We start from the raw sequence: 72,089 nt of genomic DNA on the forward strand, positions 1-72,089 counted from the left end.
CTAGGAGCCAATTGACAGTCGTTATGCAGTCATGGATCAGAGTATAACTGGGAGCCAAATGGCAGCTGTTATGTGGTCATGAGCTCAAACATTTTAGATACTCAGAGATGTTGCCTTATAAATACCATACATAAGTTGGAAGGCATAATCATTGCGAAAAAATGAGGGGTTCTGTTTAGATGAATAATCGTAGTCTCTAAGCTTGCGATCATAACTCTGTTGATTCATCGAGGCTCTGTTTGCCCTTCTTGATATCTAGTTACATATATGTTGCTCATACAAGTATCTATATACATTATCATCAATGATTAATGACCACCCTAGACATACAAAGTCCATAGAAGAAATCTTATACAAAATATATTAAAAAGGTGATATCTGCAAGTTTACGGGCCAGGTTGTAATATAGTTACAATGGAGTAGGTGACTGCTTTGAGGAGCATAACAAAGGGAGGCGAGCACTAAATTAATCCTAACCTAAGCACAAATATATCTAATTAGTAAGCACAAATATATCTAATTAGTAATTTAAAAAGATTATATATAAAATAGGGATTTTTGAGGTTTTTAATAGTAAAAGTAAAAAAAAACCTAAATAAATAAATAGCGAGAAATCAAATAGTAGAATTTGTCAAATATGAGTATAGGTGATTAGCTCACTTTATTAATCCTAACTAAATGCTGCTTCGAGCTTCTTATTCAATCAACTAGTTGATACCCTAATTGGATCTTCTAGTCTTCCACTAGAATAACGAGTCAGCAAGAACTACTTATCTCTCGACCTCACAGTCAAAATCGGTTCGGGGTTAAGGTGTTCATGGATAGGCCATACCAATTTGGGGATAATTCTCATCTTGATAACTTCCTATGGTAGTCAAGCCTAGGATTTAAAATCTTCTTTTCATAAATAGCTGATTCGCTAAGAGAACCCTACAAAATAGTTAATTAATTATACACTCGCTAATCCCGTACAAGAGGATTAGTTCCTCATGAATCTCATAAAAAACATAAAATTGGTATATAAAATAGACATGGATAAAAATTCAAGAATATAAAGTTTAGAAAAAGTCTAATTTGTATTGAATAGAATGTCGAATCCTCACAGAGTTTGATCAAGTTCACAATTTTAATTGCTCTACAAAAGTGAAGACCAAATCTGAAAATAACCTAAAAGTGTAAGAAAAGGAAAAACTAAAAACTAAAACTATGAAGAAAATTATAGAATATGAAAATATGTCCATAACATGTGTTAAATAAGCCTACTTATAGATTTAGAGTGGTATTTGTACTTAATCCTAGGTCAGCTGTTGTTCTCACGTTTAATGTTTGATTATGCTGACCAAAACTCCATTGACTCATAATTATTTCCCACACAGAGTTGATGTCGCGACACACCAGGTCCTGTGTCTCGACATTGAAGGAAGTCTTGAAGGTCCCTTGCACACTCACAAAGCATATTAGCTCACCCTTTGGCCTCATTCGACCCCTAAGGTCAATAAAAGACTCAAATTACAAATTTTTAAATTTAAATAAAGTAATAATAACTTAACTAAAATCTAACGAAAGTGCTTTTATTCAAGCTCCTTAAATGCAAAAACTAGTTGAATCTACTACACTAAATTATGGCAGATCAAGCTCCCCCACACTTAAGTCATTGCTTGTCCTTAAGCAATGCAAATGAAAAGACGGTCCTTGAGTAAGTATTATACAAATGTTAGCTTTGGGGCATGATATATAGTTGACTTACCAATTTTAATGTCAAACACCTAAGTTCAATATATTACAAAGCATACAAGCATTAAGGGTTTCAAATGTAAGGATCTGTCAATAAGTTATACAAGTAATTTTTTTATCCTAGCAAAATACAAGAAGTTGTACATGCAATTATTCAGTATGATGTCAATTCGTAAATAATTATACCTAGATCACATAGGCTTTTCGGCTTGTAATGTTCTGGGGATTAGGACAGGTATGGAATTCAAGAACAGGCAGCATCAAAATAGTTTCAAGCACGAAAATAGTTTGGCACATCGTATTGTTCCCTATTCTTCCCCTTAGCGACCCTTACCCGCTCACCATCTTATTCTCCTTCTCTTACATTCCTTATTTCTCCATAGGAAATCATAGCATAATACAACAATTATGGCTAGCTCACGAGTTTTTGTGCACTAATGAATGAGTCTCTCTATTTGTAGTGACTTCGTTACTTTTCTTTCTTCTTTTTCTTTACATTTCTCATTCACAAATGTTTTTACCTTCAAGGACTTTTTATACTTGCTTTTTATTTCGGTTTTGAAGTTTTCTTTTTCTGCACATATTGACTAACCTATAATTACTTTATCACACTGATCTTTCCTATTTTGCACTATTTTTACAAAATTTCTCCATAATGTATCTACTTAACCCTCAATACGTATGACCATACATCTATAGTCGTGCAATTCAAAACCAAAGAAAAAGGGAAAATACAAATTAATGTTGTTGGCTTCGATTTTACATGAAGGTTCATCAAGAAGTATTTTCTGGCTCAAATATAGGTATTAAGGATGAAAAAGTAGGGTTAGATTTTTGGCTCTAGGTATATACCAAATAATGCCTTAGGTCATCCCTTGGTATTTTAATATTACAAATTTATTCAACTAAATAATCTTAACTTTCAACAATTTATCATACATACTAGCATGCTCGTTTCCCTATATTTCCTATATCATATGGTACATTCAATTGCTTAATGTCTATTTATAGTGTAACATATAGAACTTAGTAGTCTAAGAATAAAAAATTTAAAATCACCTATCATCATGCCAAATTTACCTTAAATACAATCAACCTATGTATATGCTCCTAACCAATCACTTGTATTTCTACAAGCTCAAGCACACAATCGACAAGAAAATAAAAGAAAAGCGTAAAAATTAAACAAATTTTATATGATACCTCTCACACTTTAGATAACACATTGTCCGCAATGTTAGCCCAAAATAAGATAAGAAAAGAAGTTACTTGATTGGTCGTGATAGTTCTGTAGACTATTAGTGGGTGACTCCTCATTTCATTATTTAATGTTCAAGATTGTTGTGCCTCTTCCATGTGAGGTTCCTACATAGAAAATTTAAATAACTAATAATCTATTATTACTCCTGCCTTAACAATTTTTTAGAAATTAAAAATCATCCAAAAATTAATACAATCCCAAAATAGAAAAAAAGTTCAGTTTTAATCATTATCTAACTCATAAAAACAAGGCAAATGCCTCATTTCAATCAATGCTTTCCCTTTTCTCGAGCCATATGTTTAGTAGGAGCTCCCACCCATCGAAGGTGCGAGGTGGGTTGGGCTTCTAGTGATGGGCCCTTTTGGTGTAAAATATTGTGGCTGGAATGTGTTACGTGTAAATATGATATGCGAATTGTGCAAGTATACATGTTGAATCAAGTAATAAAGTGATAAGTGAGATCATCTCCACAGGGATTGGATTAGGTATAGAAATGGTCAAGTTATGATAATGATTAATGTTATGACAAAACTGAGTTAAGTACACAGTGATAATTTAAATAATAAAGATGAGTGAAAAGTATATACTAACTAATATTGAAAAATTCCAAGGTAAAGCAAGAAAAAAAATGCAATGGCAATTACAAGAATAATTGAGTGAACATAAATAACTAAGACTACTATGGCAAAGATGCTACGAGAACGGATTGAAGGTCTATGATGTTGACTTGGAAAGTTGGGACTACTAAGAATCTATCATTACATTCAATAGTGCCTCAACAATTGTACTTAATCTACGGCTCAGAAGAGACCTAAAGTGACCTACTTCTTTCGAGAGCAAGGTCTCAAGTTACTTGGCTTGTGTCTATTGGCCTTATCATGATACCCTGCACTGTGTTGTCTTCATTCTATACAAACACTTCTCTATGTCTAGAGTTTGTTACGAGTATTCAGTCGAATACTCATTTGTATCATTCAATTTTGGTCTAGCTAATTCAACCTTTTTAGAATTTGATTCAATTTATGGGCACGTTGCACATTCATCTATGTCTAGAGAATATACACATACATTTAGAAAATAAAAACAATTGAATGAAACAACATATTAAATAAAATATATGCTTCAACCATTGAAGAAAATAAAAGTTTCCATCTTGTAATCCCAACCCTATGAGATTTAGCTCATGGGTTAGCAATTAAAATTCAAGTTTGTAATAACATCCAACATCATTTTGATCAAATAAATTCATGGAAAATAGAATAAGAAATAATGTGTGGCCAAATCAATCCTCAATCCAGCAACATAGCTTCCTGTCAGGGCTAAGAGGGACTGTTTTCGGTCTCTGTTTTTCGTCTCTACTCAGTCACTACCGTTAATTGTTGCCTCCTGATCTCTACACTTAGAGCTTCCTCCTTTGGCTTTTTATATGCTTTTTCTCCCTAGAATAACTCCAAAAGTGATGAGTTGCTAAACTAACTGAAAATTCGACTAAGGCAAGCGCACCTATCGAATAGTAGTATAGTTATGGTAAGACCGGAAATAAAATATATGTATAGTAGAGGATTTAACATGTCAAAAAAATTCTTTGACCTGATAATCACAATGGAGCATACACTGAATTACCTAGTACTCGGTCATGTGACAATTTAAACATAAATCACTCTTGAAGCTAAGGCTTTTGACTTAAAAGATGGATGGAGCAAACAACTAACTCCTTAGCTACTCAGCCCATTACTACAGCGAAGTGCCCCTCATTTATTTACTTTCTATTACACACTCTTACGCAAACTCACCTTTCTAATCAACAACATGATGGAGCAAATAAGGTAGTGCTGACCTACTTTGCAAATATAAGTATTGGAGTGCCTACTATCCTTTAGTTAATAATGCCAAGGCAAAATGACTGAATTTGGCTTCAAAAGTGAGTATAGAACATCTCATTTTGAGGAATTAATTTTCCAAAAAACCAATCCTAAGCTGATTCACCCAATCCACTGTCACATGTTCTAGGTGTATTGAAGAATCTAAGCTTATTTTCGAACCTCATAAGTACAGATTGTACTCCTCATAGACAATAGTACATAATAGTTACATTTTCATGGCAAAACAAATTCAACTGAACTAAAATGATTATACTAAAGTGATTATACATACTAAATAAAAAATGCAGCCTAAATACACAACACACCCCCAAATCTAAGGGATGTATTACCCTCAATGCATGACCAAATGTATAAGAGAATAACTAAAAGGAGAAATGTATGAAACAAATACCATGGCATAATAAAATGAGATACAAGATGCATGAAAGACAAAAAAAACTTATCTGGCTTGGACTAGCATGTAGATACCTCATTCTACCCGACAAGTGGATTTTCGGGCATTGACCTTGTACCGTCATTTCCTCTTTTTGAGGGTCGTTTCTTCCTCTTCCTTGCTAGTTTTCATGAGTTCATCGATCAGACAATCAATGTCCCAGTCATGTACAGATACGAAGATGGTGGCGAAGGTGAAACAGGGTCTTTCCTTTTGGTGGTGGCAATGGTGGCAGTATCATCCTTTTCTCCCTCTTCCTCTTTTCTAGAATTTACGAATACTGCCTTTTCGGTCTCTTCAGTAGTAGTTTGAGTAGGTGCCACGACAGCAGGTTGAGTGGGTGTTTCAACAATAGCTTGAGTGGGCTCCTTGGCAACACCAATAAATGGGAGCAAGGTGGCTGGGAAGAGAGGAAATTCTGGCCTTGGCTTCGTAAAATTCTTATACAGGGATTTCCTTAGAGCCAAATCCCTACTCCTCACATAATCCAAATATTTAGCTTACTGTTGCTAGGCCTGCACCATCTCCTTAGTTAGGTGAAATTGTTGGATTTCAAAAAGGGACATCTTTTGCTCTAACTGCTTTAAGGACTTCAATATTTTCTATTCAAGAGATGTAAAACCCTTAACCCGTATCCTTCGCTGGAACAGGGTCATGAAGTATTACTAAAGCTTATAGTACAAACAAACAAAATTTTGATCATTTCATAACTTATCAATATTCATAATAAAACCAATCAAAATCATACATACTATCCTTTATACATGCCCTCGAGGCCCTAAATACGCATTAGAAATAAGTCAGGACTAAATCGAAAACTTGTAGAATTTTTCAGAAAAGATTGCAAATATTCAAAGCTATAGGAGTCACACAGCCAAGAGACACGCCCGTGTCTTAGGCCATGTGGGCATTCAAAAGAGGGACACACGCCCATGTCCTAGCTCGTGTCCTTATCCGTGTAACTCACTGACTTAGGTCACACGGCCAAGCCACACACCTGTGTGCTAGGCCATGACACCCTTTGAAGTATCTTCACACACCCGTGTGCCAGGCCGTGTATCAACTTGACTTACAACCCTTTGAAAGATACAGGGGACACACGACTGTGTCACTTGGCCGTGTGTCACACACGGCTGAGACAAACACTCGTGTCTTTGCTGGTGTGGACGAAAAAAGGCCATTTTACAAGTCTAATTTCTCACCCAATTTGGCACCAACCTACACCCCAAAATACTCACATACACTAGCTATAACCAAGCATCCAAAACAAGCATGAGCAAGTTTTAAACATGTGATATATTCACATACAATCAATATGCCCTTAGGTACCTCAAATGACAAGTATAATTATGTTCAACCATGTGGTCCATGTAACCAAGTAATCACCCAATTTATGTGTATAATTGCATCAATACACAACATGTAATTCACTTACCAAAACTTACCAATTAGTACCAATTGTACATATAATTAATAGCATCAAATACATATATGCTTACCATAACATGGCACCAAATCACACCAAGTTATAATACATACGTCATATGCATAATCAACTACTATTTTACCTTTCATCATTAAACCACAAGTCAATTTACATATCAACCTTATAAGGCATATTATGCACATACCTAAAAAAATACCAAAACACAAGCCAACTCAAATGGCTATAATCACACCAAAACATATAGGCCAACATTAGCCAAAATAACCTATACATGCCATTAAAACAAAAATTAAACAACAAAATGTACCAAAAGAGCAGATGGATAGTGTGATATAGCTCCGACAAGCTTCCAACCCGAACGAGCTTCTGATTCACTATAAAACACAAAAAATAAACAAGGTAAGCATTTAAGCTTAGTAAGTCATATAACATAGAAGTTAACTTACCAGTTAATCACAATTAAGGTAGTAAACATAGCATATCCCAACCAAATTGGCCAAAATCCTAAACACATAATCACCAACATGTTAGCCATGTAAAATGCATATAATATCCAATATTCATGGATAAACTCAACTAATATTCAAATTTCATATACATGAATCATTCATTTCATATATCAATATATATCATGTAACACCATTTTCATGTATTTCATGTAATTACCTGTAGTAGTTCATATCGAACTCATATAATCTTGTAACAGAATATTGCCCGTTGAACCATTTAGAATATTGTTGGATACTATGGTAGCACACACAAGGTGTACTGAACTGTAATCCATCAATTCCTGTACATGTATGCTCATACGAGCTGTAATCGGTAAGCTCATATGAGCTGAGTAACGGTAAACTCATGCGAGCTGAATAACGATAAGCTCATACGAGCTGAGAATCGACAAGCTCTCACGAGCTAAAATCGGTAACCCTAATGACATGTCATTTGTATCCTACAAATTCTTAAGGTTCAAACGAGACTCGGTAGTCGTTGTATATCGTTGGATATGTGATCAGTAATTATCCATTGCAATTATACAATTCACATACATATAATTCAATTAAAGCATAAAAATACACAATTTAATTAAGAAAACTTACCTTGACGAGTGCACGTGGATACGGAGGCGATTAATCTGACACGTTCTCTTTGCCCCGATCTAACTCCGTACGTGGTCTAACTAGATCTATATGAAAAAATTTAATCCAATTCAATATATTACACATTCAATTTAGTTTAACATTTAATTTTGGAAAAATTATCGTTTTGCCTCTAAACTTTTAATTCTTTATAATTATCATTTTGCCGATTTCTATACATACTAATAGCAGCCTATATATTTCACAAATTTACAAATTATACCATGAATTTATCATATTTTTCAATTTAACCCCTAATTGATAATTTCATAAAAAATTCCTTCATAGAAGTTGTTTATCTAACAACAACCATTCATTTTTGATGATCAAACATCAAAACTCAAGCATACTCATCAATGGAAAAACCCTAATAATTTAATAGTTTTGTAAATTAGTCCCTGAGATAGCTAGATTAAGTTACAACAATCCTGGAAACATAGAAATTATAAAAAATGGGACAAAAATGCATACCTAATTGAGCTTACAAGCTTGGCCGATTGTGAAGTGCAAAAATGGCTTCTTTTTTCTTGATATTCGGTTGAAGAAGAAACTAAAAGATGAAACTTTAACTGTTTTATTTATTTAATCTTTATTTACTAATTTCCAAAATTAACCTTAATAAATAAGCCAAATTTCAAAATTGCCAAGCCATTATCATCCACTAACATACTAATGGTGTAATTACCATGTAAGGACCTCCACTTTAAAGTTCCATAGCTATTTAATACCTTTATCTATTAGAACTCAAATTTTGCTCTTTACATTATTTAGTCCCATTTATCAAATTGAGCATGTAAACGGTAAATTTCTTAACGAAAATTTTATACGGTAATAATATCATGCTGTAGACCATAAAAAAGTAATGAAATAAATTTTTTGACTTCCAATTTGTGGTCCCAAAAAGACTGTTCTGATTTCATTAAAAACGGACTGTTACAACTTTCCCCTTAAAGGGATTTTCGTTCCCGAAAATCTTACCAGAAAAGAGGTTCAAGTATTGCTTTCTCATAGCTTCCTCAGGCTCCCAGGTGGCTTATTCTATTACGTGTCACTGCCAGAGAACTTTTACTAAAGCTATGTCTTTATTTTTCAATTTTTTCACCTCTCATGCCAGAATTCTAATCTGTTCTTCACTGTACGACATATTAGACTAAATTTCGACATTTGTCGAGGAGATAATATGCAAAGGGTTAGATCGGTACCATCATAACATAAACACATGAAAGCCATTATGAATTCTTTGAAGTTCTGACGGTAAAGCTAATCGTATGCAACAGGTCCAATTCTTTCATTAATCTCATACGGCCCGGCAAATCGCAGACTCGGCTTTCCTTTGCGACCAAATTGAAGAACTTTATTCCAAGGCGATACTTTCAAAAATACTTTGTCGCCGAATTGGAATTATATATCTTTACATTTCAAATCTGCATATGATTTCTGATGATATGAAGCTGCTTTCAAGCTATCTCGAATTACTTTCACTTTTTCTTCAGTCTTACGAATCAAATCAACCCCATGTATCTTTTTCTCACTAAGTCAGTCCAATATAACGGATTTTGACATTTACGACTATACAAAGCCTCATACGATGCCATTTTATACTCGATTGAAAATTGTTATTATATGTAAATTCGACTAACGGTAGATATTTCTCCTAGTTGCCTTCAAACTCTAATACACAACAACGAAGCATATCTTTGAGAATTTGAATCACACGTTCGGACTGACCATCGGTCTGAGGGTGAAATGCAGTGCTAAAATGCAACCATGTACCGAGAGATTTCTGTAACTTTCTCTAGAGTTGTGATGTAAACCGAGAATCTCTATCCGAAATAATGGAGACTGGCACTCCGTGTAATATGACAATCTCAAAAATATATAACTCAACCAATCTGTCAAGAGAGAAATCTATATGTACCAAAATAAAATGTGCAGACTTCATCAAATAGTCGATAATAACCCAGATGCATCTATATTTCCCGAAAATAGAGGTAAACCTGATATGAAGTCTATAGTAACTCTATCCCATTTCCACTTCGATATCATCATTGGCTATAACAGTCCTGTAGGTACCTGATACTTGCTGACATATCAAACATCTAGATACAAATTTAGAAATCTCGCGTTTCATTCCCAGCCACCCATACATCTATCTCAAATCCCTGTACATTTTATTGCTTCCTAGATGAACAGACAAGTTACCACAATGAGCTTCATGCAAAATTTTCTATATAAACTCTAGATTCCTCATTACACAAACTCTACCTCTGAACAGTAAACAATCATCGGGTCCTATCTGAAAATCTGAATCAGAAGTCGACTCACATTGTACCTGTGTAGCTTGCAACTCACTATCACATTTCTGAGCTTCGCAGATCTGTTAAACATTGGTTTAGCTTTTAACTCGGCCAAGATCAAAACATCACCAAATAACATTAGTCGTGTATTCATGCTCGCATAGCAAATAAGGACTTTCTACTCAAAGCATCAGCAACTATGTTTTCTTTTCCCGAATGATAATCAATGATCAACTCATAATCTTTTAACAACTCAAGCCATCTGCTCTGTCTTAGATTCAGATCTTTCTAGGACATTAGATACTTTAAACTCTTGTGATCGGTAACTATGTGAAATTTTTCACCGAACAAATGGTGTCGCCAAAATTTTAATGCAAATACAATAGCTGCCAACTCTAAGTCATGTGTTAGATAGTTCTTTTCATGCAACTTTAACTATTTAGAAGCATAAGCTATTACTTTGCCTTCCTACATCAAAACACAGCCTAAACCATTTAAAGATGCATCGCTGAAAATCACAAATTTTTTACTTGATTCAAGCTGAACTAGAGCTGATGCTTCTGTCAATGGTGCATTCAACTGGTTGAAACTTTGTTGACATTTCTTAGACCATTCAAACTTCACATCTTTTTGTAATAGTCGCGTCATCGGTGTAGCTATCATTGAGAACTGTAACAGCCTGATTTAGGGCCTAGTCAAAATAGTGGTCTCAGGACCACAAATTCGGAGTTGAATAAATTATTTGTTAATTGTGACATTGTGAGCCCGATTGTGAAAAAGGACTAAATCGCATAAAATGCAAAAGTCCTATTTTGATAGCTAAAAGTGCCAAATAGCTAGAGAACCTAAATTGGGGGTCTTTAAAAGGCAATTAGACCCTTTAGAGAGGTATGGCTGGCCATAGGAGACAAGAGTGATCAAATTTTCAAAATTTGGTAGGTTAGGTGGCTTATTTTTTACTAAAATAAAAATAAAATAAGAGAAAGATGATAACACCTTCTCATCTTCTTCTCTACCATCGAAATTTCTAGCAAAAATAAGGGTTTTGGAGCTTGAAAATTTCAGCAACTTTAAGCCTTCACAAGTAAGTGATTTTCCAACCCTTTGTTGAATATTTTTGTACTTTGGAAACCCTTGAAGCATAAGCTTTCAAATGAGGGTACTATTTTGCAAAATGATTAAGAGTTTAGAGTTTTTCCATGAAAGGATTTGTAATGTTTTCTGAGTTTTTGTGGAAGAAAATGAGTCTTGGGTGTCTTATAACCAACTTTTGTGAAAGGTGTTAGCATGAAAACACTTAAAAGGACTATTTTGCATAAGTTGTAAAATAGATGATAAGTGTGTGAAATAGTGGGAAATTAGAGTTGCTATAAGAGTACAAAGGTTTCGACTAGGCTTAAGAAGTGAAGAAATTCGATAAAAATCAATTTTCGAGCTTAGGGGTAAAATGGTCATTTTGTAAAAGTCTAGGGGCAAATTGGTCATTTTGCCCAATTATGTATTGTAGAGTGCCTAAATTGATAAGTGACTAAATAAGTACATTTTGTTATTATAGATCAAGAAACACCGAATTCGAACCTAGACTGGGGGAAAGCCAAGCAAATCAACTAAATCGACTAGTCGCCACATTTTGTAATTCGAGGTAAGTTATATATAAATAATACAACTACATTGCTTTATGTATGTGTTGAATTGTATTTAAATTAATATAGCATGAATTGTTCGAGTTTAGAATTGAGAAAGTATGATGATGATAGTGATAGTAGAATTCTCGATTGAACCTTAGGAAATAAATCAGAAATTAATGCCTTGATGTTTGGGTCACTTGTGTGAGCTAGTGTAAGGCATATCTGGGACATGCATCGGCCACATTATGAGAGCCAGTGTAAGACCATGTTTGGGATATGGCATCAGTATTGAGACGAGTGCCAGTGTAAGACATGTTTGGGACATGCTTCGGCCTCAAGATGTAAGTGAGTGTAAGACATGTCTGGGACATGGAATCGACACAGATATGCTAGAGCTTGTGTAAGACCATGTCTGGGACATGGCATCGACACCTAACCCCATGTTTTAGGTTAAATGAGTATCAGATAATGATCCAAATGGTTCAACGGGCGAAAGTATGATTTAAAGTTAACCAGGAAAAGTATAACCGGGCTGTGAGTGGTACAGGTACCTATATGGTATGTATGAAATGTGACCTTAATATATGCTAAATGAGGTGTATTGAATACTGATGAGTAAGATTTGCTTATGCCACTTGTGTGTTATGATACTTGTTGATGAATGGTAAAGTTATGTTGAATATTTATTTATGTGCAACTTACTAAACTTTATGCTTACTCCCTCCCCTTTTCCATTTTCTTATAGTGCCATCTATCTAGCTCAAAGATCAACGGAAGTCAAAGATATAGATCACACTATCAATCAAAGCTTTCGGTATAGTTTGATTTATTTTTTGAATATGGCATGTATAGGGCTTAGACTTTACTTTGTTTGTGTCATTGAGAATTGGCCAAATGTGTTGGCTTGGGTTGAGAACCTTTCATTTTGTATTAAGTCTTGATCGATGGCTATTATTCATTTTGATATATATGCAAAGATGCTATTACTATGGATGAGTAAAATGTAATTGGAATGTTATTTATTGTGGTAGATTTGGTTGTATGGGATAGCCTTATATTGGTTTTGGTTGCTATTGAGTAGGTTGTGTAAATAAGGGTGACTAAAAGGCTTGGTAAATAGCCTTAAATTCTCTACACGGGTAGACACATGGGCGTGTGTCTAGGCCGTGTGTGACGCACGGTTTGCCCTATGGGCGTGTGGTTCGGCCGTGTGTCCCTTGCACCTAAAAATTTCAAGTCAGTATGCATGATAGTAAACACACGGGCTAAGACACAACCGTGTATCTCAGCCGTGTGAGGGACACGGCCTAACACATGAGCGTGTGGCCGTGTATCATTTTGAGGGTGCTGATGTCAGGAACAGAATGTCCATGTTTTTGCACCCGGACTAGGACACGGGCATGTCATGGCCGTCTGAAAGACACGGGCCAGGAATATGGGCGTGTGCCAAGCGTGTGAAAACCCCTATAGGTGTACATTTAGAATTAATTCCATACGGGTGGAGGACATGGGAGTGTCCTTGTATTGCTTAGGTCGTGTGAGCCACATGGGCCATCAACAAAACCATGTTGAAATGGCCCACGGGCATGTTGCCCTTCCACACGGGCGTGTGCCCTGTTTCAAAGTCAAATTTTATATAGATGGTTTAAGAACCTGGGTTGATCCTGAATAGTTTTCAATGGTCGATTTAGGGCTCGTAGGCCCATAATAAGAAGTTTAAAGTAGAAATTGAAAGAGTTCTAATATGGGCCCAAGTTTTGGAGACTTGGGGAATGTTTGTGCGTATGAGATCGAGTTAAGTAATGCCTCGTATTCCGCTCTGGCGTGGGTTATGAGTATGGGGTGTTACAAGAACTCTTTGACAAATCTTTGGTAATAGCTAGTTAATCCTAGAAAACTTCTAACTTCAGATACATTTCTCGGTGGTTTCCAGTCAACAATTGCTGAAATTTTATTTAGGTCTACTCTGATGCCTTCAACCGATACTATATGTCTTAGAAAATCAACTTTTCGGAGCCAGAACTCACATTTGCTAAATTTAGCAAACAATTGTTTATCTCATAAAGTTTGTAGAATAATTCTCAAGTTTTTGGCATGTTCAGACTCGTCTCGGGAATAAATCAGAATGTCATCAATAAATACCACAACAAACCTATTTAAATACGGTCTAAAGATTATGTTCATCAAATCCATAAATACTGCAAGTGCATTAGTTAAACCAAACGACATCAGAAAAAAATTCTAGTGTACATACATGGTTCTAAATGCAATTTTCGGCACATCCGAATCGTTTACTCGTAGTTGATTGTAAGGAAGACCAATTTTCAAGAATATTGTGGCGCCTTTCAACTGATCGAACAAATTGTCAATTCGAGGCGGTGGATATTTATTCTTGATTGTTACCTTGTTAAGCCGACGATAGTTAATATACAACCTCATCGATCCGTCCTTTTTTTAACAAGCAGAACTGATGCACCCTAAGGTGAAAAACTAGGTTGAGCAAAACCTCTATCTGTCAACTTTTGTAGTTGTGTTTTCAACTCTTTTAACTCGGTAGGAGCCATTTTGTAAGGTGCTATCGTATCGATAATGTCCCTAGTACAAATTCTATAGCAAACTCAACCTCTCTGATCGACGGTAATCCAGGTAACTCCTCTGAAAATACATCGGGATACTCGCAAACCACTAACACTGATTCAAGCTTTGATTCAGACACTTTAGTCTCTAGTACATAAGCAAGATAAGCATTACAACCTTTTCTTTGTGCCGACATAGTTGATATAACAAAAGGTAACCCACTTAGATTATTTAATTCAATACGAAGCGTCTTATCGTTTTGACATTTCAAAATAATAAGCTTTCGTCTACAATTTACAACAACATCACGCAGAGTTAGCCAATCCATACCCAGAATCACATCAAATTCATCAAATGGTAATAGTATCAAATCAATCAGAAAACTATAACACCGAGTCATTAAAGAGTAATTCTTGTAAACTTTATCAACTAGCACATACTGACCTAGAAGGTTGGATACTTTAATCACGAATTCAGTGGACTCAATAGGTAAATTCTTACTAGACATTAAATTTGTACACACATACAAATAGGTTGGTCCCGGATCAATCAAAGTAGTTACATTAGTATCGTAAATGGAGAAAGTACCGGTAATAACATCTGGCGCAAAGCATCCTTAAGAGCGCATATAGTATAAGCCCTAGCTAGTGCTCGTGCCTCGGATCTCACAGTAGAGTCTTTCATTTCACCATGGCTACCACTCATATTTTCAGGATTACGAGGTGGTCTACCTCTCCCAATTGTGTTGCTCGGTCTCGCAGTCTGAACTTTCTCTTTCTCAGATTTTTCAGGGCAATCTCTAAGATAGTGGCCGAAGGAACCACATTTAAAACACGCTTCATTCTTCATCTGACACTCACCATAATTTGATCTGTTACAGTACTTGCATTGGGGTCTAGTGTTTCTGACACTACCTACACTTGCTACAGATGTAGCTTGAGGTTTAAGACTGAAGCATATGGTATCTCTGTCTCTACTAGAATATCCTATAGAAATAGTAGAATGGTAGTGATGTTCTTAGATTTCTTCGATGCTGATTGGTATGACTTTTCTATCAATCTCTTTCTCGAATCTCTAACTTCAAATTCAGCGTGTCTTTTCTCTTTACTTAGATCCTTGGGTTTATGTGCTCTGTCAACTAAAATAATGAATTCTTTCAACTCAAGGATCCCGACTAAAAGTTTTATATCCTCGTTTAATCCATCTTCAAACTGCTTACACATTGCAGTCTCGGTAGGAATGCACTCTCGAGCATATTTATCAATCGAACAAACTCCCATTCAGATTCAGACATTGTCATACGTCCATGTTTAAACTCAAGAAATTCTTTACATTTTTGATCTAGAAACCTCTGAATATTATATTTCTTTTGGAACTCAGTTCAAAAGAATTCCCAAGTTATCCGCTCTCTTGGCACTACAAAAGTCAATGTATTCCACCACTGGTAAGTCGAATCTTTTAGTAGAGATACTGTACACTTAAGACATTAAGCTAGTGAATAGGATAGTTCATTAAAAAAATCTGATGGTATTCTCTAACTAGAATTTAGCTCTCTCGGATCATCTTCGACAGTAGCTCAGAATTCTTTAGCCCTATACTTATGAATCTTATCAACAGGAGGCTAACTAACTCAGATTGGTTCCATACCTTGAGGAATCATAGGAACAGGTTAGGAAACAAGAGGGGGTGGAGGTTGTCTAGCAGCCAGGTTCATCCATACGAACTCAATGGACCATTCATTCATCATTTGGAAGAAGGCTTCCTTAGCCTCTCCTCTCGGCCCTCAGATACGGGCCTCATAACGCTCAAAGCTACTCCTTGAATAGAGGCTTGAGTGCTGCCCTCAACTTCATTGTAATTAGCTCGGTTGGATGTCATTGCTATATAAAAACATGTTTTAAAACGGTCAGGAGATATAACACTATCACAAGTTATATAATGGCACTATAGCAAGACTGGTACACGTTACGTTCAGTCTAAGAACTGACTAAATAGTAGCTTTGATACCAATAAATGTAACACACCTAACCCATATCAGTTGTCGAAATAAGGTTAAGGAGTATTACTGGAGTTTATAGCACAAACAAATAGAATTTCGATCATTTCATAACTTATCAATATTCATAAAAAACAATTAAAATCATACATACTCTCTCTTAAACGAGCCTCCGAAGACCTAAATACGCATTAGAAAAAAATTGAAACTAAATCAAAAACTCGTAGAATTTTTCAGAAAACATTATAAATTTTCAAAGTTACAGGGGTCACACGGCCGTGTGACTCAACGGCCAAGAGGCACGCTAGTGTCTTAGGCCGTATGGGTATTGAAATAGGACACATGGCCGTGTCTAGCATGTGTCCTTACTCGTGTAACTCACTGACTTGGGTAACAAGGCCAAGCCACATGCCCGTGTGTGGGGCCATGTACTCTTCAAAGTATCCTCACATGCCCTTGTACCAGGCCGTGTGCCAGGCTGTGTAACAGCTTGACTTGCAACCCTTGAAAAGACACAGGGGAAACATGGCTGAGACACACGCCCGTTTCTCTGCCCATGTGGATGAAAATTGGCCATTTTACAAGCCACGTTTCTCACCCAATTTGGCACCAACCTACACCTAAAAATTAACACATACACTAGCTATAATCAAGCATCCAAAACAAGCATGAGAAAGATTTCAACATGTGGTATATTCACATAAAGCCAATATGCACTTAGGCACATCAAATGACAAGTATAATTATGTTCAACCATGTGGTCTATGTAACCAAATAATCAGCCAACTTATGTGTATAATTGCATCAATGCATAGCAAGTAATTCACTTACCAAAACTTACCAATTGGTACCAATTGTACATATAATCAATAGCATCAAATACATATATACTTACCATAGCATAGCACCAAATCACACCAATTTATAATACATACCTCATATGTATAATCAACTACTATTTTACCTTTCATCATGCAACCAGAAGTCAATTTACATATCAACCTTATATGGCATATTATGCACATACCCAAAAAAATACCAAAACACAAGCCAACTCAAATGGTTATAATTAAAACAAAACATATAGGCCAACATTAGCCAAAATAAAATTAAACAACCAAATTTACCAAATGTAACAGGCCCATTTTGGGGCTAGTCAGAAAAGTGATTTCGAAACCACTAACTCAAGGTCAAGGAAATTATTTTAAATATTATTTTATGTATTTTAATAAGATTAGATAAGTGCATGAAAATTTTGGTGAATTAATTTTAGCGATTGCTTGCTTAATTACAAAAAAGGACTAAATCGCATAAAGTGCAAAAGTCCTATTTTGTTAGATAAGGGTGTCAATTAGCTAAAGAACCTAAATTGGGGGCCTTTAAAGAGCAATTAGACCCGCAATGCTTAGGCTAGCCGGCCATAGGAGACAAAAGAAAGAGAAATGGTCAAAATTAGGTGGGTTGGTGACCAATTTTGACTAAAATAAGAATAAAATAAAGAGAAAAAAGATATCATCTTTTCCTGTTCTTCTTCATCACGGAAAAATGCAGCCATTAGAGGGTTTTTGAGCTTCAAGATTTTTAGCCACTTAGTCTCTCTACAAGTAAATGATTTTAATGAGTTTTCTTAATGATTTTTACATTTTTGAGACCCTTGTGTCATGAGCTTTCTAATGAGGGGACTATTTTACAAAATAGTTAAAAGTATAGGGTTTTCCCATTAGAGAATTTAGGTTGTTTTCTAAATTTTTGTGGAAGAACATGAGTCTTAGATGAGTAATAAACAACTTTTGTGAAGGGATTTCTCATGAAAACCCTAATAAGGACTATTTTGCATAAGTTGTAAAATAAATGATAAATGTGTGAAATAGAAGAAATTTTGGATTGCTATAAAAGTAAAAAGGGTTTTACTAGACTTATAATAAGGAGAAATTCGATAAAAAATTTGACTTTCGAGCATAGGGGTAAAATGATCATTTTGTGAAAGTCTAGGGGCAAAATAGTCATTTTTCCAATTATGAAATTTTGAGTGTCTAAATTGATGTGCTGATGAAATAAATGAGTTTTATTAATTTCGATCAAGAGAAGCGTGATTCGGGTCTTGATCGGGGTAAGAACAAAGTTTACGAGGATTAAGCTCGTCTTCATAATTTTGTATTGAGGTAAGTACATATGTGAATAATGTGTTATTGAAGTTTACTTTGGAATATTTTGATAATATACATGTGTAATTGGCTCATTGTTGTTATGTATCTAAATTCTATTTGTTGCCATGAATGTATAAATGACATGTTATGTGAGTAAAGTACATTGTGAGCAAGTACAATGCTATTCGGCTAGTTATGAAATCCTGTTGGACCTTAGACATAGCATAGGACACAAAGGGGCATGTTATAAAAATTCTGTGGTCTAAAGTCATGAGTTGAGTCTGAGTTCATGAGAGGAATGTTATAGGTAACGTGGGTCCGGGTACTGGCTTTGTGTACAGACCCGTGAGTGACTCAATGAGCGAACGTTACATGATAGCTATGGGGTCTGGGTCCTGACCTGATAAAAAGACCCGTGAATAGCTCAAAAGTGAGCATTTTATAGCACGAGGTAGCCTTGATTTCTTATACGGTAATTAGATGCAAATTCCTCACGTATCCATATGTATTCTGAGAGTTCAACGGGTAACATTGAAGATTTAATTGGGGAAAACTTGATGAGGTATGTATACTGAACTTATGGATAATACCTGAGTAAGGGACGAGATGCATTAAGTATACATGAATGAAAGGAAGAGTGAGTTAGAGATGTTAAAGGATTTATATCTCTTAATCATGACAAGTTACCGTTTGACGAATATGATTTTCTTTTAATTACACTTTATTTGCATATATGTACTTACTAAGCTCCCACGCTTACCCTCCTTTCTTTTCTTTCCTTATAGTGCCGCCAAGCTAGCATCGGGGATCCAGTGACGTCTTAAAGCTTCAATCATACTATCACTTAAGACCTTGATATAGCTAGTTTAATTGTTTTGTTTTCTGGCATGTATAGGGACTCGAGTCTTTTGTTTATTATTTTGTTAGTTAGCCATAATGTGTTGGCTCATATGATAAAAATGATACTCATTTTGTATAGACCATGAATGTTGGCTAACACCAATTATTATTCAATTCAATGTTGCAAATTTCTAATGATTGTGGCTGTTTTGGTTATGCATGTTATGTTCGTATTAATATTGGTTGATCTTGTGTAGATAGGGGTATGTAAGGGTGGCAAAGAGGCTTGGTAAATAGCCTTATTTTGTCCACACGGGTAGACACAAGGGCATGTGTCTAGGCCGTGTGTGACACACGGTCAACCCCATGGGTTTGTTGTTCAGCCGTGTGTCCCCTACACGTAAAAATTTCAAGTCAGTATGCATGGTAGTAAACACATGGGTAGAGACACGGCCTTATGTCTCAGCCGTGTGAAGGGCACGACCTAGTACACGGGCGTGTCCCTTGGCCGTGTGGCCTTTAAGGATTGCTGACATCAGAAACAGAATGTCTAAGTTTTTGCACACGGGCTAAGACATAGACGTGTCATGGTCGTGTGAAGGACACTGTTCATGGACATGGGCGTGTGTCAGGCCATGTGAATGGGTTCCAATGGATGTTTTGAGCCTCGTAAGTTCTTATTAAGGAGTTTATAATAAAAATTGGAAAAGTTTTTAATTTGACCATGTTTTGGTGATAAGAAAATGTTTGTATGCATGAGTTCAAGTTAGGTAATGCCTCATATTCCGCCCCAACGTAGGGCACGGGTGTGAGTGTTACACTGAAGGAGCCAATGGATAGTGTGATATAGCTCCGATAAGCTTCAAACCTGAACGAGCTTTCGATTCACTATAAAACACAGAAAATAAACAAGGTAAGCATCTAAGCTTAGTAAGTTCGTATAACATAGAATTTAACTTACCATTTAATCACAATTAAGGTAAGTAAACATAGCATATCCCAACCAAATTGGCCAAAATCCTAAACACATAATCACCAACATGTTAGCCATGTAAAGCACATATAATATCCAATATTCATGGATGAACTCAACTAATATTTAAATTTCATATACATGAATCATTCATTTCATATATCAATATATATCATGTAACATCATTTTCATGTATTTCACGTAATTACCTGTAGTAGTTCATATGGAACTCATATAATCTTGTAACATAATATTGCCCGTTGAACCATTTAGAATATCATTGGATACTCGGGTAGCACACACGAGGTGTACTTAACTGTAATCCATCAATTCCTGTACATGTATGCTCATACAGTTCTGAATCGGTATGCTCTTACGAGTTGTAATCAGTAAGCTCATACGAGCTGAGTAATAGTAAGCTTATACAAGTTGAGAATAGGTAAGCTCTCACGAGCTAAAATCGGTAACCCTAATGACATATCATTTGTATCCTACGAATTCCTAAGGTTCAAACGGGGCTCGGTAGTCATTGTACGTCGTCAGATATGCCATCGGTAATTATACATGGAAATTATACAATTCACATACATATAATTCAATGAAAGCATATAAATACACAATTTAATTAAGCGAACTTACCTCGACGAATGTACGTAGATATTGTAACATCCCAATTTTAGGCCTAGTCGGAACAGTGGTTTCAGAAGAACAAATCCAATAAGAAAAGTTTTATTTTTATTATATTTTTATGGACTAAAATTTCACGGAATGATTTCGTGAAAATTTTGTTCGAAAATTTTGACGTTTGGGCACTCAATTTAGTCAAAAGGACTAAATCATAAAAAGTGTAAAAGTTGAGTTCTACATGCTAGAGGTGTCCAATTGTTATGAAATTTTAAATTGGAGGTCCTTATATGGTAATTATACCATTGGTTAAGTTGGTGGACAAAAATGGACATGGTTAGGCATGTTTCCAAAGATTTTCTTTAAGGGCATTTTGGTTATTTAGTTATTAAAATGAATTAAAATCAAAATTAAAAGCCAATTTTTATCCATCTTCAACCTCTTAGCCGAAAATTGCATGGAAAAATCATGGCTAGGGTTTTTCAAGTTTCCAAGCTCGATTATAAGTCCGTTCTAGCCCTGTTTTTAATGATTTTTTTACGTTTTGCAATCCCCGTAACAAGATCTATCTATTTCTACCATTAATTTGAGCTAGGGTTCATGTTTAAAAATTGACCCATGTGGAACATGCATGAATTTTGATGTCTAATGGTAGAAAATGAGTTTCGGTGTTAAATAGACGACTTTTACTAAGCGATTTTCGATGAAAACGTCCGAAAGGACCATTTTTTAAAAGTTGTAAAAATGGTATAAAAGAGTGTTTTGATGAGAATTGTAGTTTTCTGTAGTTATGAAAATGGTTTTCCTAGGCCTATAGAGTGAGAAAATTGAATAAAAAGCAATATACGAGCCTAGGGGAAAAAGTGTAATTTTGACAAAGTTTAGGGGCAAAAATTTAATTTTTCCAAAATATGATTTTTGGATCACATTAAATAATGTAACTAATAATTGGAATAAATGTGATATTATAGATCAAGGAAAATGAGGATTGGACCTAGATCGGGTGAAAAATGAAAAATCGAAGGTTAGGTTCCTTTTTGCTATTTTGGTGCCGAGGTAAGTTCGTGTGTCAATAATATTGCAATGCTATATTTGAATTGATAATTCTATATTATTATTGCACGAATGACATGATTTAATATATTGAAAAGTGATGAAAGAATGGTACATAAAATTTGTGAGAACAATGATATATGACTAGTAGCACATGAAATGTTTGATGGGTTAATCATTGATGGCTTGCTATATAATAGCTGAATATATTGAGAATTTGATATAACATGATGTTTTATTAAGTTAGATAACTTGTGAAAGAGTGAACAGGAAGGTAAGTCTGTATGTAAATAATATATCGTTTTTACTTATGTTATAATATTTTGTTATTATATGAGAGGTGGTTGCATATTGAATGATCACTTGATGTAAATTATGAATTGAAATTGATTATGGATGAATTAGTAAAATGTTGAAATGTGAGGAATTTCCCAGTTGGACCTTCCGAATAGAAAAGAGACAAATGATCTGTTGTGAAAACACATGTGTAGTACTATGTGTAGGCTACTATGTGTTTAAAATGGTTTTAGGTCACGTGTATAGTACTAAGTGTAGGCTACTACGTGTACCGGATGGTTAGGTCGCATGTGTAGTACTAAGTGCAGGCTACTATGCGTACCCGATAGCTTCGATCACATGTATGGTACTAAGTGCAGGCCACTATGTGTAAAAGATAACTTTGGTCACAAGTGTGTTACTAGTGGAGGCCACTTTGTGAGGAAGGTAGCTTTGACTACAAAGGTGGTTCTATGTGCAGGCCACCGGGCATCCATTATTATTTCGATGTGTTCAACAGGAAATAACTAGGTGTAATTGAATATGACTATGTGATGAATAAGTGAAGGTTCGTGTGTGTAAAATTATGAGCAACTTGCTCGATATGTGATCGAACATTGGTAAGATTGATATGGAGTAAGTGTTACAATGAAAGTTACTACAAAGAAAACATGAAAGAGTGAAATTTAGTAATAAAAGAGTTTTGGACAACAACAGTTGTGTGACTTTAAAAAATCACCAAAAATGGTGCAAATCGAATTAGAAGTTGAATAAGATATGAAATAAAATCTTATTAAGTGTATTTTCATATAAAATAAATGCAAAATAATTTCATATTTTGAGACATTTGAATTTTTGTGAGACAAAGTCAGAATGATTTCGGAATCCTTTGTTCTGATTTGGGAAAATCATTAAAACTTTTACAAAAATAATTATGGGTTATAATTTATATTCTTAAAATCCTGAATGAGTATTTTCGAAAGAAATAAACGGGAACACTATCCAAATCTTGTACAAAGAGATAATTAATTTTTAGTGCAGAGGGGTTGGAACTGTCATACAACAAAACAAAGGTGACTTTAAAGAATAAACTGTACTTATTGGCTAGACCAAAAATTATGAAAATTTTATGGTAAGAATATATGTGAGTCTAGTTTCTGGGAAAATTATTGGTTCCCAATTTGAAGTCCCGTATCTCCGGATATAAATAATTTAGTGACTATGACTCGAGAAAACAACTTAACTACACTTTGAATAAATAGAGAGGAATTGAAAAATAGCATGTTAATACATTGCTTATTATTTTTCATGCCATGCTAGCTTACTAAGCATAAAGCTTACTTCCTCCTTTCCATTTCTTTTAGTGTTGTCAGGTCGGCTCAGGGTTGGAGATCGTCGGAGGCAGCATCACACTGCCAAGCGAAAACCACTCATGATTCTTGTATGTGGAATTTAAGAGATAGCTAGTAAAAGCTCAGCTTGAGTGAAAGTTCTTTGACATCAATTATAGGATTGAGGAAAATAAGTGAAAAACCAAAACCACTTTTCTGGTAAGATTTTCGGGGACGAAAATCCCTAAAGGGGGAAGAAATGTAACATCCCGATTTTGGGCCTAGTCAAAACAGTGGTTTCGGGACCACAAATCCGATGAGGAAAATTTTAATTTTATTATATTTTTATGGTCTACAATTTCACGGAATGATTTCGTGAAAATTTCGCTTGAAAATTTTGAGGTTTGGGCACTCAATTTAGTCAAAGGACTAAATTGTAAAAAGTGCAAAAGTTGAGTTCTACATGGTAGAGGTGTCCAATTATTATGAAATTTTAAATTGGAGGTCCTTATATGATAATTAAACCATTGGTTAAGTTGGTGGACAAAAATGGACATGGTTAGGCATGTTTCCAAAGTTTTTCATTAAGAACATTTTGGTCATTTAGTTATTAAAATGAATTAAAAACAAAATTAAAAGCCAATTTTTGTCAATCTTCAACCTCTTAGCTGAAACTTGCATGGAAAAACGATGCTAGGGTATTTCAAGCTTCCAAGCTCAATTGTAAGTCCGTTCTAGCCCCATTTTTAATGATTTTTACGTTTTTGCAATCCCCTTAACAAGATCTATGTATTTCTACCATTGTTTTGAGCTAGGGTTCTTTTTTAAAAATTAAACCATGTGTGACATGCATGAATTTTGATGTCTAATGGTAGAAAATGAGTGTTGGGTGTTAAATAAACGACTTTTACTAAGCGATTTTCGATGAAAACGTCCGGAAGGACCATTTTGTAAAAGTTGTAAAAATGGTATAAAAGGGTGTTTTGATGAGAATTGTAGTTTTGTATAGTTATGAAAATGGTTCAGCTAGGCCTATAGAGTGAGAAAATTGAATAAAAATCACTTTACAAGCTTAGGGACAAAAGTGTAATTTTAATAAAGTTTAGGGGCAAAAATGTAATTTTTCCAAAATGTGATTTTTGGATCACATTAAATAATGTGACTAATAATTGGACTAAATGTGATATTATAGATTAAGGAAAATGAGGATTGGACCTAAATCGGGTGAAAAATGGAAAATCGACGATTAGGTTCCTTTTTGCTATTTAGGTGCCGAGGTAAGTTCGTGTGTCAATAATAATGTAATGCTATATTTGAATTGTTAATTCTATATTATTATTGCATGAATGACATGATTTAATATATTGAAAAGTGATGAAAGAATGGTATATAAAATTTGTGAGAACAATGATATATGACTAGTAGCACATGAAATGTTTGATGGTTCAATCATTGATGGCTTGCTATATAATAGCTGAATATATTGAGAATTTGATATAACATGATGTTTTATTAAGTTGGATAACTTGTGAAAGAGTGAAAATGAAGGTAAGTTTGTATGTAAGTAATATATCATTTTTACTTATGTTATAATATTTTGTTATTATATGAGAGGTGGTTGCATATTGAATGATCACTTGATGTAAATTATGAATTGAAATTGATTATGGATGAATTGGTAAAATGTTGAAAAGTGAGGAATTTCCCAATTGGACCTTCGCAATAGAAAATATACGAATGATCCATTGTAAGAACACATGTGTAGTACTATGTGCAAGCTACTATATGTTTAAAATGGTTTTAGGTCACGTGTGTAGTACTAAGTGCTGGCTATTACGTGTACCAGATTGTTAGGTTGCATGTGTAGTACTAAGTGCAGGCTACTATACGTACCCGATAGCTTCGATCACATGTGTGGTACTAATTGCAGGTCACTATGTGTAAAAGATAGCTTTGGTCACAAGTGTGGTACTATGTGAAGGCCATTTTGTGAAGAAGGTAGCTTTGACTACAAGGGTGGTACTATGTGCAGGCCACTGGGCATCCGTTATTATTCTGATGTGTTCAACGGGAAATGACTAGGTGTAATTGAATATGACTATGTGGTGAATAAGTGAAGGTTCGTGTGTGTAAAATTATGAGCAACGTGCTCGATATGTGATCGAACATTGGTAAGATTGATATGGAGTAAGTGTTACAATGAAAGTTACTACAAAGAAAACATGAAAGAGTGAAATTTAGTAATAAAATAGTTTGGACAGCAGCAGTTGTGTGACTTTGAAAAATCACCAAAAATGGTGGAAATCAAATTAGAAGTTGAATAAGATAAGAAATAAAAGCTTATTGACTCTATGTTCATATAAAAGAAACGATGTAAGCAAAATAATTTTATATTATGAGATATTTGAATTTTTGTGAGACAAAGTCAGAATGATTTCGGAATCCCCTGTTTTGATTTGGGAAAATCATTAAAAATTTTACAAAAATAATTTTGGGTTAAAATTTATATTTTTAAAATTATTAATGAGTCTATTTTCGAAAGAAATAAACGGGAACACTATCCAAATCTTGTACAAAGAGATAATTAATTTTTAGTGTAGAGAGGTTGGAACTGTCAGACAGCAAAACATGTGTGACTTTAAAGAATAAACTGTACTGATTGGTTAGACCAACAATTATGAAAATTTTATGGTAAGAAGATATGTGAGTCTAGTTTCCGGGAAAATTATTGGTTCTCAATTTGGAGTCCCGTAGCTCCTGATATAAATAATTTCGTGACTGTGACTCGAGAAAACAACTTAACTAGACTTTGAATAAATAGAGAGGAATTGAAAAATAGCATGTTAATACATTGCTTATTATTTTTCCTGCGAGCTTACTAAGCGTAAAGCTTACTCCCTCCTTTCCATTTCTTTTAGTGTTGTCAGGTTGGCTCGGGGTTGGATATCATCGGAGGCAGCATGATAAACTGTAATTTATACATATTTTTACCTCATGCTTAGCATATTTTTGGACGAATTATCCTTAGATTTGGTGAATTCAATGCTCCTAATCCTTTAATTTCATTTGTTATACTTAGGTGAGCATAGGAGAGTAAAAAGAGCAAGAAACGGGCTGAAAACGGAGAAAATGGACCAATATAGGAAATCAACACGGCCTGGACTTCCTCACACGGGTAAGCCACACGGCCGTGTCCATTTGGCAGAATCAAAGCACGACTTACACGGGTAGACCACATACCCGTGTTTATTTAACAGCCTTGATTACGAATTGAAGAAATCGAACATGGGCGTTTCATACAGGCGTGTCCCTGTCGAGCGAAAGTCTAGTTCTATTCTGAAAAGGCCACTCTTGAGGGCTTTTAGGCATTCTAAAGCCTATTTAAACACCTAATAAGGCACTTAGAAGGGACACACGGAGTAGGAGGCAAGGAATTACTCAAGGGAAGCCGATTGATCCATTTCAGAAGCCGGATTCATCGTCAAGACTGAATATCTCCCTTTAATTTTCTTCAAGAGTTTTGAATTTTCTTTATGTTTTGTTCTTTATTCTTTTGAGATGTTTTCTTTCATAAATATGAACTAAATCCCCTAAATACCTAAGGGGAATGAAACCTAAGACGAATCTTTTTATTATTATCTGAATTGTATGATAAATATTTGACTTTTTCTTAATTATGAATTATTCTTGTTTTAATATTCCAGGATATTGATTCAAGTACTGATGTGCTTATTCAGAGGAGCAAAAGTCCCTGTCTAAGAGTAGATTTAACATAACTAAGCGGAGTTGATTGCACGCCTAGAGATAGGGTGACAAGATTTTGCCAGATTAGGGTGAAACCTAATAAGGGAATCCATAGATCAAGTTAATGCAGCACTAGGGAGTTAATTAGAAAGAGATTTCAATTAATCAACTTAAGGTTAGACGTTATTAGTCTCAAGAGAGATAATAATATAAATTAGGGATTTCTACGGATCAAGTCAAGTGAATAAATCGTCTGATTCAGAGTCAATAACAAGTGAAGTCTAGGTGGATTTTTCCCTTAGGCATTGTCCAAATCATTCAGTTTTCCCAAAAGTTATTTCCCCAATTTACTTCCGGTGCATTCTTAGTTTAGTAATTAGTTTAGATAAAACAAACCCCTTAATTTTTAGGCTAGATAATAAAAAGAAAGTTAATACTAGTACTTTTGGTTCGTTTGGGTTCGACAATCCGGTCTTGCCATAAGCTATACTACTATATCAAGTTTTTGGCACCGTTGTCGGGGAACTAAGATATTAGGAACACTCGATTTTTATTACTTTAGCCATTTTATTTATTGCAATTTAAATTTTTATTTTATTTTCTAATTTTTCGTTTACTCGCTTCTGGTAGGTTTTTTATAGTGCATGACTAGAAGAAACCTGTCGGGACCATTTCTTTTTGATAGTGAGATCGATCACACAGCTCGCAGAAATCGAAGAGAAATAAGGCGAAGCCTAACATACACAGAGGAAGAGCAAGAGGACAATATTCACACTACAACCGAGGAGATGGCTGAAAATCAGGAAAATCCGCTACCTCATGCGATTGCTGTTGACCCAGTAAATTAGAATCCTGCTCCACGCACTATGTATGATTATGCTAAACCTACTTTAACAGGAACTGAGTCAAGTGTAGTTAGGCCTACTGTTGCTGCAAATAATTTTGAAGTCAAACCTAACACAATTCAAATGATCCAACAGTTTGTTCAGTTTGATGGTTTGCAGGACGAGGACCCAAACGCTTATGTGGCAAATTTCCTAGAGTTTTACGACACTTTTAAAATCAATGTCATTTCTGTGATGCCATTCGCCTTCGGTTGTTTCCCTTTTCGTTCAGGAACAAAGCTAAACAGTGGTTGAACTCGTTACCACGAGGGTCAATCACTACTTGGGAACAAATGACCGAAAAGTTTTTACTTAAATATTTTCCACCGGCTAAAATGGCTAAGTTAAGTAATGACATCACTTCTTTTGTGTAGATGGATCTAGAGACACTCTATGATGCATGGGAGAGATACAAGGACCTCTTGAGAAGATGCCCTTACCATGGGCTGCCCTTATGGTTGCAGGTTCAAACATTTCACAATGGCCTGAATCCTTAGGCTAGACAGATGATTAACGCAGCTGTTGGTGGGACTATTAATAACAAAACACCTGAAGTGGCTTATGAATTTATTGAAGAGATGTCACTGAATAACGATCAGTGGCAAGTCATGAGAACAAAGCTGACGAAAGCAGCCGGTGTTTTCAACCTCGATTCGGTTATTATGCTATCTAACCGGGTAGAACTCTTAAATTAAAAGATTGACGGTTTGTGTGGTTCTACTCAGGTACATCCAGTGATGAGGTGCGATTCAAATGGAGGAGGAGCATACACAAAATATCAACCTTTCAACCCTAGCACTGAGGAGGAACAAGTTCAATATATGGGTAATAATTCTAGGTCTCACCCATATAGTAACACATATAATGCAGGTTGGAGGAACCATCCTAACTTCTTGTGGGGTGGTCAAGGGAATCAAAGGCCATAACATCCTCCGGGTTTTCAACAACCACCTTACCAACAGGAAAAGAAGCCAAACCTTGAGGAGATGCTAACAAAGTTTATCTCGGTGTCAGAAACTCACTTTCAGAATACTGAAACAATACATAAGAATCAAAAAGCGTCGATCTAAGGGCTTGAAACTCAGATAGGCCAACTCACCAAATTGATTTCTGAACGACCACAAGGTAGCTTGCCGAGTAACATTGAATCTAACCTAAGGGAGCAACTCAATGCAATTACCATTCAAGATGAGGAAGGGTTAGTCGAACCTGAACCAGAACTGAGGCAAGGACTTGTGGGAAGTAAAAGTAAAGGTGAGATGGACCACAGTGAACAAAAACTGGTAAGTAAAGATTACAAACCTCATGTGCCATACCCCAATGCAACAAAGAAAGACCGTACGGACGAACAAGTTGGTAAATTTCTTAAACTTTTAAAGAAATTACATATTAACTTACCGTTTATTGAAGCTCTTTCGCAGATGCCAAACGCAGTCAAATTCTTAAAGGAGCTTTTAATAAATAAGCAGAAGTTGATGAGGCGTCGCATGTGGAGTTAAATGCAGTTTGCTCAGCCATACTATAGAATAAGCTGGCCAACAAATTAAAAGATTTAGGGAGTTTTACGATTCCTTGTGTAATTGGTGGCTTAGATGTTAATAATGCTTTGGCTAATTTAAGGGCTAATATCAATGTCATGCCTTATAAAATGTTTAAACAACTAGGTCTTGGGAAACCCAAACAAACTAAGATGAGCATTCAGCTCGCAGACAAAACAATTAGATTTCCCAGGGGTATTATTGAAGATGTACTCGTTAAAATTGACAAATTCATATTCCCATTGATTTTGTTGTTCTAGACATAGAAAGGGATAGTAGCGTGCCTTTAATTTTAGGAAGGCCCTTTTTAGCAACTGCCAGATCTATAATCGATGTTGGCACAGGTGAACTCACACTTCGTGTGGGGAGGAAACAATCACTCTTTAAGCTCGTAATTCAAGTAACACATCAAAGAATGAGGGTGATTGTATAAATCGTACTACTAATACTGATCATGTGGTGAAACCTTCATTGCAGGAAATACTTTCGAAAAGCATACATGAGCCTTGTTCAAATAACAACAAAGAACCAATCTATGAAAAATGAAGGTTTCAAGTCGAGGAACTAGATGAATGGCGGACACAGAAATCGAGAGCACACGATAGACCAAAACCACGTCATGACGAGCTCAATATTTCACCAACTCAACTTAAGGTTAGAGAGAAAGTACTATTAGATGCAGCAGACCCTCAGATTTCCACCTTTGAACCTAATGGAGCAATCCCTCTTACGATACTCAGCATTTTTCCATACGGTACAGTCGAGGTAATTCATCCCAAATTTGGCACTTTTAAGGTAAATAGTACTTGTTTAAAACCTTATTTTGATGAAATTGATAGCAGGGATGAAGAGTGTAAACTCCTCGCACCACCATGATCACGCAAAAGAGAGGTAAGTCATAGACTCTAAATAAATGCTTCTCGGGAGGCTACCCTATCACTAACAGTATTGATTTCTTTAAAATTTTAGTTTTTAACATCTAATCACTACCTGAGTCCTTGAAACACAGGTTTTCTAATCAACACGGCCAGGCTTACGGGCGTGCCTTATGCCGTGCTCACACGACGGGCAGAGATATAACCGTGCGATACGGCTGTGCGAAAATAGGGCAAAATTTTTCCCTAACACGGGACGTGATAAGCTGCCACAGCCTTATGACGTGGCCGTGGGTGAATCTGTCAAAACAACACGGGCGTACGACACGCCCATGGCTAGAGGCCATGGTTGAAACTGAGAAAACAACACGGGTGTGCGACACACCCGTGTCCAACACCTGTGCTCAAGATTGATAAAACAAAACGGGCGTGCGCCTATATACACGGGTGTGAGAAAAGCGAATGAAGTAGGACACAACCTTGCGACACGGCCGTGTGCACCAACACATCTAAAGGACACGGGCGTGGGATGAATTTCAGATGCGCTCAAATTTGAAAATCACAATAAAAACGGGCTGAAATAAGGCACGGCCGTGTGCCCCAAAATCTATATAAACCCTTCACTATTCATCACCCCTTACCCAAATTCCCTAACCCTAGCCGCCGCAACTCTTCCCCACGCCCTCCTTACCACGCCCGTATGCCGATCACAGTATCACTATCGACGACCCAAGCCCCTCTCTTTACCAAGCTATTGCATTTGTTCATTCTTTCCTCTTCATTTTGTTTACTAATTTGATTTTTCTTGTTTTATTTTGACTGTTAATCTTCATAGTTATAATAATAGCCATGCTTATGCTCTTTGTTTCTTGCTATTCTAGTTGATCGATTATGGTACATTCATTCTTGTGTTGCCATGGACTTCAATCTATTTCCCATATTATCATTCCCATATACATTCATTCACTAGGCATTATTCACATATTCCTATTCGTAGTAATGACTTAAAATATCTAATCAGATTATCTTTCAGCATAATTGTTTTTAGTACATGACTCCTATGAAGTATCTCTATTTAGTTCTAACATGCATTGCATATTTTCCATGCTATTGTTGGGGAGTAATTTTATTTTTTATTGTTTATTTCATCTTGCCATTGCAGATATCATGTCAAATCATGGTAAGAAAACTGCTGTCCCCGCTTCAAAGAACAGGAAAGGAGCAGCGTCATCCTCGAGACCTACAACGGAGATTAGGCACCCTTTTATTCAGTTTCCTTTAAGACCCTAGGAAGAACTCTTTCAGATACTTCGGGCCCGAACCTTAGGTGTGGGCCGCTGTATTGACTGGGCCGCACTTGAACAAGTCCAACTGGTTGACGCCGTCAGAGCCCTTCTGTTGACTGATCCATGGGAGCTCTTCTTTGGGATCATCGAGTCGACGTACCTCGAGCTCACACTGGAACTCTGTTCGATCTTTCACTTTTAAACCGTTATGACAGAGTTTGATGATCCTGGAATGGTCCAGTTCCACCTCGATGGTTTGGTTCACCAGTTGAGCGTACCAGAGTTTGGAATCACACTAGGATTGTACACAGAGGAGTTCATGGACGACAACAAACTCGATACCCTCCATCCCCATATACACTATTCTTCTTCGAAGTGTTGGAGTGCTTTAGTCCCTGACTTGGTCACCTATGATCCTAGCCGCTCTAAGGCATTAGCCCTCGCCTCATCCCTGCGGTACCTACAAGCCATCTTGGCCCACACTCTAATAGGACGATGAGAGAGCACTGACGTTGTCCACCACTCACGACGCCTATTTCTTGTGGAGCATGGCAAACAGGCACGTCGTTGACCTTGCCTATTTCATTGCCCTCACCATTTGCCATCAGACGGAGCGGCATAGGAGAGGAATCATCTCCATTGGCCCTTATGTGACTAGACTGGCACGATACTTCGGGCTCCTCAACACAGCAGCACAATCATCCTCCCTCACCCTCATCGACCAGATGTCCCCACAGGGTATCTCGAGTATGCTAAATATGAGGATGATCGAGAAACGATGTGGAACCTACCCTCCTCAGTACCGCCTCGTCCAGTCCACCGAGGAGGACCCAAAGGACATTACTGATGATGTCCCTCCACATCATGAGGACCCACCGTCTCAGCCACCACCCATCCATCGTCCAGTTCATACGGCGATTTCATACTCTGACATCTCTGAGTGCCTTACTCAATTTGACCAATAGTGTTTTCAGCATTTTGATCACATTGATGCTACTCTACATCAGATTTGTCAGCACCTTCACATCTCATCGCCACCACCACATCGTGAACCATCCGGCGATGACGATGTTTAAAGACTTTTTATTTTTTATTTTTATTTTCAAATTTATCTACATTTATCTTCTTTAAGTACTTTTTATTTTATTTTCGTTGCATACTATTTCATTTTTAGTTTTTATAATTTTTATTAAACAATTTATAGTTTCAGCTATTTCATTACGAGTAATTATGATTCTCTATATTTCCTAAAGAGTTCTTGATGTTATCACAGTTATAAAGAGCTCCAAAGCTCACCATCACTTAAGATCTCGAAACTCCAGTGGAAAAGGTTCTCCATGACTGCCATGTCCTGCCCGACCACCATGATAACCTCTTTGCTGGACACTGTGGTTGTGGAACCCAACCTCTACAACCACTGGAGTATCCTCCTCCCAACTTATCATTGCCTTGGCTGATTATTCTCCATACCTCCAATTCAAGGATTCTATTCAACATTCAGGAAGTTTCACTTCTTTCCCTCTCTCTTCTGATATTATCTTTATATCACTATTATATATCTTTGTACATTGAGGACAATGGATATCTTAAGTGTGGGGGGGATATTTATATCATTATCAGAAAAATCCCTGAATTTTGTCTTATTCTCATGTGATCTTCTCATATCATTATTAGAATGAATTTTGATTAATTTATGATTTTTATTTATGTATTAAATTAAAACATAGGCATTCATGCATTAGCTGTTTAAACTTTAAAGGAATCAGAGAATCAAGCATAATAAGTTGATTTTTTTTTAGAATTAAAATTTTTTAGGTTGTTTCCCCAAGTATAGGTATTATCTTGAGTTGAAATTCACAGGTTTAACATCAAGAAGCCATAATTTTTTGTGAGATCTTGAGCCTTTAGAGCATATTTTATTTCTTTCATGCTCACTTTTATTATGAGTGCGTTAGCATTGATTTGTTATTCTAGAACTTGCTTGACTATGCATGTCAAGACCACACTATTTGATTTGATATGTCAAGATGATAAAGGCACTTAGGTTTAACCTACTCACTCCACAAAAGCATACCTTCATAATTAACCCTTAGTGAACCCCTTTGAGCGTAACTAACCATCTATTGATTTACCCTCAATATTAACCTATAATCCATTATTGCTGAAATCCCTTCAATTAAGTTGATCCCCATTTTTGTCGAGATTTGGTTTGAATAAATTACTTAGCTATGTTTTATTTTTTATAGTTAACCTATGTTAGTTTACTTGTTCTTAAAAAAAATATTATTACAATTCGTTGTTTTTGAGCTTAAGTGTTCAATTCCATATTTTGAGAAGCAGCTGACTTGTATTCAAGTGATGACTAGTTATTTTTCTAATTAGGTATTTTTTCAATTCAATCTCGATTCTAACCTTCTTTTTCAGCTTGTACCCACACCTCCTAACCAAATCCACGTTACAACCCTCTAAAAGACCTTTTGATTGATGTGTCATCTTAATATATAGTGGTGGAGATTTGATTTTCATGCAAGCCTATGGTAATAACTTTTCATATTGACTGTTGAGTGCTAAATTTCTTGTCCTTAAACACCTCGAGTGATTTGAGTGAATCTTTACGGAGGATGTGAAACTCTATGATGTTTTTGAATTAAAGGTGATTACTTAGATGAGGGGAGACACCTATGTTTTCGTAATAAAATGCTCAACTTAGAATGCTTGAAACTTTGATGTTCTTCGAGTTGAATTTTCAAAGTATGATTACTTATGAATTATTTTGAGATACTATTGATGAGAATTATAAATTGAGAAGAATTTATTTTGATTTTGAGTTGAAAATTTTGCTTAAAGACAAGCAAACACTTAAGTGTGGGGGTATTTGATAAACCATAATTTATACATATTTTTACCTCATGCTTAGCATATTTTTGGATGAATTATCCTTAGATTTGGTGAATTTGATGTTCCTAATCCTTTAATTTCATATTTTATACTTAGGTGAGCATAGAAGAGTAAAAAGAGCAAGAAACGGGCTGAAAACGGAGAAAATGGACCAACAAGGGAAATCAACATGGCCTGGACTTCCTCACACAGGTAAGCCACACAGCCGTGTTCATTTGGTAGAATCGAAACACAACTTACACGGGTAGACCACACGCCCGTGTTTATTTAACAGCCTTGAACACAGATTGAAGAAATCGAACACGGGCGTGTCACACGGGTGTGTCCCTGTCGAGCCCAAGTCTAGTTCTATTCGAAAAAAGCCACTCTTGAGGGCTTTTACGCACTCTAAAGCCTATTTAAACACTTTAGGAGGCACTTAGAAGGGACACATGGAGTAGGAGGTAAGGAATTACTCAAGGGAAGCTGATTGATCCATCTTAGAAGCCAGATTTATCGTCAAGACTAAAGATCTCCCTTTAATTTCCTTCAGGAGTTTTGGGTTTTCTTTATGTTTTGTTATCTTTATTCTTTTAAGATGTTTTCTTTCATAAATATGAACGAAATCCCCTAAATACCTAAGGGGAACGAAACCTAAGACGGATCTTGTTATTATTATCTGAATTGTATGATAAATATTTGACTTGTTCTTAATTATGAATTATTCTTGTTTTAATATTCCAGGATATTGATTCAAGTACTGATGTGCTTATTCAGAGGAGAAAAAGTCCCTGTCTAAGAGTAGATTTAATATAATTAAGCAGAGTTGATTGCACGCCTAGAGATAGGGTGACAAGATTTTACCGGATTAGGGTGAGACCTAATAAGAGTGTTTAATCACTAAAATGATGCCATGAGTTGTGAGTTTGATGTGTATAAGGTTGTAAGGGTTTATGGGAAACATGAAGGCTTGGAAAATAGCCTAAGTGTTAGCCACACGGGCAGAGACACGACCATGTGTCTTAGCCGTATGAAGGACATGGCCTAGCACACGGACGTGTAGCCTGGCCGTGTAGTTCAAATTGTTTTGCTGATGTCACAAATAGAGTTACACGGGCTGAGGACATGGGAGTGTGGCCTGGCCGTGTGGTTCAAATTGTTTTGCTGATGTCACAAATAGAGAGTTACACGGGCTGGGGACATGGGCATGTCCCAAGCCGCACGGGCGTGTGTGACCACATGGTTCAACACACACGTGCGTGTGACTCTCCAAAGCAAAAAAATTGCTAAGTTGTCCAAAGTTTATCGAAAGTTCTTGGTTTAGTCCTGAACCACCCTAATGTATATTTTAGGCCTCGATGGCCCATATAAGGGACAATATGGATGTGTTTCAAAAGTATTAATTTTGACGAAAATTTTATGGCTTGGTTTTTGCATAAATGACTGTGTATGTGTTCAGTAATGCGTTGTATCCTATCCTAGTCTTGGGTACGGGTAAGGGGTGGTACAGATATGGAGGCGATTAATCCAACAATTTCTCTTTGCCCCGATCTAACTCTGTAATATCCTGAATTAGGGCTTAATCGGAATAGTGGTTTCGTGACCACAAATTCGAGATAGAAATAATTATTTTACAGTGATTTTGATGTTTATGATATGATTGCATGATTGTGTGAAAATTTCGGGATGAAATTCTATGCCTAAAGTGCTTAAATTGAAAGTAGGGACTAAATCGAATAAGTTGCAAAACTTGCATTCTAGAAGTTTTTAGTATGAAATTGTTTTTGAATATTAATGAGGAGGTCTTAAATAAAAATTTGACCAATTTTAAGTTCATGGACAAAATTAGGACATGGAAGGAATTTTTGGAAAGTTTAGTAGTAAGGGTATTTTGGTCATTTAGTTATTAGAATGAATTAAAAACAAAATTAAAAGCCAATTTTTGTCTATCTTCTTCATTAGGCCGAAATTTCAAGGGTTCTCCGTAGCTAGGGTTTGTTTCAAGCTTCCAAGCTCCATAGTAAGTGATTCCAAGCCCCGTTTTTAATGTTCTTTACGTTTTTGGAATCCCGGAAGCTCGATTAAGCTTATGCTAGCAATAATTCAACCTAGGGTTTATATTTGGAAAAATACCCATAGGTGAAATTTGTGTATTTTGATGTTTTATGATAGAATATGGGGTTTTAAATTATGTTAGACAACTTGTGCTACTCGGTTTTTCGTGAAAACGAGTAAAAGGGCTTAATCGGCAAAAATACCTAATAGTCACAAGTATATGTTAGAGAGAGAATTTGATGTTGCCATAGAAGGGAAAAGTGATCAGCATGTTATAAAACATAAGAATAAGGAATAAAGTTTAATTCCCGAGCCTAGGGGCAAAAGTGTAATTATGTAAAAGTTTAGGGGCAAAAGTGTAATTTTTTTAAAGTTCGTATTAAATGCTATTTTGATAAATGTATGTATTAAATAAGATTAATTTGGTATTATAGATCAAGAAAAACGAGATTCAAGTCGTGATCGAGGAAAAGAAAAGATTGTGGACTAAATTGCAAAATCTTTATATTTTAGTACCAAGGTAAGTTCATGTGTAAATAATGTAGCGTAATTGTTATTTTTAAGTTATTGATGTTAATTATATGATACGCTGATTTTTAATCGTGAAATATTATGCTTTGTGTTTAATGTTGAGTAATATGCAAATCATGTTTACTACTTGATAAATATGAATTGCTACCGAGTATCGGTTCCGATATTCCATGGAAGACGACAAATGTGAGATCGAGGGAAAATGCCCGTTTGAACCTTAGGAATAGATTAGGATACAAGTGACATGTCACTAGGATGGTCGAGCATCCGAACTCGTTGAGTTGAGTCCGAGTTCGTGAGATGTAACTAGGCATCCGAACTCGTTGAGTTGAGTCCGAGTTCATTTACGGATGCGAACGCCCGAGCTCATTGAGTTGAGTCCGAGTTCACTTAGGGGCGGGTTACATGATTTCTTGATTACATATGTGGCACTTATGTGCAAATTATCCATGTATTCGAGTTATATTCCGATGTGTTCAACGGGTGAAATTTCTAGTTTAATGGAAGAGCACTTAAGATATAAGTGACGTTTTGGGTAAGTGTTGTGAAATGGACACTTTGGACAGGTATGTTCTTAACCCTCGGGTTGAAAATAGATACAACAACGATAAGGTGGTAAGATGATGAATGATGTTTAAAGATGTGATATATGTTTTGGTGGTACCATGCTAAAGTTGTTTGGTATATTTGTATTGTTATGTTACTTGTTATTTACATATGAACTTACTAAGCATTTATGCTTACTCCTTCCTTTTCATTCACTGTAGTTTTGAACAAGCCGGCTCAGGAATCGGGACAGGTCGAAAGTTCGATCACACTATCCAAAGGACTTTTATCTTGGTAAGTGGCTTGTACAACTACTTAAGTATGGCATGTATAGCAATATACCTATTTTGTGTAAATAATTTTATGATATGGCCATGTTTGGCTGAGAAAATGTTTGATATTGATAAGTCATGGTGATGGCTAATTTAGATCATGTTTGATATCATGGAAGTTTAACAGGTTATCTAGTTCATAAAAATTCATGGAAAGATGAAACTTGCCTTAAAACAGAATATTGCTGCTGCAATGACATGAATTTGAAAAATCACTAAAAATAGTATAAATGGAAATAAATGATTAGTAAGTTATGAAATTGAAGCTTAATGAGTCTATTTTCATATGGATTGAACAAAACAGGAATATAAATTATATTTTATGAGATATTTAAACTTTTGCGAAACAGGGCTAGAGTGATTTCTAGATCTCCTATTCTGACTTTAAAAATTCATAATAAATATTACTAAAATAATTAGAAGTTGTTATTTATATGTACAGATTCCATATTGAGTCTAGTTTTAATAGAAACAAACCTCATAGTCATTGAAATTTTGTATAGAAATATATCTGATTCGTAATACAAAGAGGTCAGAGTAGTCGAACCCTGAAACAGGGGATACTTTAATTAATAAACTGTACTAATTGGCCCAATAAAAAATTCTAAAAAACAATTAGTAAATAGATATATGAGTCTAAATTCAGGAAAAATTTACGGATCTTGATTTCGAGTTTCGTAACTCGAGATATGATTTTTCTTGTAACTGTAACGCGAGTAGCTAGAAAGCTGTGAATGTAGAAACAAATGATTTGAAGTTCTTAAATTGATAAATTATGTTCGGTAACCCCTCAAGCTCGACTCCGGTGATGGTCTCGGGCGTGGGCGCGTTACAAACTCCGTACGAGGTCTAACTGGATCTATTTGAATAAATTTAATCCAATTCAATATATTTCACATTCAATTTGGTCTAACATGTTATTTTGGCAAATTATCATTTTCCCTATACTTTTAATTCATTACAATTTAGTCCCTAAGCTAAAAAAAATGAAATTCATACAATTTAATCCTTACTCGAGCCTGGCCGATTTCTATGCATACTAATATCAGCCTATATATTTATCAACTTTACAAATTATACCATGAATTTATCATGTTTTTCAATTTGAACCCTAATTGATAATTTCATAAAAAATTCCTTTACAGAAGTTGTTTATCTAACAACAATCATTCATTTTCTATCATCAAACATCAAAACTCAAGCATACTCATCAATGGAAAAACCCTAATAATTTAACATTTTTGCAAATTAGTCCCCGGGCTAGCTAGATTAAGCTAAAATGATCCTAGAAACATAGAAATTATCAAAAAGGGATAAAATGCTTACCTAATTGAGCTTACAAGCTTGGTCAAATGTGAAGTGCAAAAATGGCTTCTTTTTGCTTGATATTCGGTTGAAGAAGAAACTAAAAGAGGAAGACTTTAATTATTTTATTTATTTAATCTTTATTTACTAATTTCCAAAATTAACCTTAATAACTAAGTCAAATTTCAAAATTGCCAAGCCATTATCATCCACTAACATAATAATGGTCTAATTACTATATAAGGACCTCCACTTTAAAGTTCTATAGCTATTTAACACCTTTAGGTATTAGAACTCAACTTTTGGAAAATAATCCTTTTGGACTAAAACGCGATTTAGTCCTTTTTATCAAATTGAGCATGTAAACGGTAAAATTTCTTAACAAAATTTTTATACGGTAATAGTATCATGCTATAGACCATAAAAAAGTAATAAAATAAAAATTTCAACTTTAAATTTGTGGTCCCAAAACCACTGTTCTGATTTCACTAAAAACGGGCTGTTAGAAGAGAGCTACGAGAAACTAGAGGGGTTATCCTGGAAGTACATACAGCAGAGGAGGCAGTGGCATGGCTATGTTGAGTTGCCCTAGTAGCATCAGTGCCTTGGATATTGGCAAAGTTGGTCCTAGTCAGCTTACCCTTGTAAGGGGTGATATCATCTCCCCATTAAGAGGGACTTGGGTAGTTGACATAGGGCAGTATAATAAGTGAGGGGAAATTTAAAATACCCATATTCTTCTCAGCACACCTATGTACTTCTTGAAAAATAATCCTCCCGACATTAATTTTTCTCCCTTTTATAATGGAGTGCAGCAAAAGCATTTGTTCTTCTGAAATAGTGGTATTGTGTGTAGACAGCATAAAGGTTTCGTACCTTGAGGAATAACGGGAACAGCAGGGGGTGGAGGTTGTCGAGCAGTTGGGTTTGTCCGTACGAACCCGATGAACCAGTCATTCATCATCTGGAAGAAGGCTTCCTTAACCTCTCCTATCCGGCCTCAGATATGGTCCTTGTACCACTTGAAGCTACTCTGTGAATGGAGGCTTGAGCGTTACTTTCTACTTCATCAGAATCAGCTCTGTTGGATGTCATTGCTATATAAAAACATGTTTTAAAATGGTCAGAAGATATCACACTATCATAGGTTATATATGTAACACCCCTAACCCGTATCCGTCGTCGGACTAGGGTTAAAGGCGTTACCAAACAAATCGGAACATTTTAAAAATAATTTGTATACATCATCCACAATCATAGACAAATATTACCATAGAGTCCCTTATATAGGTCATCGAGACCTTAAGCATGCATTAGAAAGGGGTCGGGACTAAACTGAGCTCATACTCAACGTATATATTCTCAGACGTCGATACTTTGTCGATACTTTCTCAGATATCTCATACTCAACTCATATAATCATTTATCATTATTCAAAAGCATATAAACAATAATAATTCAATTCAAAACAAATTTATATGTATATCGACTTACTTCGTACAGAAATGAACAGAAACGAGCAACTATTCAACGACTTTCGTTTTCCCCAGATCTAATTTCGTTTTCTTTGGTTCTTGATCTAAACACATTCAAATTTAACCTTATTATTCACCAAATCATGCAATTAAATCCAAAAACACATATTTAGGGAATTTTACAAATTAGCCCTCATATTTTCACATTTTGACACTTTAGTCCTTAATTCACAAAATCACAAAATACGCAAAATTTCTATATACCCATGTTAAGCTGAATTCTCATAATATTCATATAAGCCCATAAATTTCATTTATTTCATATTTTAGTCCCTCATAATCTCATTTTTACAATTTAGTCCAAATTACCCAAATTCATCAAAAATTCAAAGACAAAACTTAGTAATCTAACACATATCTTTCATTTACTACCATCAAACTTCATAAAGCTCACATTATCAACAATGGCATAACTCAAAATCATCAACAAAATCAGAAATTGAGACATGGGCTTGATAGATTACTAAGCCACGATCACAAAAACGTAGAAATTGTCCAAAATCGATCGAAACACATACCTCAATCAAGAAAATCTTAACCGAACCCTAGCAAGCTTTTATCTTTTCTATTTCCTTTGATTTTCGGAAAACACAACATAAAATGGCCTAATTTCATACTTTATTTTAATTATAATAGATTTATTTCATCATTTACTTATTTAACCTTTGTTTAAACATTAAAATAAACACATAATGGATGGTCATTTATGTCCATTAACCTTATCAATGGCATAATAACAACATAAGGACCTCTCATTTCAAAAGAAATAGCAAATAGACACTTTTAACATATGAAAACAACTTTTACATTTTACGCGATTAGGTCCTTTTATCAAATTAAGCACACAAACGATCAAATTTTCGTACAGAATTTTCAAACATACTAATTCACATATAATAAGCATGGAAAATAATATTAAAATATTTTTTTAACTCAGATTTGTGGTCCCGAAACCACTATTCTGACTAGGGTCTAAACCGGACTATTACAATATAATAGCATGTCTAGTTAGACTCGTATACGCTACGTTCAGTCCGAGAATCAACTAAACCATAGTTCTGATACCAATAAATGTAACACCCCTAACTTGAATCCGTCGCCAGAATAGGGTTACAGAGTATTACCGAAGTTTACAATTTAAACGGACAGAAAAATTCAAACATTTCATAACATATAGCATTCATGTTAGAAACCAGACATAATTATGCATATTGTCTCTAATACATGCCCTCGAGGCCCAAAATACACCTTAGAAGTAAACCGGGGCTAAATAAAAAGTTCAGAGAACTTTTCAAAAACTTATAAAATTTTTAAAACTGCAGAGGTCACACGGCCGTGTAGCCAGGTCGTGTGACTCACACGACCAAAAGACATGCCCTTGTCTTAGGCTATGTGACCATTTGACATATGGATACACGGTGGTGTACCATCCCGTATCTGTGCTCATGTAATGAAAATAGGTCATTTTCCAAGCCATATTTCTCACCCAAAAATGACATCAACCTACTTCCAAAAATGCACATAAATGCTAGCTATAATCAATCATCCCAAAACAAACATAAGCAAACTTTAAACATGTATTATAATCACATACAACCAATATGCCCTTAGGCACCTCAAATGAAAATTTAAAAATATGTCAACCATGTATCCAAACTTACGTAAATGATCAAATATATATATGCATAATTGTACCAAAACCTATCATATAGGTCAAATCACAAGTTCAACCATTTGGTACCAAATATACCATTCTAACTAACTTCAATATACCTATAAGTTTTCCATAACAAAGCACTAAATCACACCAAGGTATATAGCATATCTTATATGCATATTCAACCACATTTTACTTTCCATCATTCTGCCATATCAAACACACATCAAATATGATAAGGTCACATATATATACACATCAAAATATACCAAACACAAGCCTTATAACAAAACACTTATATGCCAACATTGGCCAAATTAACCTATACATGCCATTATAACCGAAATTAAATAACCAAAAGTACCAAAAGAGCCGATGGATAGTGTGATATAGCTCTGACAAGCTTCTAGCCCAAACGAGCTTCCGAATCACTATAAGACATGGAAAATAACAGAAAGTAAGCATTTAAGCTTAGTAAGTTTGTATAACAAAGAAATTAACTTACCATTTAGTCACATTTAAGGTAAGCACACAAAGCATATCCAAACTTAATTTGGCCAAAAGCCTAGACACATATCCTCATCAACCATGTCAGTCATGTAATTCATATAAATATCCAAAAACATGTATGAGCTCAACAATAATCAACTTTCATAGACATATAATTTCCAAATCATGTATCTATATATATATCATGTATAAATCATTTTCATATATCTCATGTAAATATTTTTGGTATTTCGTATTGAACTCATCTAATCTCGTAACAGAACAATGCCCATTGAACCACTTAGAATATCGTTGGATACGCGGGTAGTACATACGAGGTGTACGAAACTATAATCTGTCAATTCATGTACATGTACGAGCTATAAACGGTTAGCTCCTTTGAGTTGAGTAACGATAAGGTCCTTCGAGGTGAATAATTGTAAGCTCATAAAGGCTGAGTATCGGTAAGCTCATAAGAGCTAAAATTGGTAACCTAATGACATGTCTTTTTATATCCTACGAATTCTTAAGGTTCAAATGGGGCTCGGTAATCGTCGTACATTGTTGGATATGCGATTTGTACTCATATATGATGATAATGCAGATAACATACATCTAATTCAATCAAATCATATAATTACATAATTTAATTACAGAAACTTGCCTCGACTAGTTTACGTAGATACGAAGGCGAATAATCTGATATTTTCCCTTTGCCTTGATCTAACTCTGTATGAGGTCTAATTGGATCTATACAGATAAATTTAACTCAATTCAATATAATTCATATTCAATTTAGTCCAACACATATTTTTGGCAAAATTACCATTTCCCCCTATACTTTTAATTCTTTGCAATTTAGTACCTAGGCTCAAAAAAAGAAATTCATTCAATTTTATCCCTACCCAAGCCTAGCCGAACTAATACATGCTTATAACAGCCCACATATTTCAAAACTTCACAATTTTACCACACAATTTATCACTTTTTTCAATTTAATTTTATTTGACAATTTTACTAAAAATTCCTTTACAAAAGTTGTTTGTCTAACAACATTCATTTTCTTTCATCACACCTCAAAAATCAAGCACGCTTATCAATTGAAAAACCCTAATACATTAACATTTTAACAAATTAGTCACCGGGCCAACTAGATTAATCTAGAACTATCCCAGAAATATAGAAATTATTAAAAACAGGTCAAAAATACATAATGAATAGACAAGGAGAAGTTGCCGAAATCAAAAGCCCTTCAATGGCTTTTCTTTTACTCTAAATTCAGTTGAGAAGAATTAAAGAAGATGAAGTTCAATTTGTTTTTATTTAATATTAACTTTATTTACTAATTACCAAAATATCCTTTAAAATTATTCATAATTTCAATAATACCAAGCCATGTACATCCACTAACATCACTAATGGTCTAATTACCATATAAAGATCTCCACTTTAAAGTTCTATAGCTATTAGACACCTTTAGCAATTAGAACCCAACTTCTACACTTTACACGATTTAGTCCTTTTTATCAAATTTAGCATGTAAACGGTATAATTTCGCTAAGAAATTTTATACGGTAATACTATCATACTATAAATCATAAAATAATAATAAAATAAATTTTTTGACCTCAGATTTGTGGTCCAAAAACCATTATTCTGATTTCACTGAAAACGGGCTATTACAGAGTTCAATGTGAGGGATTTTGTTTTCCTTAAAGTCTCTTAATGGAAGAAAGTTTTGAGATTTGGTCAAAAGGGCAAGTTAAGCCCTAGATTCATTGGTCCCTATCAAGTGCTTAAAAGGGTTGGTCCTACGGCTTATCGACTCGAGTTTCCACCTAAGTTAGATAGTATTCACGATGTGTTTCCTGTCTTGATGTTAAGACAGTATCAATTAGATTCCTCGAATATTGTTCCAGATGAGGAGATTGAGTTTAGACTAGATTTATGATTTTGAGGAGGAACCGGTTCGAATATTAGAACGTGACACCAAAGTGCTGAGACAAAAGCAAATTCCATTACTTAAAGTACTGTGGAGAAATCATAACATTGAGAAGGCCACCTAGGAGCCGGAGGACTCAATTCGGCTTTAGTATCCTCATCACTTCGAAACATGTAATTTCAAGGACGGAATTTTTTTTAAAGTGGTAAAGCTGTAACATCTCAAATTTAGCACCATAAAATTAGAAATATATCAAAAATAGGGAATTGACCCAATGGTTAGTCATTAAATGTGAAAGCTTGAATGTAACACCCATCACCCGTATTCAACGCCGAAATAGGGTTACAGAGCATTACCGAACTTACAACACATTTATACATACTTTTATCATACATTTACCCATTTCATATAATCATTATTCAATCTCAAACAATTTGTCCCTAATACGAGCCTACGATACCCTAAACATGCTTTGGGAGTGGTTCAGGACTAAACCGGTTACTTTAGAAACTTTCACAAACTTTGAAAAATTTTCTCAAAATAAGGGACACTCGCCCGTGTGGCTAGGCCGTGTGTCTCACACGGCCACCAGACACGTCCATGTCACAGGCCGTGTGGACATTTGAAATGGGAGCACATGGCCGTGTCTCAGCCCCTATCCGACCCCATGTAAATCTCTGACATGGGTGACACGGCCAACATACAGGCCCCTATAGCTAGCCCGTGTGCCCTAAAAATGGCCACACACACCCGTGTACCAGGTTGTATGTTAGGCCATGCCAAACCTGTAGGGTCTACTAACTTATGCCACACGACCAAGTCACACACCCGTGTGTGTGGCCGTGTGGAGCATACTGACACACGGCCGTGTAGCATAACGGTGTGTCACACGCGGGTGAGACACATGCCAGTGTCTCTACCTGTGTGGACAAAAATATGCTATTTACCAAGCCAATTTGCCACCCAAATTTGCATGTACCTGCACAACCCAAATGGCACCAATTCAAAGCATAAATGAACATCAAAATTTAGCCACAATCAAGGCTAATTCATACTATTTCCAATACAAATAACCAACATGCTTATAACTTATGTTTTACTCAATCAAAACATACCAAAACACATATACAAATCAATTAACTAAGCCTTTAACAAACATACATCATTTTGCGCCAATTCACAAGCACAATTCATATCTATATCATCCATTTAACATTTACCATATCAATATACACAAGCCTCATAATATAATCTATTCACATATCCATTCATGAGCTCACCATAACAACCATATATACACATAAATGCACATAACCAAAATCCACCAAATTAAGCCAAGTCTAATAGCTATATTTACAAACCAAACATAAACATTTACTATGCCAATTCATATGGCCAAATTCATTAACAATTTATAACCAAAATCATTATCAACCATATTAAAAATGACTCAAAATACCAAAGTTTATAGGTACCAAAATGATAGGTGGATAGTGTGAAGCGATCTTTGAACATTCTCAAATCTGAGCTAGCTTTGAATTTAAGATCGTATGACATAAATTCGATATAATCATAAACACATAATTCAACAATTGATCGTAAGTATAAGAATTCACATAAACTAACAAACCTCTCAATTACTCATTCACAAAACTATATATTTTCTTCACCATTTCTTTGATTCAAAGTTAATATGGTTTATGCACATACCTGCACCATCTCATACTAATCTCATACACATTCTCATCTTTCATTTACCCATTGAACCATTCAGAATAGAAGTCGGATACTCAAGGGTCTCACACGATAAGTAGCCAAATCAAGGTAACTTATCTCCGAAGTATTGATATCATGGCCTGAAGCCAAATCAACCCATATGCATAGCTCAGAGCCAAATCGGTATAACTTGTACCCGAAGTGCTATATCATGGCCCGAAGCCAACTCAACGTATCCCCTAATGATATGTCACTAGCATCATAAACTATTCCTAAGGTTCAATTGGGATTTCGAATGTCGAATCGTCATCGAATCACTATTGTTCATATCCATAGCCTCATATTCACAATTTATGCAATATCAAAGCATATGAAATACATTTATATTGAAATTTATCACATACGAACTTACCTCGAATGTGGAAACGACGAAATGAGTCAATTAGTCGAGTACTTTATTTTTTCCCCGATCCAATTCCAAATTTCATTTTTCTTGATCTATATAATATCAAATTCAACTCATTTAGTCATCTACTTATTTAATTCAATCCAAAATACACATTTGAGCTATTTTACACATTAGCTCCTAAACTTTCATATTTTTACAATTTAGTCCTTATTACACATAATCACAAATTGATGCAAATTTCAAAACACCCATGCTTAGCCGAATTACCATTATACCCCTAGCAGCCCATATTTTTCATTTATTTCACATTTCAACCATAAAGTTTCAACATTTCTCAATTTAATCCCTAGTTTGCATTTTCACTAAAAATCACTTAACACAACTTGTATACCTATCAACAAGCAATTATAATCTATCAAGAAACTTCAAAATACACATGTATTCATCAATGGCATCATTAAAAACTTTAAAAGTCTTGCAAAATAGTCCCTAGGCTAGCTAATACTAGTTGCAGCGATCTCAAAAACATATAAATCATTAAAAATAAAAAAAAATGGACTTACATGCTCAAAAAGACAAGGCCAAAAGCTTGAAGCTTTGTTAATGGCTTCCTTAGGTTAATTTTTGGTGGATGAAGGATAATAGAAGATGATACAAATTTTTTTTATTATAATTAACCTTTAATTTCCAAATTACCTAAATAACCTTATTAATAAACCATTTCAACACCTATTAAGGTGTCCATATAAGTCCACTCATGTTTAAAATGATCAAATTACAACATAAGGACCTCTAAATTAAAATTTCATAGCTATTATACACCTTTAGCTAATAGAATATCACTTTTGCACTTTACGCGATTTAGTCATTTTTATCAAATTACCATTCAAACGATAAAATTTCTTAACGAAATTTTCACACAAGCACTCAATCATGCTGTAAACACTGAAATAATAATCGAATAAATATTTTGACCTCGGATTTGTGGTCTCGAAACCACTGTTCTGATTTGACTAAAAATAGGCTGTTACAACTCTCCCCTCTTAGGGATTTTCGTCCCCAAAATTCTTACCAATGAATATGTTGGGGTACTATTTTCTCATAGCTTCCTCGGGCTCCCACATGGCCTCTTCGACACCGTGTAGTTGCCACAAAACCTTTACCAAATCTATTCTTTTATTTCTCAATTCTTTAATCTCTCGAGCTAGAATCCTGATCGATTCTTCGTTATATGTCATATTGGGTTGAATTTCAATCTCAGACGGAGAAATTACATACAATAGATCTGATCTATATCGATGCAACATCAACACATGAAACACATTGTGGATTTTCTCCAACTCAGTCGGTAAAGCTAATCGATATGCCACTGGCCCTATTCTTTCAATAATCTCATACGACCCGATGAAACGCGAACTCAATTTGCCTATATTTTTTCTTCCACGGAGATACTTTTAAAAAAACTTTGTCACCGATCTGAAATTCAATATATGTTCGTTTCAAATCCGCGTACGATTTCTGATGATCTGAAGCTGTTTTCAAACAATTGCAAATTACTTTCAATTTCTCTTTGATTTATCTAACCAAATAAACCACGTAAATCTGTTTCTCACTAAGCTCGGTCCAGTACAATGGAGTTCGAAATTTGCGACCATACAATGCTTCATACGGTGCCATCTTTATACTCGATTGAAAGCTGTTATTATATGCAAATTCAACCAACGATAAGTATTTCTCCTAGTTTCCTTTGAACTTTAAAACACAACATCAGAGCATATCTTCAAGGATCTAAACTATTCGTTCAGACTGTCTGTCAGTTTGCGTTACTAAAATTCAACTTCGTACCCAAAACGTCTTGCAACCTCTTCCAATATCGCGATGTAAACCTCTGATCTCTATCCGAAAAATCGAAATTGGTACCCTGTGCAATCTAACAATTTCAGCAATATAGAAATCAGCTAGTCGTTCAAGCAAATAGTCAGTACGTACCGGAATGAAATGTGTGAATTTCGTCAGTCGATCAATGACAACCCAAATTGCATCTGTTTTCTTCGGAGATAGGGGTAATCCTAATACAAAATCCATCGTAACTCTATCCCATTTCCACTCTGGTATCATCAGAGACTAAAGCAAACCCGATGGCACTTGATGTTCAGCTTTAACTTGTTGACACGCTAAACATCTCGCTACAAATTTAGAAATGTCTCGTTTCATACCCGACCACCAATAAAGTTGTTTCAAATCATTATACATTTTAATACTCCCGGGGTGAATAGATAGGCATCCACTATGCTTTTCAGGCAAAATTTTCCAAATTAACTCTGGATTTTTCGGTTTGCAGATTCGATCTCGGAACATCAAACAATTATCGGATTTGATTTGGTACTCTGAATCATTAGTCGACTAACATTGCATTCTTTTAGCTCGAGCCATCTCCGTTGTCTTAAATTTAGATCTTTCTGAGTCATTATATACTTTAAGTTTTTATGATCGGTAAAGATGTGACATTTTTCACCGTACAAATGATGTCGTCAAATTTTCAACGCAAAAACTATAGCTGCCAATTCTAAATCGTGCGTCAGATAATTGTTTTCATGCAGTTTCAACTGTCTGGAGGCATAAGCTACAACTTTTCCCTCTTGCATCAATACACAACCTAAACCGTTAAATGACGCATCGTAAATCACAAATTCTTTACTCGATTCAGGTTGAACCAACACTAGTGCTTCAGTTAACAATGCTTTCAATTGATCAAAACTTTGTTGACATTTCTCGGACCATTCAAACTTTACATCTTTTTGTAGCAGTCTGGTCATTGGTATAGCAATCATTAAGAACCCTTTTACAAAGCGTCGATAGTAACCAGCAAATCCCAAAAAGCTTCTGAACTCAGATACAATTCTAGGTGGTTTCCAATCAATAACTGCAGAAATCTTGCTCGAATTAACTCGAATACCATCTGCTGAAACAATATGGCCCAAAAATTCAACTTCCCGGAGCCAAAACTAACACTTACTAAATTTAACATACAGTTGCTTATCTCTCAAGGTTTGCAACACAATCCTCAAGTGCTCGACATGCTCAGACTCATCTCGAGAATAGATCAAAATGTCATCAATGAACACAATAATAAATATGTCTAAATACAGTCTAAAGATCTGATTCATCAAATCCATAAAAATGGTAGGAGCATTAGTTAATCCAAAAGGCATAAAAGAAATTCATAATGTCCATACCTCGTTCTGAATGCAGTTTTTGGAACATCTGAGGCTTTAACTCGCAGTTGATAATAACCAGATCTCAAATCAATCTTTGAAAACACTGTTGCACCTTTTAACTGATCAAACAAATCATTTATTCTCGGTAATGGATACTTGTTCTTTATCGTGACCTTGTTGAGTTGACGATAGTCAATACACATTCTTATTGACCCATCTTTCTTCTTTACGAACAATACAGGCGCACCCCAGGCCGAAAAACTCAGTCGTGCAAAACCACTATCTGTTAATTCTTGCAACTGAGCTTTCAACTCTTTCAACTCTCTCGGAGCCATTCTATATGGAGATATAGATATCGGTGAAGTTCCCGGTACTAACTCAATAGCAAACTCAACCTCTCTGACTGGTGGCAACCCAGGCAACTCTTCTGGAAACATATCCGAAATCTCACATACTATCAACACTGATTCAATTTTTGATTCGGACATTTTAGTATCTAAAACGTAAGCGAGATAAGCTTCACAACCTTTTTTCACATATCTTTGAGTCGACATCGACGAAATCACTATAGGCAATCCACTCAACTCATCAAATTCTATCCGAAGAATTTCATTATTCTGACATTTCAATTCTATAATCTTTCATCTATAGTTCACAACGGCATCATGTAGAGTCAACCAATCCATACCCAAAATCACATCGAACTCATCAAATGGCAAAAGCATCAAGTTAGCTAGAAAATAGTAACCCTGAGTCATTAGAGGACAGTTCTTGCATACTTTGTCAACTAGAACATACTTACCTAAGGGGTTCGATACTTTAATTGCAAATTCTGTAGACTCAACAGGCAATTTCTTGTTAAACACTAAATTTTCACAAACATATAAATGTGTCGATCCATGATCAATTAAAGCAATCACATTAGTTTCATAAAGAGAAAATGTATCGGTGATAACATTTGGCGACGACACTTCTTTGCGAATGCGAATAGCATAAGCTCTAGCCGGTGCTCTAGCTTTGGATCTCACAGCTAAATCTCTAGTCACACCTCTACCACTGGACACATTCCCTATATTTCTCGGTGGTCTCCCTCTCGCAGTCATATTAATCGGTCTTGCGTTCTGAAATTTATCTTTATCTGATAACTCTGGGCAATCTCAGGTAAAATGATCTGGCGAGCCACATTTGAAACAAGCTTTAACACTTTTATTCCAGCACTCTCCAAAATCTCTTCTCCCACATTGTTGACACTTGGGTTTGTTTTTTTTTCACACTGCCAACGCTCGAGACAGATGTTGCTTGAGTTTAGGATTCATATGTTGATTTCCACGATCTCTATTCTAATATCCCACTGATGCATTTTATTGACTATACGAATCTCAGGATTTCTTTGATGAAAAATGATAAGGTTTATTCATCGGTCTTTTTCTCGAATCTCTAGCCTCTAAATCAGCTTTCCTCTTTTCTCGGCTAAAATTTTTGGCTTTACAAGCCCTATCAACCAATACAACAAATTTGTTCAAATCTAGAATCCGACCAGAAGTTCAACATCTTCATTCAACCCGTCAACAAATTGCTTGCACATAATCTCTTCAGTAGACACATACTCTCGAGCATATTTACTTAACCGCACAAATTCTCTCTCATACTCGGTTACAATCATACGGCCTTGCTTCAATTCTAAAATCTCTTTGTGCTTTTGATCCAAAAATCATTGACCAATGTATTTTTTCCAGAATTCGGTCTGAAAGAACTCCCAGGTGACTCTCTCCCTTGGCACTACTGATACTAATTTATTCCACCACTAGTATGCGGTGTCCCTCAGAAGTGATATAGCACATTTTAAACACTTAGCCGGTATGCAAGAAAGCTCATCAAATACTCTGATAGTGTTTTCAAGCTAAAACTCGACTCTCTCAGGATCATCGTCAACATTAGCTCTGAACTCTTTAGCCCCGTGTTTACGAATCTTATCAACTGGAGGCTTATTCAATCTTAAAAGCTTAACATCTTGAGGAGCTACGGGAATCGGTTGGGGATTAGGAGGGGGTGGAGGTTGTTGAGCAGCCAGGTTCATTCAAATATATTATGTGAACCACTTGTTCATCATTTGGAAGAAGGCTTCTTTAGCCTCTCCTCTCTGGCTGCCCGATACAAGTCTAGAATCAGACGGTGCTGCCCCTTGAGTGGGAGCTGGCGTATTACTTTCAACCTCATCAGCTATAGCTCGATTGGGATCCATTTACTATATGGAGGCACAGTTTAAATTTTCAGGAGTCATCACACTATCACAGTTTATATATAGCATGTATAGCTAGACTCTCACATACACTACGTTAGTCCTAGAATCGACTAAACCATATCTCTGATACCAATAATGTAACACCCCTCATCCGTATTCAACACCGGAATAGGGTTACAAAGTGTTACCAGACTTACAACACATTTATATATATTTTTATCATACATTTACCCATTTCATATAATCATTATTCAATCTCAAATAATTTTTCCCTAAAACGAGCCTACGAGGCCCTAAACATGATTTGGAAGTGATTCAAGACTAAACTGATAACTTAAGAAACTTTCACGAACTTTGAATTTTTTCTCAAAATAGGGGACACACGCCTGTGTGGCCAGGCCGTGTGTCTCACACTGCCACCAGACGCGCCCGTGTCACAGGCCGTGTGGACATTCGAAATGGAAGCACATGGCTATATCCAGCCCATGTCTGACCTTGTGTAACTCCCTAACTTCGTTCACATGGCCAACACACACGCCCGTGTGGCTAGCCCATGTGCCCTAAAAATGGCCACACACGCTCGTGTACCAAGTCGTGTACTAGGTCGTGCCAAACCTATAGGGTATACTAACTTATGCCACATGGCTAAGTCACACGCACGTGTGTGAGGCCGTGTGGAGCACATTGACTTAATTTCAAAATCAACACCAGAGGACACACGGCCGTGTAGCATAACTGTGTGTCACAAACAATTGAGATACACACCCGTGGCTCTACTCGTATGGACAAAAATAGGCTATTTACCAAGCCAATTTGCCACCCAAATTTGTATGTGCCTACACAACCCAAATGGCACCAATTCAAAGCATAAATGAACATCTAAATTTAGGCACAATCTAGGCTAATTCATACCATTTTCAATACTAACAACCAACATGCTTATAACTCATGTTTTACTCAATCAAAACATACCAAAACACATATACAAATCAACTAACTAATCCTTTATCAAACATACATCATTTTGCACCAATTCACAAACATAATTCATATCTATATGATCCATTTAACATTTACCATATCAATATCCACAAGCCTCATAATATAATCTATTCACATATCCATTCATGAGCTCACCATAACAACTATATATACACATATATGCACATAACCAAAATCCACCAAATTAAGCCAAATCTCATGGCTATATTTACAAACCAAAGATAAACATTTACAATGCCAATTCATATGGCCAAATTCATTAACAAGTTATAACCAAAATTATTATCAAATTAAAAATGACTCAAAATACCTATACATGCCATATAATTAAATACCAAAGTTCATAGGTACCAAAATGATAGGTGGATAGTGCGAAGCAATCTCTGACGATTCTCGAATCCGAGCTAGCTTTGAATTCACTATAAAACATAGAAAAAATAAACGATGTAAGCTATAAAGCTTAGTAAGATCGTATGACATAAATTCGATATAATCATAAATACATAATTCAACAATTGATCATAAGTATAAGAACTCACATCAACTAATAAACCTCTCAACTACTCATTCACAAAACTATATACTTTCTTCACCATTTCTTTGATTCAAAGTTAATATGGTTTATGCACATACCTGTACCATCTCATACTAATCTCATACACATTCTTGTCTTTCATTTACCAATTGAACCATTCGAAATAGAAGTCAGATACTCAAGGGTCTCACATGATAAGTACCTATTCCATGGCCCGTAGCCAAATCAAGGTAACTTATTCCGAAGTACTGATATCATGGCCCGAAGCCAAATCAGCCAATATGCATAGCTCGGAGCCAAATCGGTATAACTTGTACCCAAAGTGCTATATTATGGCCCGAAGCCAACTCAACATATCCCCTAAAGACATGTCACTAGCATCATAAACTATTCCTAAGGTTCAATTGGGATTTCGAATGTCGAATCGTCATCAAATCACTATTGTTCATATCCACTGTCTCATATTCACAATTTATGCAATATTAAAGCATATGAAATACATTTATATTGAAATTTATCACATATGAACTTACCTTGAATGTGAAACGACGAAATGAGTCGATTAGTCGAGTACTTTATGTTTTGCCCGATCCAATTCCAAATTTCATTTTTCTTGATCTATATAATATCAAATTCAACTCATTTAATCATCTATTTATTCAATTCAATACAAAATACACATTTCAACTATTTTACACATTAGCCCCTAAACTTTCACATTTTTACAATTTAGTCCTTATTACACAAAATCACAAATTCATGCAAATTTCAAAACGCCCATGCTTAGCTAAATTACCGTTATACCCCTAGCAGCCCATATTTTTCATTTATTTCACATTTCAACCACAAAATTTCAACATTTCTCAATTTAATCCCTATTTTGCATTTTCACTAAAAATCACTTAACAAAACTTGTATATCTATCAACAAGTAATTATAATCTATCAAGAAACTTCAAAATACACATGTATTCATCAATGGAATCATTAAAAATCTTTAACATCTTTGCAAAATAGTCCCTAGGCTGGCTAGTACTAGTTGCAACAATCTCAAAAACATAGAAATCATAAAAAAATGAACAAAAATGGACTTACATGCTCAAGAAGACAAGGCCGAAAGCTTGAAGCTTTGTTAATGGCTTCCTTAGATTAATTTTCAGTGGATGAAGGATAATAGAAGATGATACAAATTTTTTTTATTATAATTAACCTTTAATTTCCAAATTACCTAAATAACCTTATTAATAAACCATTTCAACACCTAATAAGGTGTCCATATAATTCCACTCATGTTTCAAATGGTAAAATTACAACATAGGGACCTCTAAATTAAAATTCCATAGCTATTAAACACCTTTAGCTAATAGAATATCATTTCCGCACTTTACGCGATTTGGTCCTTTTTATCAAATTGACCATTCAAAGGATAAAATTTCTTAACGAAATTTTCACACAATCACTCAATCATGGTGTAAACTTTAAAATAATAAAAAAATATTGACCTCAGATTTGTGGTCCCGAAACCACTATTCTTATTTGACTAAAAATGGGTTGTTACATTAAAAGTCAGTTGGAGGTCCCAAGTTCAAGTCTCAACTCTTACAAAGTAATTTTTTTTTTTTGCAAATTCCCTTGTTTTTTTTTATGTGTTTCATCCAAGCCTAGTAAACCTAGGTATAAATACAATTTTTTATCAAAACAATCAGCCTTTTAATCACTTTTCTACTACCTTAGCCGTTCCTAACCCCCTCTCCCACTCTTCATCTTTATTTTTTTTCCCTTTTTCCTCCATTGTTGTCATTGCCTACACCTCCCATTTTACCATCTTCTTCTTCTTCTTCTTTCATCAAGATTGTGCACAATCTCCTTTACTATATTGTTGCAATTTTCCCTCAATTAAATTAGCCTCAAATCTAAAATTTTTAACTCCAAGATTGATCCCAAACATCACCTAGAAAGTGACATTGCTGTTTCTCTCGACTAGCTTGTGTAAGGTCTCTTTTGTCTTCAATTTCTTAATTAATCTTGTCCATTAAAAACTTAAATTTCTAGATCTAGAATTTAGAGGATTTTAAATGTTTTTAAATTTATTGTTCTAGTTTTTAATGAGGTCTTAGACCATTTTAAAATTCAGCCCCAATTTTGGCCACCATGGGTGGTGGTGCGTGCGCATATGTGTAGAATAGGGGGCTGTTTTGTTTCTTGAATCTTGCCCAATTAATTCTAGCTTTAATTTGAGATCTTGAACCCTAATAATCAGCTATTAAACCCATGTCAATTAGAAAAAATCGTTCTTGATCGTTTGGACATATGAAACTCACAAATCGGGAAGCGTAAGTGCAGTTAAGCGTAAAATTAATTGTTCTTTCGACATAGTTGTAGCGTAAATGTTATGGATTGATTAAATGAAGTAATTAAATCATTATTAGATAATTATTTTCTAGTATATTATGAAATTAGGTGCTGGCCCAAGTGCCCCAAATCAACCGTAAAGCCGAAGAATGACCTTACGTACGGTTCGCATCGATACAAGGTAAGGAATCAAACTAGTTGAATTTGTAAAATAGTTATTAATTTGAAAATTGGTTTGAACCCATAAGTGGGTAATTGGCTGTTGGTTAAGTGGTAAATTGATTGAATTTATACTGAATTTTGGTTGAGGATTGTATAAAGGTTTATTGAGGAAAATTGGAAGATTCACTAGCGTGCTGCGAGAAGGAAAAAAATAAAGTGTAGGACTTAAACTTGTAAAATTTGTTTGATAATGATAAATGCCATGTTATATATGATAAATTATTTTTCTCATTGGTTTGGCATAGTAGCCAAAATATTAGTTTTGCGAGTGGCCGAACCAGGTACGTTTCGAGCCTTAAAAGACTGATATGTTGGCAAAATTGTTAGTTTGATTGTATGAATATGTAATTGAGATTGTTATGCATAATTATATTATGTGACACGAGAATTTTATTGAATGATATGAAATGTTGAGATATTAGGTTTGTGCATGATTTAAATGCATGAAATATTTACTATGATATAAATACGTGAGGTTGCTATTCGTGCAAAATGAAATTCGTAAAGTATGTGAATTGAATGTTATTGATAGATACCATCTTAATGGTAATTTGAAAATTGGAACATTGCTTCCTTTCTCTAAAAGTATGTGATTATTGAGGACATGTTGAACATGTTGAATAAATGTAAAAAATATTGAAATGTGATTATGTATGAATTTGTATGACATATTGCATGTACATTGGGATGAGATTTTGTGGTTGACAGAGGAGTTTCGTGGAGTACCAGCGGCATATTAAGTCCACATATATTTGTAGTCAGTGCACTGCATTTGGAGTACCAAGAGGATTGGCGATTATATCACCTTATTTATTTGGCAGTTTCACTGCATTACTAATTATTGGTGGTTTTACCACATTGAGCATTGCTCACATACATTGGAGTTTGGCAGACGGGTCCTGGGGAACTAGTGGTGTGTAGCAGATGATATGGGTAGGATCTCACATGTGCATTTTTCACGATCATGTATATTTGAAAATTATTATTGATACTATTTGATTGTGCTATTGGTACCTCTATGAAATTGCCTGTATGAATGCTTAATACTTGTTTAGTCTCACACTAAGCTTATTAAGCTCACCCCATTATCTCAACTTCTCAAGTAATGGTCGAACTTAAGATTGGAATTGGCATGCGGATGTACAATAGACTTCGGATTTTAGTTCATCATATTATTTTAATTTAATTATATATTTTTTGGTTATTTTATTATTATTATTCGGTTTTGGATTGTAAAGTTTCTTTAAACTATGGTTTGGGACTACTTGAGATTTTTGGGTTTTTTATGCATGCATGACATGTATATTTGCCATAGATACACGGTTTTTATAAGTATTTTGAAATGGACTATACATGATATATGGCTAAATTAATAATTTGACTAGTAATGGTACATTTCTGCTGCTAAGAAGATAATAAAATGATATTTCAAAGGCAATGCCGTCAGTAAGGTTTTACTAAAACTCACCTGCTTCGCTAATTTGACCTAAGCATGGTTAGACTAAGTAAATGGATGTTTTCCAAAGCTAGTAATTGAAACCATGGCTTTATAAAAAGGAGTACTTGAAGGTTTCTAACTATCGTTAGCGTAGGTTTGACACTAAGGTGCTCAATAGAGCCTTTCTGATTCAACCATAACGTCTAAGTAGGGTTTGAGAGGTTACAGAACTTGTCCAATGAGAAGGTTTTCTCAAGAATTACCTTAGGCATCCTGACCAGGGAGTCATTAATTACCTCATATCTATGATGCTCATTACAGAGTCCTTTAGGTTCTTCTATATGTCAAGGTACAACTTTATTAGATGACCCTATATGCATTAGAGGCTTTGTAATTCCTTCAGCTTTATCTCCGTAATTATTGGTGGTGGTGTTTGTCTATTGAAAGCTTTGTAATTATAGTTTCTTCTAATATTTACTTTATTCGATCTTTATCAACATCTGGAAGGCCCCTAGATCGTTGAACCTTTGACGTGTCTAATTTAAAATTAATATTTTGCATAATACATTCAAATTAAGTGTGTCCTCCAAAATTGCATGTTTTTCCTTGCTCTCTTTCACTAGTTATTGAGACTTTGGGCATTTTTTCACTGAGTTGGCAGCAAGAGTTATTGTCTTCGATTGTCGAGGTATATCCATAACGTTAGTACCTTTTGCTACATTTTAATCTTGTACGTTCTCCCTATCAAAAACACCTTAACTTTGGAAGGATGTACTCAACTCCTGATTGACTAGTGTATCTGCTCACTATCTTCTGCTCTCAATCGAACCCTTCTTGAGTAACCTTTAGCAATGTTATTCCTCCTAGCCCATCTTGGTACTCTTTCATACTCTGAATCATCCAATTGTTCGGAGATTCCTTCTCCTCATAGGTTTTTGCTGCTGTGTTTTCCTCTTCATCTGGACTTTGGGCTTGCTCATATTGGTGACCAATTGAGTTTATGTTTGTGTCACCATCTTGTAAATCAGTTGGATTTTCACCTCGAAGTTGATTCTGTTCTAGCATGAATAATCAATGATTCTCTTAAATCTCCCATTCTTTATAGACTCCTTCATCATAAATTTTATTGTTGTAATCCAGTTATTCATCCAACCACATGTAATCAAAGTTGTCTATAGTTTATGTTAAATTAACATCGGTAGTCACTGCTGTAAGTATCTTGGATGAGAATGTATACTAAAGTTCCTTGAAAAATAGAGAAGTGTTAGTAATGTTAACAAGTAACTAAATAAAATGAACTAACAATTGTATCTATAACCTGAATATTTCCTAATTATTCTATTAATGTGCAACAAATAAAATTAAATTAGTGATGTTGCCTCCCCAGCAATGGGGCCAACATCTTGACTACCTTCGGAAGTACCAAGGACCAGAGCAAAAATCCTGCACAAATATATTACAAAGGCATTGTCCATAAATATACGGGTCAAGTTGTAATATAATTACAACAGAGTAGGTGATACTTCGAGGATTGTACCCAAGGGAGGCGAGCACTAAATTAATCCTAACCTAAACAAAAATAGATCTAATTAGTAATTTAGATAGATTATATTACGATGAAATATAAAGAGAGATTTTTTTTGAGTTCTTAATAATAAAAGTAAAAAAAAACTTAAATAAATAAATACCGGGAAATCAAATAGAAGAATTTATCAAATTTGAGCATGGGTGATTAGCTCACTTTAGTAATCACAATCAATTGTCGCTCAGGGCTTTTTGTTCAATCAACTAGTCGATACCCTAGCAGGATCTTCTAATCTTCCACTAGAATAACAAGTCGAAAGAACTACTTATCTCTCAACCTCACAGTCCAAATTGGTTCGGGGATTAGGTGTTCACGGATTGGCCATACCAATTTTGGGTTAATTCCCACCTTGATAACTTCCTAAGGTCATCAAGCCTAAGGTTTAAATTCTTCCTTTCCCAAACAGTTGATCCACTAAGAGAACCTTACAAAATAGTTAATTAACCATACTTTCACTCGCCAATCCCCCACAAGAGGATTAGTTCCTCATGGATCTCATAAACAACATAAATTTGATATATAAAATAGACATGAACAATAATTCAAGAATATAATGTTTAGAATAAGCCTGATTTGTACTAAATAGAATGTTAAATCCTGAAAGAGTTTGATCAAGTTCACAAATCTAATCTCTCCATGAAAGCGAAGAACAAAACTGAAAATAACCTAAAAGTATAAGAAAAGAAAAAACTAAAAAATAAAACTATGAAGAAATTTATACAATATGAAAAGTTGTCCATAACATGTACTAAACGAGCCTATTTATAGATTTAGAGTGGTCGTCGTCCTTAACCCTAGGTCAGCTGCCATTCTTGTGTTTATTGTTTGATTGTGCTGACTAAAACGCCCCTGGCTTGTAATTATTTCATGTACAAAGCTGATGTCACAACACACTAGGTTTTGTGCCATGACATTGAAGGTAGTATGCTCATCTTTAGGGCATCTTCAGTGGTGTGTCATGACACCAAAGGCAGTCTTGAAGTTCTTCTAGTTTGCTCCCTATGTTGTGATATCCAACTCTCTGTGTTGCAACACATCGACCAGTATTGAGTTAGCACACCTTCTAAAGGTCTCATGCACACTCACAGAGCATATTAGCTCACTTTTAGGCCTCATTCAGCCCCTAAGGTCAATAAAAGACTCACATTACACAATTTATTGAATTTGAACAAAATAATAAAAAATTAACCAAAATCTAACTAAAGTGCTTGTATTCAAGCTCCTTAAATGTGAAAACTAGTTTGATCTACTACACTGAATTACGGAAGATCAATTAAGTCAAATTCTTGTCAAGCTGAATATTCAGGCACATTGTATTCTCCATCATGACTCTGTTGGTTTGTGGAAGCTTCGTTCATCCAACTTTATGCTTTGTTAATGTACTTATCGTATCGTAAGTACATCTTCAACTATTGCTAACCTGTACAATCTCATTCAAGATGGTTGACAACAATATAATGATCTTTGCGATCCAATTTGGGAGCATCATCCACGACTTCGTCCACTAGAATTATTGATTTGTCTCTTCGTTGGAGTAGATCTAACATTAACAATCTTCGATTTTCCTCAATCTCCCATTTCTCATATACTCCCTCTTCGTATACTTTGTCATAACTCTATTGGTTTGTCAAAGATCCATTCAACCAACCCAGTTCGCAGTTTCATTCATCATCCCAAGAAGTCATCTCATCGTTAAACCACATGTAATCAGATGTTAAAGTATGCCTAAAGAACAATCATGAGATTATTGTAATCACATACTCGTTTTACCTTGTTTATTAATATAAGACATTGCCATTATTATTTCAGTTTCTTTTTCTATGTATATAAATAAACAAAATTGTTATAAAGTCCTAAGAAAATATGATAATTCTTAAAAAGGTCCTTAGTCAAGTATTACTGTGGGCTTGGACAACAATAATTCATTGAGACTAATGTGTAGTTGTGTAACAACCCGATTTAGACCCTAATCGGAACAGTGGTTTTGAGACCACGAATTCAAATCAGAATAATATTTTAAAATTTTTTTCTATGTTTATTATGTGTGAATTTATATCTGTGAAATTTTCGTGATTTAATTTTGTCGTTTGAGTGTCTGATTAAATAAAAGGACTTAATCGCGTAAAAATGAAAATTAGGTGGTTATTTCTAAAAGGGTCTAAATTGCACTTGGCTTTTTAAATGGAAGCCTTACAGTTGCAATTAGGCCAATATTAAGTGAAGTGGACAGTTAAAGACATATATTATATAACTTTATTATTATTTCATTAAGGTTATTTAGGTAATTTATTTAATTAACATATATTAGTTAAAATAAGGTTATGAAATTCATTTTATTCATTTGTTCTTTTGATTGAAATATAAAAAAAGAAAAATAAAGAAAACTAAGCTAGGGTTCGGCATACATTCAAGCTTAATCAAGGTTCGTTTTTGTTCGATTTTTGATAATTTCTACGTTTTTGAGATCGTTGCTTAGTAATCTTCAAAACTCATGCTTTAATTTTTTATTTTGATGAATATTTTGAGCTGTGCCATTGTTGATAGCTTGAGATTTTTGTTGTTTGATGATGAAAAATGAAAGACATGTTTTAGATTAATATATTTTGTATTGGAGTTTTTGATGATTTTGAGTAATTAGGACTCAATTGCAAAAATAATAATTTGAGAGACTAAAATGTGAAATAAATTGAATATATGGACTTGTTTGAGAGAGGGTAAAATTTTTCCCAACATAGGTATAGGGAAATTTTTCATATTTTGTGTTTTGTGCAATAGGGACTAAATTGTAAAAATTATAAATGTTTGGGGCAAAATGGTAATTTACCTATTTATGCATTTTTGGACTAAATTGAATGAAAATATGTTTGAATAAGCTTAATTTGAATATGTTTAGATAAAAAACCAAAGAAATCGGATTCGGATCGGGGGAAAGCAAAAGTTATCGACTAGCTGCCCTGTTCCGTTTTGTATCATCCAAGGTAAGTTTATAAGCAAGTAGACGTACTAAACTTTAATTAAATGCAAAGTTTATATGCTGAAATGAAATATATCAATTATTATGTGCTAATACCGAATGTGTAAAAGCATGGTAACTATGTTCTTATAATCGTTTCAACTGAGTTACGACGTCCGAAAGCCCCGTATGAACCTTAGGAATAGTTAGGATACATATGTCATGACATAGGATCCGATATATGTGTGCAAGTAAGACCATGGCATCGTTATGTGATTCTGATATGTGTTTACGATTAAGACCTTGTCTGGGACAGTGACATCGATATGTGACTACATGTAAGACCACGTCTGGACGTTGGCATTGTACGACTTGTGCGGTTATCCGAGTGTCCTATCCAATTTCGAATGGTTCATCGGACAAAGGTAAATCGTGATCGGATGTGTAGATAAGCTAAAGGCCAAGTATGGTTAGCTTTTTAACTATTGATAATAAGGTATGTGTGAGACTTGAAAGTTGGTCAGTTTTAAGTGATAAAAGAATAAATATTTATGAATTAAACAAGTATATTCGGTTTGAACAAATGGTATGAATATTATGGAATTAATTTTGGATATGTATATATGTGATCATATATGTGTTCGGATATATAAGTAGCATATGTATATAATATTATAGTTGGATTCTTTAGCTTATGTGAATTGGTAATTATGTGTTTGATTGTATAATGATATTTTAACTTAGAAAGTTAATTGATATTCGGTTAATATGATAGTGGAAGCATTCGACCATGTAGAATTACGTATGAAAATATAATTATTCCACTTGTAAGTTGGAAGTTAAGTTTGATAATGTTAATCTAACTCGGTTTAATTTAAAATGAATCGATTATATCTTGGAATTTTTTATTTGCTTTTTACTTACTAAGCTATATTAGCTTACTCTATGTATTTATGTTACTTTGTTTTATAGATTTTGGATTCAAGTTACATGCTCGAGGATCGTCAGCAAAGTCTATCACACTATCGATCGTTTTTGGTATTTATAAGTTACATTGTGGAACTATGGCATGTATAGGCTGGATTATATTTTGAGAATGCTGAATGTTGGTTATGTGTATAAGCCATGCGAAAATGGCTAAACTTTTATCTTTAAAATTTAGCTATGTTAAGTTCGGTTTATGTTCACCTTGGTTTTATAGCTACGTGCCATGTTGTATAATGTTTGTCTTAGGTACCATAGGTGCTGAAAAATGGTTGCTTGCTTTGTCTCAATTCGGTTTTCCATGCTTTAGATTAAATATTCATTGATTTTGATTATTGGTAATTATTGAGTATGCTACGTGGATAAATATGGTTGACTATTTGATATGTATTTTATGTTAAAGGTGGCCTTTGCTTTAGGTAAGCTGTAGATATTCTATATATGTGCTTCATTTACAGGTTCGGCTATGGTTTATTGGAATTAAACATATATGATTGTTTATTAGTTTATTTAATACGTTTGTATGAATAACTTGGTTATAATGAAATTTCGGTATGAGCTAGGTTAAGGATAATAATATGTGAACAAAGTTTATGATGTCTAAATAAAGACTAACATTTTTGTTATTACGTAATTTAATTAGACATATTAATTAATATATATAATAAGAGTATCTCTTAATGACGTGAGCTTAAAATAGTTTGAATTTACTAAAATCAAATGCATAAAAAAATCTAATGAATAAATAGTATGTGTAAATATTGATTATTAATTATTATTAATAAAGTATATAGAAGTGCATGACTATTGCCGTGTGAATGTTTTAAATTACTATTAAGTGAAAGGTATTCAAGACTATATTGCCTATGGTCCAAGCTGTATAAATAAGTGATATAAGATGTGAAATATGACTTACTAATTTATAAATATGTGTATATGATTTAACGGCTACATGTATAATTACATAGATGGTACTGGAAATATGTTTAACCAGGATGATGATAGTTAATGCTGTACTAATAAAAGCATTATATGTTGTTAGTAACAAGTTGAAATTTGTTGTGACTTGTTTATTCAAGGTATAAATTGATGTATGTTCTAAAATGTGAATTGATTGTATTTTAATTATAAATGAGGTTGACTTGAGTGTTTATATATATTAATAAATGTATTGAAATTGTGTTTTTGATCGATAATACCTCGTATCCCTAACCCGGTGACGGATATGGGTTAGGGGTGTTACATTTTGTTGGTATGAGAGCTATGGTTTAGTCGATTCTAGGACTAGTGTAACGTGTGTGAGTCTAGCTATACATGCCATATTATATACTGTGATAGTGTGATGACTTCTGACATCTGAAAATGTGTTTTCATATAGTAAATGGATCCCGACAAAGCTGTAGCTGATGATGTCGAGAGTGCTGCGCCTACTCCTACGCAAGGGACAGTGCCGGCTGATTCTCGACTGACTTCGAGTAATCAAGAAAGTGAGGCTAAACAAACCTTCTATCAAATGATGAATGACTGGTTTACTCAGTATATCCGGACTAGCCCAGCTGCACAACAACCTCCAACCCCGACTAATCTGTCTTCGATGCCTGCTGTACCTCAAGTAAGTGATCCGTTGAGATTACATAAGCCACTTGTGGATAAAATCAGAAAACATGGGGCTGAGGAGTTTAAAGCTACTGATGATGATGATACTAAGCGGGCTGAGTTTTGGCTTCATAATACTATCCGTGTGTTTGATGAGTTGTCCTATACACCAGATGAATGTTTGAAATGTGCCATATCCTTGCTTCAAGACACAGCATATCACTGGTGGAATACCCTAATATCAGTGGTTCCGAAAGAGCGGCTGACCTAGGAATTTTTTCCAGACTGAGTTTCGTAAGAAGTACATCAGCCAGAGATTTATTGATCAGAAATGAAAAGAATTTTTAGAGCTGAAGTAAGGTCTGATGACCGTGATAGAGTATGAGTGAAAATTCGTGAGACTCAGTCGGTATGCCCGAGAGTGTGTTTCCACCAAAGCCATAATGTGTAAAAGATTCGAAGATGGGCTGAATGAAGACATTAAACTGTTAGTTGGCATACTTGAAATAAAAGAGTTCGTAGTACTGGTTGAGCGAGCTTACAAAGCTGAAGAGCTCGGGAAAGAGAAGAGAAAAGCTTATTTTGAAGCTAGATATTAGCATAAGAGATCATTCAGTAAGTCAGTTCAGTCAACATCAAAGAAGTTCTGAGAAGATTTCAGTCGTTCAAAAGCCACATTGGGTTATTCTCGACGAGACCAGAACAGACCACTGGTGAGTTCGAGAGCTACCTTAGTATCCAGTGTGGGTAATGTCAGATCAAATCAACCCAAGTGTAAACACTATGGTAAACGACATCTCGACAGTTGTAGATTGCATGATCGGGCTTGTTTTAAATGTGGATCGATAGACCATTATATTCGAGATTGCCTAGGGTTAGCTGAAGAAAATCCAGCGTAGAACACGAGGTCGGGTAATACTGCAGGTAGGGGTAGACCACCGAGAAGTGCGGGTAATACAAGCAACAGTCAGAGAGGAAATAAAGATATAGCAGTCAGATGTGAGGCTCGTGCACCTGCTCGAGCCTATACCATTCGCGTGCGAGAGGAGGCTTCATCTCCAGATGTTATTACTGGTATATTCACTCTTTATGATACTAATGTAATTGCATTGATTGATCCTAGTTCTCATTCTTATGTGTGTGAGACATTAGTATTCAGCAAGACTCTACCTGTTGAATCTACTGAGTTTGTGATTAGAGTGCCAAACCGCTTGGGCCGGTGTGTTATGGTTGATAAGGTGTGTAAGAATTGTCTCTTGATGGTTCGAGATCTGTGCTTTCCGGCTGATTTGATGTTGCTGCCATTTGACGAATTCGACATAATTCTGGGCATGGACTGGTTGACATTACATGATGCTGTTGTGAACTGTAAGAGAAAGACCATTGATCTACGGAGTCAGAATGATGAGGTTATTCGGATTGAATCTAGTGATTTTTATGGTTTACCGGCAGTAATTTCTTTGATGCTAGCTCAGAAATATGTGAGAAAAGGGTGTGAAGCTTATTTTTCCTACGTGCTTGACAGTAAAGTGGTTGAAAGAAACATTGAATCAGTACCAGTTGTATGTGAGTATCCAGATGTGTTTCTTGAAGAATTACTGGGTTTTCCACCTATTCGGGAAGTAGAGTTTACTATTGAGTTAATGCTTGGGACGACTCCGATATCTATACCCCCGTACAGAATGGCACCTACAGAATTAAAAGAATTGAAAGCTCAGTTACAAGAATTGATAGATAGAGGTTTCGCACGACCGAATTTCTCTTTGTAGGATACACCTGTGTTGTTAGTGAAAAAGAAAGACGGAACTATGAGAATGTGCATTGATTATAAACAGCTTAATAAGGCGACTATAAAGAATAAGTATCCATTGCCGCGGATTGACAATCTGTTTGACCAACTGAAAGGGGCTACAGTATTTTCGAAGATAAATTTGAGATTAGGCTACTATCAGTTGCGAGTTAAAGACTCTGATGTACTGAAGACTACTTTTCGAATGAGATATGGACACTACGAGTTTTTAGTTATGCCATTCGGACTCACTAATACACCTGTTGTGTTCATGGATTTGATAAATCGGATCTTCAGACCGTATCTGGACCGATTTGTGGTTGTGTTTATAGATGAAATTTTGATCTATTCTCGGGATGAAACCGAACATGCCGAACATCTGAGACTTGTGTTACAGAATTTGCGAGGCAAGCAGTTGTATGTGAAATTCAGTAAATGTGAGTTCTGGTTAAGTGAAGTCAATTTTCTGGGTCATGTGGTATCAGCATCGGGTATTGGGGTTGATCTGAGCAAAATTTCAGCCATACTTGACTGGAAACCTCTAAAGAATGTTTCTGAAGTCCGGAGCTTTCTGGGACTTGCTGGTTATTATAGACGGTTCGTGAAAGGTTTCTCTATGATTGCAGCCTTGATGACAAAGCTATTGAAGAAAGATGTTAAGTTCGAGTGGTCAGAGAAGTGCTAGAAAAGTTTTGATCAGTTGAAAGCCCTTTTGACCGAAGCTCTAGTGCTAGTTCAGCCAGAATCGTGTAAAGAATTTGTTATTTATAGTGATGCATCTTTAAATGGTTTGGGTTGTGTTTTGATGCAGGAAGGCAGGGTGATAGCTTATGCCTCGAAACAGTTAAAGCCACATGAAAAGAACTATCTGACACACGACCTAGAATTGGCAGCTATTATGTTCGCATTGAAAATTTGGCGTTATTATCTGTTCGATGAGAAATGTCATGTTTATTCTGATCAAAAAAGACTGAAATAATTGATGACTTAGAAAGATCTGAATTTGAGACAACGTCGATGGTTAGAATTGCTAAAAGACTACGAGCTTGTGATTGACTATCATCCGGGAAAGGCTAATGTTGTTGCTGATGCTTTAAGCCGAAAATCACTATTTGCTTTGCGTAAAATGAATGTGCATATGGCTATATCTGATGATGGTTCAATAGTAGCTGAATTGAAAGCAAGACCGTTATTTATTCAACAAATTCGTGATGCACAGAAGGTTGATAATGAATTACTAACAAAATGAGCTCAGTGTGAGACGGATGCAGATTCAGAATTCAGAGTTGATACTGATGACTGTTTGAGATTTAGAAACCGAATATGTGTTCCGAGAAATTCATAATTGAATCAGATGATTTTGAATGAAGCTCACAACATTCGGTTATCTATTCATCTAGGTAGCATAAAGATGTATAATGATCTGAAACAGCTTTACTGGTGGCATGGTATGAAACGAGACATTTTTAATTTTGTTGCAAGATGTTTAGTCTATCAACAAGTAAAAGCCAAGCATCAGATACCTTTAGGATTACTTCAGCCAATTATGATACCAGAATCGAAATGGGGCAGAGTTACGATGGACTTTGTATCTGGTTTACCGTTGACACTGAGCAAGAAAGATGCAATCTGGGTTGTCGTAGATAGATTGATTAAATCGACTCATTTTGTTCCGATACGTATAGACTACTCACTAGATAAGCTGGCTGAATTGTACGTCTCTCAGATTGTGAGATTACATGGTGTGCCTATATCTATTGTTTCGAATAGAGATCCGAGGTTCACATCGCGGTTCTGGAAGAAACTGCAAGATGTACTAGGTACAAAATTACATTTCAGTACTACTTTCCATCCGCAAACAGATGGCCAGTTTGAGCAAATTATTCAAATACTTGAGGATATGTTGAGATGTTGCATTCTTGAGTTTGAAGGTACGTGGGAATGATACCTACCTCTGATTGAATTTGCATATAATAACAACTTTCAATCGAGTATCAAAACGGCACCTTATGAGGCTTTGTACGGTCATAAATGCCGTCCACTGTTGTACTAGACTGAACTCAGTGAAAATAAGATACACGGGGTTGACTTGATCAGAGAAACTGAGCAGAAAGTGAAAGTGATTCGTGAAAGTCTAAAAGCGGCATCGGACCGTCAAAAATCTTATGCGAACTTGAAACGAAAAGATATAGAGTTTCAGATCAGAGATAAAGTTTTCTTAAAAGTCTCACCTGGAAGAAAATACTCAGATTTGGTCGTAAAGGCAAATTGAGACCGAGATTTATTGGGCCGTATGAGATTATAGAGAGTATCGGGCCAGTTGCTTACAGACTGTTGTCGCCACCAAAGTTAGAAAAGATCCACAATGTATTCCATGTCTTAATGCTTCATAGATATCGATCTGATCCTTCACATGTGATTAGCCTGTCTGAGATCGAGATTAAGCCTGATATGACGTACGAAGAAGAACCGATTTGCATTTTAGCTCGTGAAATTAAAAAGTTGCGAAATAATAAACTTTTGTTAGTTAAAGTACTATGGTGTAAACATGGAGTTGAGGAAGCAACATGGGAGTCAGAAGATGCAATGAGAGAACGTTATCCGAACCTATTCACTGGTAAGATTTTCGGGGACGAAAATCCCTAATGGGAGAGAGTTGTAATAGCCCAATTTAGACCCTAATTGGAACGGTGGTTTTGGGACCACGAATCTGAGTCAGAAAAATATTTTAAATTTTTTTTGTGTTTATCATGTGTGAATTTATATCTGTGAAATTTTTGTAATTTAATTTTGTCGTTTGAGTGTCGATTAAATAAAAGTACTTAATAGCGTAAAATGAAAATTAGGTGGTTATTTCTAAAAGGGGTTAAATTGCACTTGGCTTTTTAAATGGAAGCCTTACAGTTGCAATTAGGCCAATATTAAGTGAAGTGGACGGTTAAAGACATATATTATATAACTTTATTATTATTTCATTAAGGTTATTTAAGTAATTTATTTAATTAACATATATTAGTTAAAATAAGGTTATGAAATTCATTTTATTCATTTGTTCTTTTGACCAAAACATAAACAAAGAAAAAGAAAGAAAACTAAGCTAGGGTTTGGCATACATTCAAGCTCAATCAAGGTTCATTTTTGTTCGGTTTTTGATAATTTCTACATTTTTGAGATCGTTGCTTGGTAATCTTCAAGACCCATGCTTTAATTTTTTATTTTGATGAATATTTTAAGTTGTGCCAGTGTTGATAGCTTGTGATTTTTTTGTTTGATAATGAAAAATGAAAGATATGTTTTAGATTAACATATTTTGTATTGGAGTTTTTGATGATTTTGAGTAATTAGGACTTAATTGCAAAAATAATAATTTGAGAGACTAAAATGTGAAATAAATTGAATATATGGACTTGTTTGAGACTGGGTAAAATTCGTCCCAACATAGGTATAGGGAAATTTTACATATTTTGTGTTTTGTGCAATAGGGACTAAATTGTAAAAATTGTAAATGTCTGAGGTAAAACGGTAATTTGCCCATTTATTTGTTTTTGGACTAAATTGAATGAAAATATGTTTGAATGATCTTAATTTGAATATGTTTAGATCAAGAACCAAAGAAATCGGATTTGGATCGGGGGAAAGCAAAAGTTATCGACTAGTTGCCCTGTTCCGTTTTGTATCGTCTGAGGTAGGTTTTTAAACAAATAGACGTGCTAAACTTTAATTAAATGCAAAGTTTATATGTTGAAATGAAATATATCAATTATTATATGCTAATGCCGAATGTGTAAAAGCATGGTAACTATCTTCTTGCAATCGTTTCGACTGAGTTACGACGTCTGGAAGCCCCGTATAAACCTTAGGAATAGTTAGGATACATATGTCATGACATAGGATTCCGATATATGTGTGCGAGTAAGACCATGGCATCGTTATGTGATTCCGATATGTGTTTACGAGTAAGACCCTATCTGGGACAGTAGCATCGATATGTGACTACATGTAAGACCACGTCTGGGACGTTGGCATTGTATGACTTTTGCGGTTATCCGAGTGTCCTATCCAATTTCGAATGGTTCATCGGGCAAAGGTAAATCACGATCAGATGTGTAAATAAGCTAAAAGGCCAGGTATGGTTAGTTTTTTAGGTATTGATAATAAGGTATGTGTGAGACTTGAAAGTTGGTAAGTTTTAAGTGATACAAAGAAAAAATATTTATGAATAAAGCAAGTATATTCGGTTTGAACAAATGGTATGAATATCATGGAATTAATTTTGGATATGTATATATGTAATCATATATGTGTTCAGATATATAAGTAGTATATGTATATAAAATTATAGTTGGATTCTTTAGCTTATGTGAATTGGTAATTATGTGTTTGATTGTATAATGATATTTTAACTTAGAAAGTTAATTGATGTTCGGTTAATATGATAGTGGAAGCATTCGGCCATGTAGAATTACGTATGAAAATATAATTATTCCACTTGTAAGTTGGAAGTTAAGTTTGATAATGTTAATATAACTCGGTTTAATTTAAAATGAATTGGTTACATCTTGGAATTGTTTATTTGCTTTTGACTTACAAGCTATATTAGCTTACTCTGTGTATTTATGTTACTTTGTTTTATAGATTTTGGATTCAAGTTACATGCTCGGGGATCATCAACAAAGTCTATCACACTATCGACCGTTTTTGGTATTTATAAGTTACATTATGGAACTATGACATGTATAGGCTGGATTATATTTTGAGAATGCCGAATGTTGGTTATGTGTATAAGCCATGCGAAAATGGCTAAACTTTTATCTTTA

General features: G+C 35.1%; 1 non-coding gene across 1 annotated transcript; it reads right to left on the reverse strand.

Annotated features, from left to right (window-relative positions):
- Positions 1-28,605: 28,605 nt before the first annotated feature.
- Positions 28,606-28,712, reverse strand: LOC121230941 (small nucleolar RNA R71). Its single transcript, XR_005929013.1, has one exon. It is a non-coding gene; the product is annotated as a small nucleolar RNA R71 (small nucleolar RNA).
- Between the last annotated feature and the right edge of the window lie 43,377 nt (positions 28,713-72,089).

Source organism: Gossypium hirsutum, chromosome A06, assembly GCF_007990345.1.
Source record: "Gossypium hirsutum isolate 1008001.06 chromosome A06, Gossypium_hirsutum_v2.1, whole genome shotgun sequence".
Taxonomy (NCBI): Eukaryota; Viridiplantae; Streptophyta; class Magnoliopsida; order Malvales; family Malvaceae; genus Gossypium; species Gossypium hirsutum.